Below are 67110 nucleotides of genomic sequence, written 5' to 3'. Positions count from 1 at the left end.
GATATTAAGCTCGAAACCCAGACAGCCTCAGCTTCTGCTAAGCCACACAATGACAGTTCTTCCCTACATCAGCATAAATTTCGAAAGTAAAAGGATCGCAGAAGTAGGTAGGCTATGGACTTGCTTCCAGAGTTTTGCCAGAAATGATGTGCTAACTTTACACATTGCAAAGTTCTAGCCCAAAGTCAGTCTAGAGCGACTATAGCATTCAATCAAGGACAACCGTGATTATTATCATCGTCATTGATGTTGCTTTCTCTGTTCCTTCATCCATACGAAAAGATAGTCCCCGAGTTTACTCTGAAAAATGTAGAGTCTTCGTTGCACATTCAATAGTCTGTTTCTGGATATAGATACAATTTCCATCCTTGTCGATGAGAAGTTAGCAGCTGCGTGGAGCTTTAATGGCCTCTATTTTCAAAATATAAGCATACATGCAGCAGCGACAGTAGCACCATCATCATCATTACTATAGTTATGTTTGTTCATCCATATTAACAGTTTATTTTGTCTCGGAACATTGTTGCTATTTTTGTCTGTACTAGTCAACTGAAGTTAGCAGCTGCATATGATATTGCTTTTTCTCAAGCTTATGCCATTGTGTGATTCTGTTCCAAGCAATGTCAACTGGAACACTGGTAGATGTTGGAAAGTTTACACTGCATGATGAATAAGAAGAACCTTTGACTAAAAGAACATGATGGATTGAGTAGAATATGCATGCACTAATGGACACGCATATTCATGGATGATGATTGGTTCATTTAGCCTGGATACGGTCATTCAATGCTTATTGTTCTTTTCCCCCTTTCTGTACTATGCTGATTGTGTCGGAAGGGATTATATTGGTACCACTTTTTGTGATTTATTAGAGGAATTGCATCTGGGATTCAGTCGACCAGCACCTAGCAGGTTTTGTGAGGGCATAGCACGCAAATGTGGCTTCTCGGTGTTTGATGGCGTGGAAAAGCTTGCCAGTCTTCCTCTAGTCATTATAATAAGAGACTTTCCGTTGCATATTGATATATAGATGATATCGCTTCTTCGATTTATTTTAACAGTTGAACCACTGATTCACACTTTCTGGTAGCAGTTGCAGGGAAACTCTTTTGGCTTTGGCTGAGTTTTTGATAGGGTGGTAATCCGCAGAGCTAGCAGTGACTGCAGGAATATAGCTGCCCAACATACAGTGCATCAGCAGGAGGAGGAGGAGGAAGAGGATCTCTTTTCCTGCAGGCATGTGTCGATATAGTGTGCTCACTTATTCTTGCTGGTGGTCATGATGTAGAAGCTGCTCAAAATTTTTTGCAGGGAGATGGGCATTTATGGATCTTTTGTATCGGCCGGTCTCGTTTGAGTGGCCTTTTTGCCTTTGCCCTCCTAATCCGTTGCCTGCTGTTCAAACTTATTTGCTAGAACATTGCATGGTTTCTCTTCTCTTGTGTCACTTTCATTCGTATATTGCACAAAATTTAGAATATAGGGAAAATGACACAAACGATCCATAAACTTTCAATTTGTTTAATGTTATTCTGGAAGATTACCTCAATATACTATATAACCTTGACCTTTTAATTTGTTTAACGTAGTTTATGAACTTTTGGTATAAGTACAATATAGATCCTACACTTTATGAAAATATTTCAATGTTGTCCATGAATTTAAATTAATGGAATTGAATATTTTTATATAATTCAGGGATTAAGTTGAACATGTATCAAAAGTTCAAAAACTATATTAAACAAATTAAAATTCATGCACTGCATTGGATATTAGACCAAAGTTGAGAGATCATTTGTATCATTATTCATAGAGTATATAAATCTTTTTTATGACTCAAGAGATATTAATATTTTAAGATGAGTCATGATGTTGTGGCACTGAGTTGTGGCATTGTAATTAATGTTTAAGAGGAGTCATGATGACTCATGACTTTGTAATCAATGTTTTAGGATGAGTCATGGTTAAAAGTCAGAAGTGTCCTAGCATGACCCATAATCTTCTATGAGGGCATTAATATGCCCGCGCCAATGGTGATGTAATCTTGTTCATCTTTCTTTTCCCTTATGCCTATAAAGGCTTGATTTGTAATGTGTTGAGAAAAGACTAGCCTTCAATAACAAAAAGTGTGTTCGTGTGCTTGAACCATGCAAAGCTAATTTTTCCTTTTTCTTTTCAAATTTCTATCTAGTATTAGAGATCTTAAAATGGCAAAATAGCATCTTATCTTGTTAATTTGCTATGCACTTGCCTTCATAAGGATCCTTTGCATCGAAAACTAAGGCCAGAAAGCCTTATGTTCGGAATGGGAGTTTAAGTGGATGGTAAAAGTTGGTCTTGACAGGGTAAGTGCTAAGAGAGGCCCGTAGGAAACTAAAAACTATGCTAAATTCTTGTTCCAAACAAAAAACCCCTTTCATTTTTAGGGAAATTAACTCGTCCATAACCATTGTTATTCTCCAACTGCTTATTGAGTTGTCACACAAAGCAGGTAAAATGCATATCAAATTTTATGTGTTGATGTGAAAATTTATTTTGGGCTTTAACATGTTTCTCTCGGACATGAGAAAATATTCAATGGTTTCAAACTACCACATTACTTGCTTACTTAGCATGCGCAAACCTACGTGGCTCCACTTAAAATGTGACATGCGTGGCTTGACGTGGAATTAAAAAATTGGACTCGAGAGGCTCTCTTTCCTCTCTCTCCCTGGCTAAGACACATGCAACATTAAATGCAGAATTTATTGCCTCTTCTCTCTCTCCCCTTCTCTTTGACGAAGAACTCATTCAAAGTCCTCCCTCGTGACCCCCTCTCTTTTGCAACTCTCTTCCCTTCCTTTCTCTGTCCCTCCCCTCCTCCCCCTTCTTCTTCACGTTTGACCTCTTCGCTGTTGCCTTTCCAGCTTCAGCTCCATAAACCGTCGATTGGCCTCTCGAACCCTTCTTCATATTCTACTTCTAGTTCAGTCCCGAATTTCGGCTCAGTTACATCGCCAATGATTTTGAAGCAAAAGAGACTTGCGACGCTAGTTATTCCGATGGCTGCACTGAGTTTTTGGGTACCGATGATGCCAGCGACGGCCGCAAAGAATATTGTGGCAGAGGACAGAGATGACTATAGACAACAATGCATGCATGAAGATACATAATGTGGCTTAAAACTTCTTGTTTGTCTACTTCATCATCTTCTGGTTATGTGTTTGCAAGTAGTTAATGTTTGATGCAAAATAGTTCTAGCCATTTATTTTTTGGTCGGAGTCCTTTTATTTTTAATTTGGTTCTCTTGTTATGTTTGCTTTTCTTTTCTCCACATGAGAAATCTGCAAAAGACTTCCCTACCCAATGTTGGGGAGGAAGTGTCTCCAAGCAGGATGGAATCACTAAGCTTGATTTTGGGACTTATATACAAAAATGCCGAAAAGGATTTGGAATTCACTTCCACTTTGCCTTAATTTTGAGGGCTAGTTATGTTGCTACAACAAGAGCCACTAAAGTGACGCTCAAAGGGGATGTAATTTAAGTTGATGTTTTGGCCTTCCACGAGCTAAATATAAACTGAAATTTCACCAATGATACATGATTAAAAAGAACAAGTGAGTCTTAGGATGCATTTGGTAACGATTACTTCGTTCATAAGAACAATTTTTTTTTTTTATCATAAATTGTTTTTTCTATTTATGTTCCCGAGAACAATTTCTGAGTATAAGAATACGTTTGGTAATTGCACAAAATTTCTATTATTGTAATTGAAATGCGTTTGGTAAAATTATATAATTTTGTTGTTTCTTTTAATTTTTTTAATTTTTTAATAATTTTTTAATAATTTTTTTCTTTTTCTTTTCTCTCATTCTTCCTCCTTTGTGGCCGGTTGCCGGCCATGGCAACGGCAGCATCGATCGGGCGGGTGAGGGCCAACGAGCTCACGGAGGCTCGCCCGGCCACTGCGAGGCTCGACCTTGTCCAGCGACGCGAGTGGTCTTGCCCCGGCCTAGCGTGGCTGGCGAGGCTCGGGCCTATGAGCCTCACCAAGCTCGGCCTTGCTGGGGGTCGGCAACGCTCGGCAAGGTCGTCGGCCCTCGCCGGCCGATTGCGGCCATGGCCAAAGTCGACGATTGGCCAAAAGGAAGAAGAACAAAAAGGAAAGAGAAGAAAAGAGAAGAGAAAAAAAAATTGTTTTCACAAACAAGAAGTTACTTTTTTATATTTCTTGCTTCTGTTCCAAATCTATTTCCGAGAAAAAAAATCGATTTTTTTTTTCAAGAACAAAATTTTTACCAAATACGTTTATATTATTTTTCATTCTTTGGAATAAAATAACAGAAATAGTTGTTCCGTAGAATATAAATATTTTTGCCAAACGGGTATTTATAATATTTGAAATATCAATAGTTTGCATATTCAGCTAAGCACCGATTAAGCGTATACGGAAAGGATTCAGTATTGAATAAGGAAAAAGCAAACTAACACGGCAAGTGTGTAAGGCCGTTTACTCAATGAAGGAAACTAGGAAAGCAGAAGAATTTTTTTTCAGCTTTTGAAAGGCAAAATCTCAGCAATTAAGGCACAAGATTTTTAAAAATAGAGAGATTCGCCAATAATCCACATTCACTATTGCCGCCGTTCGTGTCAAATGTCACGCTCCTCCCAACCAAGCCAAGTTTGTGTCGTTCCCTTCAATGCCACCGACGCAGTGACCAGTCCAAGCCACATTGAACGTAAGTTTCCAGTAGAATTGAGGAAATCCGCTAGTCTGGCCAACTCTCTATCCTTCGCCGCAATATTCTTCGCGGCCATCGTCGGCGTCACTGGAACCCCAAAACTTAGCACGGCTACCGGAATAACCAGCGGTGTAAGTCTCTTTTGCTTCAAAATTGTTGGCAAGTGACATAAACAAGCCGAAAATTGGGACTGAATCAGAAGTAGAAGACAAAGAAGGGTTCGAGAGGCCAATCGGCAGTTTATGGAACTTCATTTTAGTCGGGGAAAGAAAAAAGGGTACCTCCACGTCAAGCGACACGTGTTGCATTTTAAGTGGAGCCACGTAGGTTTACGAGTGAGAAGTAAGCAAGTGATGTGGTGGTTTGAAACTATTGAATATTTTCTCCTCAAAGGTTCTCTTTTTAACCATTAAGCCAGTCCATGTGATTATTTTTTGGTTCTCAAAGGAATTCATTTATCTGTGTTTATCCCATTTTATTAGATTAAATACACAAAATATCAAGAAAAATGAGTAGTTGTTTCGGGCTTCAATAGAAGTGCCTCTTCACTCGCATAAATTTTGCGATCCGATCTAACTCTATATCATATTTTGACTAGCGATGCAAAAAATACAACAAGAAATTCACAAGATAAGATTAGTGATTTCTACATTATGCTTAGTTTTTTACCTAGCCTTTCAAAAATTTTGACTTACGCTCCATCTTATCAGCAACGCTAGTGACAATCTGTCCATATGGCATGAGCCACTGAAAAAAATACAAATCCAAAGAGAAAAATTAGATATGATACAAAATACGTAACTCTATGTCGTTGATGCGAGTTAAAACATACTCATCACGATTAATTATTTTGTTCGCAATATAAAATTTAGAATATTTTAAATCGATGGGAGAGTAACATGCATTACGATTAAAATAATGACCTACCTTCATTTTGCCAAAACAACTCTGGAAATCACTGCTTTTGCAAATAGACGTGGTATTCTTTTATTCCTCCCGCAACGCAACGACGGGCGAGAGTAGACAACAGACCGCCTGAAGCCATTGTCTCCCCCTACCCTACCTTAAAAAAAAAAAAAAAAAAAACCCACTTTTATCAGAGCCCAGAAAAAAAAAAAAGAAACCAAGAAAAGCCATTTTCCTTTTGGCCGACCGGATGAGTTTGCAGAAAGCCACCCCTTGACCAAAAACCAATTTTGAGAAAAGGACAAAAGGGAACAACATTAATTGAAATATTAAAAACCCAGAATGGAAAACATCCGGAAAAGAGAAAAAGATACTACTCTCGAACCGTTCGATTGGGTACGAAAATAGCCACCAACAAATCAGAAAAAGCTAAGGCCCATCTGAAAAAGGAAGAACAATGAAACGACGCCTTATAAGGTCTTCTAACTTTTGCTTAATGTACATCATTGTCCATAAAAGTGAATCAAGCTCTAGCCCCCAAAAAAGAAAAAAGTAACAAGAAAGGAAACTGGAGAAAGCTCACCTCAACCGTGTCCATGACTCTATGTCATATTTTCTCTCTGTCATATTTTTCCAGTTGGCAACGCTGAAAATGTAAATTTAAATTTTGCATAACAATACGTTTGATTTTTATCTGGCCCCAAGCTACCGTTTGCCTATTTAAATGTCGACCTATAGCCGCAATCCAATTGCATGACATGAGTCCCAAGGTAAAACACAGAGAAAAAATTGAATACAACATGATATACTAAATTTCAGTGACACGAATTGATGAGTTATCGTTATAATTCAGTTATTCAACATGTCAAATTAAAATTAAATTATTTTAGATCAAGGCAAGGCGACTGAATTACAAATATAACGATCCCACGCTGATACGATAGGAGACGATTTACTAGCTTCATCCGCATGACTTTATATCGTGAAAACAGCTGTACAAATCATAGCTGTACAATACAATAGGAGATGATATCGCTTCTTCGATTTATTTTAATTTTTAACAGTTGAACCACTGATTCACGCTTTCTGGTAGCAGTTGCAGGGAAACTCTTTTGGCTTTGACTGAGTTTTTGATAGGGTGGTAATCCGCAGAGCTAGCAGTGACTGCAGGAATATAGCTGCCAAACATACGGTGCATCAGCAGGAGGAGGAGGAAGAGGATCTCTTTTCCTGCAGGCATGTGTCCATACAGTGTGCTCACTTATTCTTGCCGGTGGTCATGATGTAGAAGCTGCTCAAAAAATTTTGGAGGGAGATGTGCATTTATGGATCTTTTGTATCGGCCGGTCTTGTTTGAGTAGCCTTTTTGCCTTTGCCCTCTTAATCCGTTGGCTGCTGTTCGAACTTTTTTTTTGGGTCGGTACTGTTCAAACCTTTTTGCTAGAACATTGCATGGTTTCTCTTCTCTTGTGTCACTTTCATTCGAATATTGCAAATAATTTAGAATATAGGGAAAATGACACAAAGAATCCATGAATTTTCAATTTGTTTAATGTTATTCCCAAATATTACCTCAATATGCAATATAACATTTATCTTTTAATTTGTTCAATGTAGTTCATGAACTTTTGATATATGTGCAATATAGATCCTACACTTTATGAAAATAGTTTAATGCTGTCCATCAATTTAAATTAATGGAACTAAATATTTTGATTTAATTCAGGGATTAAGTTGAACATATATCAAAGTTAAGAAATCATTTATGTTATTATTCGGAGAATATATAAATCTTTTTTATGACTCACGAGATATTCATATTTTAGGATGAGTCATGATGTTATGGCAATGAGTCATGGCATTGTAATTAATGTTTAAGAAGAGTCATGGAGATGATTCATGGCTTTGTAATTAATGTTTTAGGATGAGTCATGGTTAAAAGTCAGAGGTGTCATAGTGACCCATAATCTTCTATGAGGGCATTAATATGCCCGAGCCACCGGTGATGTAATCTTGTTCGTCTTTCTTTTCCCTTATGCCTTTAAAAGGCTTGATTTGTAATATGTTGAGAAAAGACTAGCCTTCAATAACAAAAAGTGTGTGTTCGTGTGCTTAAACCATGCAAAGCTAAGTTTTCCTTTTTCTTTTCAAATTTCTATCTAGTATTAGAGATCTTAAAATGGCAAAATAACATCTTATATTGGTAATTTGCTATGTACTTGCCTTCATAAGGATCTTGTGCATCGAAAACTAAGGCCAGAAAGCCTTATGTTCAGAATGGGAGTTTAAGTGGATGTTAAAACTTGGTCTTGACAGGGTAAGGGCTAAGAGAGGCACCGTAGGGAACTAAAAACCATGCTAAATTCTTGTTCTAAACAAAACCCCTTTCATTTAGGGAAATTAACTCGTCCATAACCATGGTCATTCTTCAACTGCTTATTGAATTGTCACACAAAGCAGGTCAAATGCATTTCAAATTTTATGTGTCGATGTGAAAATTTATTTTGTGTTTAACATATTACTCTTGGAAGTAAGAAAATATTAATGATTTCAAACTACCACATCACTTGCTTACTTAGCATGCGTAAACCTATGTGGCTCCACTTAAAATGTGACATGCGTGGCTTGACGTGGAATTAAAAAATTGGACTCGAGAGGCTCTCTTTCCTCTCTCTCCCTGGCTAAGAGTCTAAGACACATGCAACATTAAATGCAGAATTTATTGCCTCTTCTCTCTCTCCCCTTCTCTTTGACAAAGAACTCATTCAAAGTCCTCCCTCCCTCGTGACCCCCTCTCTTTTGCAACTCTCTTCCCTTCCTTTCTCTGTCCCTCCCCTCCTCCCCCTTCTTCTTCACGTTTGACCTCTTCGCTGTTGCCTTTCCAGCTTCAGCTCCATAAACCGTCGATTGGCCTCCCCTTCTTCGTTTTCTACTTCTAGTTCAGTCCCGAATTTCGGCTCAGTTACATCGCTGATGATTTTGAAGCAAAAGAGACTTGCGACGCTAGTTATTCCAATGGCTGCACTGAGTTTTGGGGTACCGATGATGCCAGCGACGGCCGCAAAGAATATTGTGGCAGAGGACAGAGATGACTATAGACAACTATGCATGCATGAAGATACATAATGTGGCTTAAAACTTCTTGTTTGTCTACTTCATTATCTTCTGGCTATGTGTTTGCAAGTAGTTAATGTTTGATGCAAAATAGTTCTAGCCATTTATTTTTTTGGTCGGAGTCCTTTTATTTTTAATTTGGTTCTCTTATTATGTTTGCTTTTCTTTTCTCCATATGAGAAATCTACGGAAAGACTTCCCTACCCAATGCTGGGGAGGAAGTGTCTCCAAGCAGGATGGAATCACTAAGCTTGATTTTTTGGGACTTATATACAAAAATGCCGAGAAGGATTTGGAATTCACTTCCACTTTGCCTTAATTTTGAGGGCTAGTTATGTTGCTACAACAAGAGCCACTAAAGTGACGCTTAAAGGGGATGTAATTTAAGTTGATGTTTTGGCCTTCCACGAGCTAAATCCGAACTGAAATTTCACCAATGATACATGATTAAAAAGAACAATTGAGTTTTAAGACGTGTTTGGTAACGATTCTGTTCATAGGAACAATTTTTTTTTATCATAAATGGTTTTTTTATTTATGTTCGAACAGTTTCGAGTATAAGAACACGTTTGGTAATTGCACAAAATTTCTATTCCTGGAATTGAAATGCGTTTGATAAAATTATATAATTTTGTTATTTCTTTTAATTTTTTAAATATTTTTTTCTTTTTTCTTTTCTCTCATTGTTCCTCCTTTGTGGCTGATCGCCAGCCATGGTGGTGGCGGATGATTGGCTGGGCGAGGGCCGGCGAGCTCATCGAAGGCTCGCGTGGCCACCGTGAGGCTCGACCTTGTCCAGGCGACGCGAGGTCGGCCTTGCCCTGGCCTGGTGCGGCTAGTGAGGCTTGGGTCGATGAGCCTTGCCATGGCTCGGCTTCGCCGGGGGCTAGCGACACTTCGGCAAGGTCGCTGGCCATGGCCGAGGCTCGTGACTGGCCAAAGGAAAGAAGAAGGAAAGGAAAGAGAAGAAAAGAGAAGAGAAAAGAAAAAAATTGTTTCCACGAACAGGAAGCTACTTTTTTCTATTTCTTGTTTCTGTTTCAAATCTATTTCCAAGAAAAAAAATAGATTTTTTGTTTCCTAGAACAAAAATTTTACCAAACATGTTTCTATTCTTTTTTCGTTCTTTGGAATAATTGTTCCGGGAAACATAAATAGTTTTTACCAAATAGGCCTTCATAGTATTTGAAATATCAATAGCTTGCATATTCAGCTAATCACCGATTAAGCGTATATGGAAAGGATTCAGTATTGAATAAGGAAAAGACAAACTAACAAGGCAAGTGTGTAAGGCCGTTTACTCAATGAAGGAAACTAGGAAAGCAGAAGATTTTTTTTTTTCAGCTTTTGAAAGGCAAAATCTCAGCAATGAAGGCACACGATTTTTAAAAATAGAGAGATTCGCCAATATTCCACGTTCACTATTGCCGCCGTTCGTGTCACATGTCACGCTCCTCCCAACCAAGGCAAGTTCGTGTCAAATGTCACGCTCCTCCCAATTAAGCCAAGTTTGTGTCATTCCCTTCAATGCCACCAACGCAGTAACCAGTCCAAGCCACACTTAACGTAAGTTTCCAGTAGAATCGAGGAAACCCGCTAGTCTGGCCAACTCTCTATCCTTTGCCACAATATCCTTCGCGGCCATCGTCAGCGTCACTAGAACCCCAAAACTTAGCACGGCTATTGGAATAACCAGCGTTGTAAGTCTATTTTGCTTCAAAATCGTTGCAAGTGACATAAACAAGCAGAAAATTGGGACCAAATCAGAAGTAGAAGACAAAGAAGGGTTCGAGAGGCCAATCGGCAGTTATGGAACTTTGTTTCAGTCAGGGAAAGAGAAAGAGTATCTCCACGTCAAGCAACGCGTGTCGCATTTTAAGTGGAGTAGGTTTACAAGTGCCAAGCAAGTGATGTGGTGGTTTGAAACTATTGAATAGTTTCTCCTCGAAGGTTCTCCTCGAAGGTTCTCTTTTTAACCATTAAGCCAATCCATGTGATTATTTTTTGGCTCTCAAAGGAATTTAGTTATCATATCTCATTTTATTAGATCAAATACACAAAATATCAAGAAAAAGGAGTAGTTGTTTCGGGCTTCAATAGAAGTGCCTCTTCACTCGCATAAATTTTGTGACGCCCGACGGCCCCGATCCGTTAGGGTCACCACACTTCTTTCCTTATCCCGGATGTCCTTTATTTTGATACCAATGGATTCCGGCAAATCCGCAAATCTAGGGGTCTATCACATTTCTCATTGGTCCCTGCACAATAATATGGCGGAAGCGAATCCAACAACTCCCTTCCTTAAATACTGAATGATGCACACTAGATACACATAGATAATAACCAGACACTTTTTTTTTTATTAACATAAACTTGATAGACGTCTTTTGTTGGTACAACAAAAGCCAAAGTTTCCTATACTTGGCTATATAAAAAACTAGACCGACATTTTCCATCAGCTATTCACAAGTCATCTATTGGCAAGTGTTGGTGTCCAAAAATTTTGCTGTTGACCTCGCATCCTTCGTCACTCCATTCCGCTCAAGCCTCCGTTATTATCCTCTGGCGACGGTAGCACTCTGTAATATGTTAGTCCTCATTAGGGGTGAGTACGACTACTCAGCAGTCAAAATTCTACTAAACTATATTACGGAGCCTATCGTCACCCAATTCCATGCAATCCAAATCAGTACGCATAATAGTAGTAATAAACATGCATTAAATCAATAGAGTTTTCCAACGAAATGGCAAGCGTAGTTTAATAACCGGAACACATCATTTCAATTACATGGGTCCCGATTATAAGGCCAAACTGTTATGACACGTCTCATACCGTGCCACACAATTTTGTCTCATAATCAGGCGCAACTATCAAAATGGCGTAGCTCATTAGAACAATCAACTTTAAAACTCAATAGATTTTTTATTCACTATCACTATCTCCCGGAGGACCAGTGTTTGCGTCCCTCCAAGCATTTGCACTCAACCTAGCGTCATGAAAGCCTCCGGTTCCATATTTCAGTCACCGAGCATCCAGAGCGTGTCATGTTTCACCTCCAGGCGTCTCGCACCTAACCTAGCATTACGATGAATCGCCAAGGCTCACTATGTTACTAGTGTCCCCTACCCTCCGGAATGTGTATCGTCATATGTCCGAGCATTCTGACACTCCCGAGGAACCTCTGGGGCTCACCACGATAATGATGTCCCACAAGCATCCAGAGGCATCACAATCATGATCCTCCAGGCAACCCGTCTCTCGAGGCTTCGTCGTCCCAAGGGTTCCACGGTAGCAAATAACACATCAACCATGATGTAGCAATTAAATCATTTCAATGCCGAAATGTTTTCAAATCATCAATATAGAGAATCCTTTGGATTATCAAAAATCCCACTTTATGATATCAAGTAATGCAAAATAGGGATTTCAAAGACACAGCAATACAACCACAATAGTCTTGAAAAATAGGTCAATCTCATATCGATGAAATCAATTCACGAAATCAAAAGCTTGATACCGAATCCATAAAATCCATTTTCATGTTTAAATCTCAAAGGTTTTTCAAAATCCACATGTAAAGCCTCGAGTCGCATTCGCACATCACGACTCAAAATAAAACAATTTATCAAAATCACAGGTAATTTGAAATTGGCACATCGACGGTAGATACTTTCAATTTCGACCCTAAAGTTTTCAAAGTAGTTCACACATAAAATCTTAGAGCTTCGAAATATTGGAAATCAGCATGTACGTGGCCTCCAATTTGGACTCGACCACAATAGTTATAAAATCATTTCCCATATAGCTCAGAATCAACTCGATAACCTCCGAGTTCACAATTCAGCGCGAGTATACCAAAATAATCTTAATATACGGGACGGTCCCACCAAACAACGACAGCATTCGCGTCTTATAGGTTAGTAGATATTGACTTGCCTTTGATTTGGGGCGTCAATGGCAAGGCGAATCCGGGAGCTGCAAGCTACGGTTGAGGCGAGATGGCACGCTTTCCAGGCTGGTGGCAAGCTGAGGAACGGCGGCGAAAGAGGTTGGTGGCTGACGGTGAGGAGCGAGCAAGATGGTGAGAGGATTCTTAACTAAATCTACCGAGGATTTCGCTGGACAAGGGAAACCTAAGCTGCCGAGAGAGAGAAGAAGAGACGCGTCGAAGAAATGAGGGAATTGCGTTGGTCTTCGCCGAATGAAGAAGGAACCACTGCCCCCTTCATTGTTGACTTTCCTAGTCAACAATTCCCTCCACCTCGTGGCAGCACGAAGAGAAGACAGCCGAAGACTTCAACCCTCGCATGAGACACCTTGCATGTCTCATGCAAGGACGTGGCTTTCCATGGCCTTCACCGAACGGAAGAGAAGATCGCGTCCCTCTTTGGCTGCTGACTCCGTGAGTCATACGTTCGGTGGCGGCAAGAGCCGAAGGCAGCCTCCACGATTGGCTCTTGCATGCAAGGACGTGTCCTCTTGCATGTGAGAGCTGTTGTCCGCTGGTCACCAAGAGAGAGAGAGAGAGAAAGCGTGGCCACACGGTCAATAATTCTCTCTTTGTTGACCGATTACACGAAGGGAAAAGCGGGGTCTCGGAGGCCGTCGTCGAAGGGGACAACTCAGTGGAATACGTGTCTTCAGCATGGTCAAATTCCTTCATTTGCTGTCCGCCGAAGAAGGAGTTACGTGGCTGTATGGTCCTTCGTGCATGGCCACAAGAGTCAAGGGTCTTCGTGTCTTCAATTGCTGCATGAGGAAAGCAATTTAACGTGGCTGTAGCAACGGAAGTCAATGGTCTTCATTCCTTGGCTGTCCATGAAGAAGAAAACGTGGTGGTGGTGGTGGTGGTGTGGCCAAGGTCTTTGCATTGAAATGCATGGTCTAATGTAGCTGAAATTTCGGAATTCCACGTCTCTGCGTGCATGAAAAGCTAGCTTAGTAAGGTATCAATGCCAAAGATGTTAGCCTTGCGAGCACGTCGCACAAAGAAATTCCTAGATAAGGTACTATCGCGAGAACGTGACAATACGTGATGTCTCGATACGGTGAGGATGGTGATGAAACGGGATCGTAAGTGGTGCCAATGACGTAGTCCAACGACAAACTCGTTGACTCGTCTCGGACAGTTACATATTCGAGATCCGGCGAAATTCGGATGTCACAAATTTTGCGATCCGATCTAACTCTATATAATATTTTCATTAAGCGACGTGAAAAATATAACGAGAATTTCACCAGATAAAATTACTGATTTCTACATGATGCTTAGTTTTTGTCTAGCCTTTCAAAAATTTTGACTTATGATCCATCTTTAACTAGGATCAGCAACGCTAGTAACAACATGTCCATATGGCATGAGCCACGGGAAAAATGCGAATTCAAAGAGAAAAATTGGATATAATACAAAATATGTAACTTTATGTTGTTGATGCGAGGTAAAACGTACTCATCATGATTCAATTATTTTGTTCGCAATACAAAAATTAAGAGTATTTTAAATCGATGGGAGGGTAACATGAATTACAATTAAAATAATGACCTAAAACAACTCTGGAAATCACTGCTCTTGCAAATAGACGTGGTACTCTTTTATTCCTCCCGCAACGACGGGCGAGAGTAGAGAACGGACCTTCTGAAGCCATTGTTTTCCCGTACCTTAAAAAGCAAAAAAGCCACTTTTATCAGAGCCCATAAAAAACAAAAAGGAAACCAACAAAAGCCATTTTCCTTTTGGCCGACCAGATAAGTTTGCAGAAAGCCACCCCTTGACCAGAACCAAATTTCAGAAAAGGACAAAAAGGAACAAAATTAATTGAAATATTAAAGACCCAAAATGGAAAACATCCGGAAAAGAGAAAAAGATACTACTCTCGAACCGTTCGATTGGGTACGAAAATAGCCACCAACAAATCAGAAAAAGCTCAGGCCCATCTGAAAAAGGAAGAACAATGAAACAAACGCCTTATAAGGTCTTCTAACTTTTGCTTAATGTACAGTACGGTTCATAAACTTTGCCCCTAGACCCATATCTTGGGTGGGCCATAATACATGATTTTTATTTTTATTTTTGTGGGTCGGAAAAATTACTCTCATATTAAATGATTGTGTGTGAAATTAGCTACAAATGAATCAAGCTTTGGCCCCCGAAAAAAAAAAAAAGTAACAAGAAAGGAAACTGGAAAAAGCTCACCTCAATCGTGTCCATGACCCTATGTCATATTTTCCGGTAGGCAACACTGAAAATGTAAATTTAAATTTTGCATAACAATATGTTTGATTTTTATCTGACCCTAAGCTACCATTTGCCTATTTAAATGTCGACCTATAACTCAATTCTTGATGAGCCGCAATTCAATTGCATGACATGAGTCCCGAGGTAAAACACAAAGAGAAAAAATTGAATATAACATGATATTCTTAATTTCAGTGACATGAATCGATGAGTTATCACTATAATTCGGTTATTCACATGTAAAATTAGATTAAATTATTTAGCTCAAGGCAAGGCGACTCGAATTGCAAATATAACGATCCCACGCTGATACGATACGAGACGATTTACTAGCTTCATCCGCATGACTTTACATCGTGAAAACAGCTGTACAAATCATAGCTTCTACAAATAACATGCCGCTGTTTATTTATTTATTTATTGTTTTTTCGTTCCCTGCAATGGGAACAAACTCTGATCTCGCGGCCCCACACGGACTAGAGCCAGCCACCATCTTTCTCCATAAAACCTTTAAAATAACCAAAGTCAAAAAGGCCTAAATCCCTTTAAGAAAAAAAGATGGATCTAATTATAAATTTATCTCTAACTTTTTTATATAAAACAGTCGCCAATTCTTATTTTAATCCTGAATCTGTCTGTCAACTAGTGAGAAAATCACTGTCAATTTTCTCAAAATTACCGACATAAGTTCCATTATCAAAACTATATAAAAATGTTCGATATCGTCTTTTCAATTAGTTCAAGTTATAAGTACAATAATGAGCACTTTCATAATTTGTAAATCAATTTGAATATATATTAAGAGTTCAATAATCACATTAAATAATTAAAAAATTAAAAGATAATATTATACATCGGGAATTATATTTGATAATTTAAAAATCCGAGTACTCACTAGTATTTATGTCATTTTCGAAGGCCCCAAAAAAAAAGGTGGTAGCTGAACGTCGAGTCCTCGGAGAGAACTGCGAAAAAGTAGCCGCTAACAGTCGATCGGTCCTGGAATATCTCCCGGCAAAAACAGACGACAGTAGAGGGAAAAGCCAAAACATAAAAAAAGAAAAAACGGGGTAAAAACCTTCTCCTCTGCCATCTCCGGCGAAAGACTTTTCGAGTACTGGCGATCGCTCCGACGTCGGAGGAGCTCGGAGGCGCGAGGGTTCCTTAACGCCGGCGACGGCGAGCGCTTCACCGGGCTCTCTCGCCGAGAGCATCCCCCCCCCCCTGCAGACATGAGCCGCTGCGATCCTCGCGCTCGCTCGGCTCCCGGCGAGAAAGCCGGTGAAGCCGCGAACGGCTCGGCTCCCGAGGCGCCGGCCTCGCTGAGGCCGGCGTTCCGGGGCGTGGAGAGCTCTCCGAAGCTGCTAGCGGCGATGTCGGAGGTGTGGCGGCTCGACATCGAGGAAATCGAGGCGCTGGGGAAGGAGAAGGAGGTCCTGAGGGCGAGCCTCGAGGACGAGGCGCGGGATTCCGGGGCCCTGAGGGAGGAGAACGGGCGGCTGCGCAAGAGGGTCGCGAGTCTCCAGGACGAGGTGAGGATGTTGGAGGAGGAGAACGGGCGGCTGCGCGCGAAGGTGGCGAGTCAGGAGGACGAGGTGCGGAGGGGCAAGGAGAGGGAGAGAGAGGAGGTGGCGATGCTGGAGGCGGAGAATGATAGGTTGAGGAGGAGCGAGGAGTTGCTGCGCGAGATGAAGAGGGTGTTGGAATCCAAGAAAGCTGCCGAGGAGGAGGTGAAGGATGTGGAAGGAGAGAATGGCGTGCCCAGCAAGGCCGATGGCTTCGACGTGGAGAATGGGGATAGCGGCGGCGATGGCGTCGGCGCGCCGAAGGAGACGATTTTGGGGTTGGCGGCGGCGCCTCTTCCTCGCGGAAGTTGAGGACGAAGCTGTATTTCGGAGAAGGCACCTGCGCTTCGGCGACGACGTCGGCAGGTTCAAGCGACAAATGTCTTGTGAAAGAGAGCGTGGTTTTGCAAGGTAATGGAGTTGGAAGACTGTCACTAGTAAACTGCTCAATGTGATCGTTGATCTGGATTCTTTGGTAGTCGCTATTTCAATGTATATATTGGTAATACTCAACAAGTAAGTATTTTGATCATCACCCTAGTACTTTGGCAATTTTCCTGTGTTCAAGCTGCTCTATTTGAGCTATCAATAGACGCAAAATGAGTATCTTGCAATCAATGCACGAGGATGGACTACTGAATCAGAAGTTTACCTTTCAGGACTACGAAATTTCTTTTGATATGAAACATTCTGGGATTTTCGAGATTGCGGATGTGCATGTCACCTTGCTTTCGGTTTGATAAGATCTTCCTAGTTATCTAGATTTTGCTGATTTAAGTCCTTTACATGTACAATCTCTAGCATATGTTTCCTTTTTCAGGTGATGGGAGAACCCCATTGAAGGAAGTTGAGGTATGTAGCATCGATGACTGCGTGGCTGGGTCAGGACATTCGAGCGGAAATTATTTGTCATATCAGAAGCCTACAGAGGGTAGGCATCCTGGGGAGAGTAATCAGGAGACGGAGAAAAGAGAGCTTAAAAGGAAAAGAGGTTCGTGTCTCGATTTAATTGAGTGGGAGAACAAGGATAACCATGACAATGGCGCTGGTATAAGCCTGAATCAAGCCGGTGGAAGAAAGATGAATAAGAATGTTTCCATTCTGGTTTGCCCATCAACTCCTGCTTCTTATGGACTCCACAAATCTTTGAACCAGTCTGTTCAAGATGTAACTATTGTCAAACAGCATGAACAGAAGAGTATCAAAGGGCAAGACTCCAAAAACAGCTCAAGTAAGTTAACCATGGTTAACTCCATTGCGCGTGAAAAAAAGGTTGGCTCAGATACTGCTATTGTCAAACAGCATGAACAGAAGAATATCAAAGGGCAAGACTGCAAAGACAGCTCTAGTAAGTTAACAGTGGTTAATTACATTGCGCATGAAGACAAGGTTGCCTCAGATACTGCTAAGCCAGGGGATGGCAGTAGTTTGCGTGGAGGAGCATGGAAGAAAGTGGAAGAGTTGTGTTCAGACTTGGAAAGAGACGATGAGCTTTGCTTGAAGGCTATCTGCGCTCTTTACAAACGGCAAATTTTAGCCCAGAAGGCAATGGAGAAGGGCGTAGGTCGGGGCTTTAATGGCTTCCGTGTGCTAAGGTATTAAGATTCATACAGTGGCTGCAGCAACATCAATCATTGCTCTTTCCTATATAGTTTTTTTTTTTTTTTTTTTTTTTTTTTTTGGTGATTCGGGAACCAATATACAGTCGGCAGCTGGCGGTGTAAACCCGAGGCGGACTGAGCCACCACCACAGACCCAGCCACGGGTGAGTTGCGCGAATACGAAGCCTCTGGAATTCGAACTCCTCTCTTTCGTGAGGGGGAGAGAGCCCGAAGCCAGCTGCGCCACCGCAGGCGATGGTAGTTTGAGTTCTAATTTACCATGACGCATGTTACTCATTAGATACTTTGTTGTTTGAAACTGGATACAGTCCTTTTCTGAACTCGTCATTGTCAACAAGAACTTAGTAGCTGCATTTGATTTTTTGTGACATCCTTATGTGGTTATGTGATTCTGTTGGAGTTGTTAACTGGGTAGGTAGACTATTTTTTTTCTTCTAGGTGCATCCATTCTGAAGCGGTGCATTCACTGTTACATAAACAAAACTCTGACTGAAAAATATGGTTTGGTGAGTGAGTTGTCCCCTTAACGTCTTAATCTCTTTTGTTCTTTCGAGATGAATCATATATAAAGCATATGATGATAACACCCAAAATGCTCTAAGCAAACAACCTCATCTCCTTAATTTGCTTTCTCACTTGTATGTAGATGGTCGCTTCTTCAAACTAGTCTAACAATTACCGCCACTGATTTAACACTCTGCAGGGGAAATTTTTGGGTGAGTTTTTGACTGATCGAGATCCACAGTGTAAGCTGAAACGGTCTGTCCAAGAATTGCAGGATCATTGCCCAAGAAGACTGATTGACTGCCGGAATATAGCTATTGAGCACGCCAAGCAGTTGTTTGCAATCTGTCAGAACAAAGAGGACCCCTTGTTATTTTCTAAAGGTTCCTGAGGCTTAATGCTGCTTGAGGTTTTGGCGGAGATGGTTTTTTGGGGTCTGCTTGTTAGTACCTTTTTGCTCGACCTGCATCCTCCGTTGCATTCTATATTGCTGCTCCCTGCTCAGACATTTGCAGAGTGTTCTCTTCTCTCTCTTCATGACACCAAAAGCTGTCCATCATCACTCTTACTTGTAGAAAGTACAGAATTAGAGCAATTAATCTTAGCGTTTAGGATTCTCAGGTCGTGCTTTTGGTTGTTGCAAAGCATTTTAGATGAATTCTCTAGTATGCATAGTAGCTTGTCCTTAGTAGATGTATATAGCCCATGAATGCTGGAGGAGTTTCTTTTTAAAATGCACCGCAAGGAGAATTCGTTCTTTTTAGAGGATATGAAGACAAGCTGCTTTATTACTATCCTCGCTTCAATCTGAAGTTGCACTGTATTAAAGATTATGTTAGTCTGCAAGCTATTTCGTACATGTTCTGTGTGAGCTGTGGAAATGAGTAGTGTAGCTTTTGCTAATGCTAGTAAGATCACCTAAAGGGGGATGAATAGGTGATAAAAGAGTTTCAAAAATAAATTTAAAGCGAAATAAAATATTTAAAACTCTAAATCTAATTAAGAGATAGACTTCTAGTAAATGTTTAGAATCTATTATGCGATTGAACAGACTTTTAAGTAACCTATAATAGTGTAATGGACTTAAATAAAGAGATTAGAGATAAGATAATTGCACATAGAATTTATAATGATTCGGCTTATATCAAGTTTACATCCATCCTCCCACGCTAAGAGCCTGTTGTCTAGATGAGAAATTATAATTTTGAGTGCAAACACTTAGTAATAAATTGCACTATCTCAGCAAATCACTCTTTTTGCGAAAGATAATGTATGATTGAGGCAAATCACTCTTTTCGCGAAAGATAATGTATGATCGGAGTTCACTCAGATTTTCTAGATTCTATACTTCGTCTCTCTCGTGCTCATTGATTCTTAGTCTTCTTAAATACTCATTTACTTCCAAACTATCTGTTGGACAGTATATAAATGATCGTCTTTTAATATACCCATTGGATAAAACTATATCAAGAAGATTTAATAGCCATTAAGTGATAGGAGATCTAAAACATGATCTCTAACTAATTTTGATCACCCATATAAATAGAATCTCGGTTTGTATAAGTAGAGCTTTTCCATTTAAAAAGTTCTTATTTTCGGATTCAATTGTTAATCAATTAGATTGAGTCAATCAAATCTGTCTTGATGTAAAATCCAAACCAAATCATTAGTTGTTATATGTTTTGGGCTTGTGTCATGTTCTGTTAAGTTATTTTGTTCTGAACTTACTATGTTCTAAACTTGCTTCATTTTGGAACTTGTCATGTTCTGGATCATGTTCTATACTTGTGTCATTTTGAACCTGTCACGTTCTAGACATGTTCTGTTTGAAGAAGATTTTACAATCTAGACGTACGTCGAAACATGACATGTTCCGTTTGAGGTAGATTTTACAATCTAGACGTACGTCTGAACATAGTCCGAATAAGTTCACATCCAACATAAAGTTTATATTCAAGTTCTTCCAAGTAAAATCCTTAACAATATCCTTTACATATTCTATTATCTGCATAATGGCTTGTGCATCTTTCACCTAGTTACCCAATCATTAGATAAGTTAGTATCCTTTGATTTATTTTGTCATCTTCAAAACATCATAAAAAAATTGCCCTAACAGCTTTCACAAGGTGTTTAGCATGGGGGTGAGCGGTTCTAAGTTCAAGTTTCGAACAAATTCCATATGAAAAATAGAACCTATCCATTGGAGCAAGTTCCTTAATTTTTAGAACGTAAAACCTACCTTACATACCTTAGAACCTAGAACTTATCCTGTTATAGGATTCAAGGTCTACTTAAATTCCACCTATATTATTAATTGACGATTGCAATGAATTAAAACCCTTAATGACCAACACTTGCTATTACAATTTATTAACTATAAAAACACAAAACATATGAACATTAATAAAACAAAAATCTCAATCATAAAATGGAAGCTCAAACTAGTGCTTTCGAATGATACACTCATTATCGAACGATTGAAATATTACGAGATCGCACAAAGACATAAACCAAGAAAAATATTAAAACTTATTCTAGGTTTTAGGTTACAAGTTTCGGATTCTAGGTTTTAGATTCCTCCAACTAAGAATTTGAAACCTACCCATCGAAATAAATTTCTCATTTTCTGGAACCTGGACCTACCCTACCTACAGGTCCCATTGGTTTGGTTCTTAAATTTCAGATTATAGTCTAGAACCATGCTTATCCCTAGTTTAGCATACACTTAATCATTGTAACACCTAAATAATAGTAAGGATTTTAGAAAAATACCAACATTATTTGATTATTGGCCATGGCAGTCGAATCTTCTTCAGAATATGAGGCTGAAGATGAGGTGAACTCGATCGACTTAGGAAAGAGAGAAGGACAATCTCTACATCGCCTTGCTTCATCTCCTCTTCTTCAACCTCTAAACACATACCACACTCCCAAATCATAATAACAAGATGTATTCCCGGTGGTTTTGTTGAAAAGCAATTGAGGCACAGGACAAACCAGCTCTGTGTGGCAAAAGATTTCGTCTCCATCGACCACCATCTTCAACTCTCCACACCATTGCCTCGATTGTTCTTTGTTTCAAAGCAAATAGGGCCCGACCACCGTGGTCATTAATTGAATCACTTTCAGCTTAAGCTCAGGATTGCCGGCAAAGGGTGGGCGATGGTCCACCCCATTTGAGAGGACAAGCCACGCGACCATCTGAAATTTTGTGCCCCTTCTTCTTTTTACGTTTTCTTGTCTTTTCTTTTTCTTTTTCTTTTTTTTTTTTTTTTTTTTTTTGGTGTTGAGTCGCTGATTTGATTTTTCCAACCTACCACTATGTCAGTAATTAAAAAATATTCAATTGATTTAGTTACCAAAGCGTTAAATTTACCAAATAACAATCGATGATCTCGTATAAGGGTCATAGCATCATATATGGGCAATTGTTGTTACAATTCATATAAATGGAACAATCAAATAATGTGAATAATTGACTTAAACAAAGTTAACAATTCCATATAAAAGTTGGTGATTTAAGTTCTGCAACTAAATGTAGGGAAATTATAGGAACTCTTGGTAAGTTTGAAAAAGTCGATCACTTTTGGTAAAAGATTTTGTGACTTGTATTAGAAAAAGTCATACATTGAAGAATCGTATAGAGTAGCCCCACAACTCATTGGTTTAAACTTTCAAGTAAATGTGGGTTTCATTAGATATGTTGACGAATTCGGATTTAGGCTTCCTCATGGCTATCTCCATGGGTGAAGGTATTCTTCCATTTTAATTTTTCTTTTTGGACATATTTGGTAGTATATAATGAAATTATGATAAAAATGGATATGGAGAAAAGGATGAGATGTAACAAAGAATGCAATGAGATGAATATTTGAACTCATGTATTTGGGTGGGTTTAAACAAAGATATGAGGCTCCCAAAGAATGAATGCCAAAAGCCAAAGTTCTTATAAACAAAGAATGAGGGTACCTTGGAGATTGAATATTTCAACAAAGAATGTGCAGTCTAAAGGAAATGCCTAGTTAACGCCGATGCCAAGCAACATGGTGCAAGTATTGCTTGCCCCCTGGTGGATGCTGCATCGTTAGATTGGATAGTTTCATGTGGGGCCCACCATATTTAATAGTGCATGTGAATTAGATAAAAGTTGAAATACCAATTCAATTACTCCCATTTTATTTTCTCCGGCCAAAAAAATAAAGAAAAGGAAATTTCTCAATTTTATTTTCCCGGTGAGCCTAAAAATTAACATAATATTCTAATTAATTAGAGCCAATGTGCCCCTTGAGGCACTTGAAAAGTAAACGGAATATCATCTGATGTAAAAATTGGTCTATCTCACATGATGAAGCTACAAATATGTATTTGTACGATCAAATCACCCTATAAAATCTGTGATATTACTTGAAAAATCAACGTTAGTAGTAGTCTCAATATGGGTGATGGCTAATGTTAATTTTTCGTAAAATAATCTCGGCTTCATTTATTTCATGAAAAAATAAATAATTTACAAATATTCTCTTAAAAATGATTGCTTGATTTACGCTATTGCCAATAATTTACGTTCGAATATTTTTTTGGACAATGAAAACATTTTTTTGTTCATTCATTTTTATAAGAAATATGAGCGATTATTTTTAAAAAAATATACTTTTTAAATCATATATTTTCTGCGAAATAAAAAGACTATTAAAAGCAAAGGAATTATATTAGAAGTGTAAAAGAATTGTGACTGCCAAAATCGCCCTGGAACCGAATTGAACCGAATTGGAACCAATGGTTCCCATGGGAGTCGATCCGATTCAGTTCAATTCTTGGCTCTAATTTAGTGGAATTGGTGAGTACCGATCTGGTTCCAGTTTTAGGCATGGAACCACCTACCCACCTATCTAGACCGAACTAGACGCGCGTGTATATATATATATATATTTAAAAAAATAAATTCCATCATAATTACTCCATTAATTTTAGTAATTCCATCAAATACATATGTACATATATGTATATTTTTCATTAGTAAACATTATTGATTAATTTTGTCTCTTGAGTGTGTAAAAAGACTAATCCCTTACTTGTTTTTTATTCTAATAATCCATTTACTTGTTTTCTCAACCAAAACAAAATAAACGAACAAAGAGAGATGAGGGGACTGATTGGAGATGTTCATAAATGTTGTGGTATTTTGTTGTCATGATATGAAAGTAAGAGTCAACTTGATATTAATTGATAAATGCAATTTTGTAGAGATTGGGAGACTGATTCTATAGACCCACTGGAACCAACTGGACTAAGGGTCCAGTTCCCATATAGATCCTTGAAACCCACGGATGGTTCTCGATTTCAATTTTTTGGAACCACTCCTTAATAAGAGACTTTTGGTTTCAAGATAAGGACAGTCAATCTTAACTATCCTTACTCTTAAATTATATAAGTTGCCACTTACTAATCCCAAAAGCTAGAAATAGAAGCAAAAACACGAGATGAAAGAAATTCAAAAGTGAGAAACTAGCCAAGCAAGAAGAGATATGCATCATCCATCTCCGAATCCTAGGGGTGTCAAAAACTAAACCAAAAATCGAACCGAACCAAATCGAAAAATTCAATTTTTTTTTTTTTTTGGTTTGGTTCTCACTAAAAATTGAAACTTTTTAATTTGTTTGGTTTTTATCAGTTCGATTAAACAAATTGATAAAATCTAAAGTTTTTTTTTTTCTTTTTTTTTTTTTTTTTTAAAAAATCTTTTTTTCTTCTTCTTCTTTGTCCGAGACCGATGAATGAAGAAGAAGAAAAAAAGAAATAAAATAAAAAGAATAAAATATAATTACAAAATCGATTTAAAAAAATAAGATTTTATAGAAAGGGGTGTATGTAAGGAGAAATACAAACACAAAAGTAAAAATTAAAAAACCGAACCAACCAAACTGAATCAGGATTTTGGTTCTGTTCGATTTAAGTTCGAATCAGATTTCGGTTCAGTTCAATAAATTTCTTATCGGTTAAGTTTGGTTTGGTTCGGTTTTCAAGAAAACCGAACCAAACCGAACACTTCTACCGAATTCCATACATGATCATGATCATGATCATACCACCTCTCCATCTCCATCTCCTCCCCTAGAAATGAAATGAAAATCCCTCTCTCGCGTTTCGCGCCCCGGACCTTTCTCACTCCTCCAGAACGAACTCCTCTCGTCAGGATCGCTCGCGACGGAACGCGTTGCCTCGTCTCCGAAACCGAACGGTTCGTCGCGCGGGTACGTTCCTGATGCCTTTTTCCGTAACTCGAGTCCCTTCATGAGCCGCGGCCCCGGACGCGGTTTCGCTCCCTCCGCCGGCGACGCCGGCGACGTCGGCGAAGACGTCCGGCACCGATCCGTGCCGGAGCTCCTCGCTTCCCTGCGATCGTCGGCGTCCGGGCCCGTCGCCTTCGAGGGAGTGCGGAAGGTCCTGGAGGTCATGCAGAGGAGGTCGAGCCGCGAGATCGAGCGGCTGAGGAGCGAGAACGAGTCGTTTCGGAACGAGCTCGAGCGCCTGAATTCGGAGAGATTGCGCCTCGAGGGCGAGGTGCGGAAATGCAGGACGGATGGGGATGAGTCGGCGGAGGCCGAGAGACCTGCCGGAATCGCCGAGGGTGTATATGGCGTTCGTGCGGAGAGAGGGGGAGAGGAGGAGGAGGAGGAGGAGGAGGAGGAGCGAGCTTGGAGGAGATATACGATGAGCTGAGGAGGAAGAATGAGGAATTGGAGGGCGAGAAGAGGGAGCTGGAGAGTTGGCTTCAGGTTTGGCGGAAGAAATACGAGGAATTGGACAAGTTGCAGCTAGAAAGAGACGCTTCGGTGCTGAAAAATGAGGAGCGATGCATTTTGGGTGGGAGAGAGGGGGAATCGGCGGTTCTGGGAGAGACCGATGGCTTAATCAATGTGGATGTGTGTGGCGATAGTGGCGATAGTGGCTGTGCTCGGCGTGGACATGATTCTAAGGATGGCGGAACTGTCTCCTTCGCGCGCAATGCGAGGAAGAAGCTGGGTTTTGGCGCAGGTGCTTGCTTGTCGCCCTCAGCAGGTTCAACTCGTAAATCTCCAGTGAAAAAGGATGGAGTTTTACAGGGTAGGTGAATAAGCTCAGATGTTGGTAGTTAATGCAACAAAAATATTATCTTTACTGGTAATTTGAGTGTGTCTTTGGCCACAGTATGAGGATGAACGGGAGTAATATAACTGGTGCTAATGCTGGCGAGAAAGATGGCATAAAAAGAAGCAAAAGGGTTGCAAATATTGGATTCAAAGAAGCTTTCTTGTTTCTTTTTGTGTTATTGTTAAGTATGGCTATGGTCCAATTTAACCATCAGGGCCTTCACTTAGTATATAAGTTGCAGTACTAGATTCTTGGGAGTTGCATTTTCTATTTTAATTGTGAGTGATACATAAGTTGCAAGAGTTCCGAGCTGAACACATTGTGTTTCTGGCATTTCTACTATAGAGTAACAGTGACTTCCTGCTTTTTATAAGATTTGTAAGATTATGTGCTTTTCACCTTATTTATCAGAATGAGCGCTTATCTCCCAATTTCCTAGCGTTATACTAGTCTCAAATCTTGATTGTCTCAGACCTTTTTTTAACCTTACCAGGTGATGGAAGTTTCCTATTTGTTGAGGTAAGTGATAATGCCGACAATTGCAGTAGGCCATCAGGAGATAAACATCCTGGTAGAAGAAATGATGAGAAGGGGAACAGAGAGCTCAAAGGGAAAAGAGGTTTGTTTTGTATCTGATCAAGAAATTATAGGTGCTTTAACAATCAGTATTTACACTGATATGAGGTAAACAGACCATGATCTGCTTCATGAGGCTAACAATGTTTCTTTTAATATCTGCTTATCAGGTCCCCTTCCTACTGTTCTTGGTGAAACGTGTACCCAAACTTTGCGTGATATGGCAGTTGCCCTCAAACAATGTAAACGGAAAAGAATCAAAGAGAAAGACTCTGATAACAGCTTGAGTAAGTCCACCAGGGTCAATCCTATTAAGCATGAAAGTGGGGCTGGTTCAAAGTCAGATTATGGAAGTTCTGAGCAGAAAAGAATCAAAGAAAGAGACTCTGACGACAGCTTGAGTAAGTCTACTGGGGTCAATCCTATTAAGCATAAAAACAGGGCTGGTTCGGCATCTGCTAAGTCAGATTCTGAAAGTTCTGATCAGAAAAGAATCAAAGAAAAAGACTCTGATAATAGCTTGAGTAAGTCTACTGGGGTCAATCTAATTAAGCATGAAAACAGGGCTGCTTCAGCATCTGCTAAGTCAGACTATGGAAGTTCTTTGCACAAAGAACGTTGGAATTCTGAGGCCGATATGCTTTTGGATTTCACCCAAGATGATGAGCTGTGCATGAAGGCCGTTTGCGCACTTTATAGATGGCAAAGATCAAAGTCAATGCAGAGGAGTGCCTGTGGGGGCTTCAATGACCTCCTTTCACCAAGGTATTAGCATACACATGCTACTGCTGCTGCTCTGTCATTTTATTTTCGATGCTTGTCCATTCATGTGTTATGCGTTTGTTTTTTGTGTAAAAGGCGAGTCCCAATTTACTCTAAGCATGATGAGTTTTAACTGCACCATTCAAATGTTTTCTGCGGTTCCATGTTGACCAGAAGTAGGTAGATGCATGTGGCTGGCTATAACATGCTGACATCATTATCTAATGGTCTCTATTCATTGCTCGTTGGATGAATGAGACTTTGATTAACAAATTTAAGTTGAAGGATGAAAACATGCAAGCATCAATGGATGCACATGTTGCATGGATGCTTCGTTTAAACTGGCATGATGGCACGTTGGTTTGATCTGATGTTTGAATAAGGATATATGTGATTTCGCTTGGGAGATGGTAGAGCACCTGCTTGAAATTTCTTCTTGATGTGTTCACTGTCACCACGGATGGCTTTTACCTCCTGTGACCATAAAATTGCTGCTCAAATATGTTGTTCCTTTGTTGATTTTCGACATAACAGCACAAAATTTTGCTGTTGAGAGACATAGATTTTGGGGTTGTCACAAGAGTCAAAATGAGCCTTTTGCCCTTTCTATCAGAGGATTCTGCTATAGGGTGCAATACGTGTCAAAAGGGTTTGTATATGTTTGGGCAAAGGGGCGCGCTCCTGGGCGTTGTGAGAGTGTCAGTATGTTCATTTCTGGTTCTTTGTGGCATGGGATCTCGCTCCTCGTCATTTGTTTACTCGAGTCACTACAAGAAGGAAATTTCTCTCTCATGTGTAGATTATAACTTGTTCAGTAGTTTAACAATTGCATCTCGATCTTGCCCTTGTTTGTCATAGGGAAAACTCTCTGGCTGAGTTTCTGATGGGTGGAGATCCAGAGGGTAAGCTGAAAAAATCTGTCATGAATTTGCGTGATCACTGCCCAGAGGGCCCGATTCTCTGCAGGAGTGCAGCTACCATACACTTCAAGCAGTTATTTGTAATCTACCGAATGAAAGAGGATCCCTTTTTCCCATCCTCATAGCATGTGATATAAATCCTCAAATATTTGGGATCATGATGCCAGGAAGAGCTGCAGTTGTTGAAGGGCTTTTGCTCGTATTTAGTCAGCAGGTCTTGTGTTTTTGTAGCCTTTTGCCTTTACCTACTTGTGCCATTGCCTGCTATTTGCAGCTTGTGCCAGTTAGGTGCGCACAAATTTTTTTCCTCGTCTTTTTGTCAGGTTCTAGAACCTGGTGTGCATAGATCAGCCATCTTGGATCTGGATTGTAAATTATCAAGGATAGAGCTGTTAGATCTTTTTGCAAGCTGTCCCTCTTCATCTGTGCTTGTCCGTTGCGGTCAATTCCTCTTCACCAACCATTTTTGTTCCGTCAACTCAGATTGGTAACGGATTTTCTCTTTTGTTCTTCTGCTAAACAAGCAAGACATCACACGATCATCTTGTGTGATGATGGTTGTTCATTCGATAGCTGCTCCATCACAAGTTCCGTTGCAGAGGCTGGTGTTAATTAGACCAATTAAAATGGGTCTTAGGCCCATTTCTTAAATCATACTTAATAGACCGAGTCATGAATGGGTCTAACATATTTTAACCACATCACTCGGTTGGGACAGACTTACATGGAAAGGAACTAATATGTCCATGCCAATCACTTCTTAATGCTTAGCAATGCAAGAGTTCTATCAAGAGAAGTCCTGTGGATCTATTTAAGAGCAGATCTTGGTTTGAGTAATCTCTACATTTATGATCTGGAGTCACCCTCCTCAATGCAGACTCGCTGTTCTCGAAAAGTCCATTTAAAACCATATTCGTCGGATTTCATAGATCGAGACCTTCCATGCAAGTTAAGCTCAGCAACTCATTGAAGAACGTTAATTAAAATTGAAAAGAAGCAATAACAACTGCGTATCTCGCCATACAAATGAGAACACATTTATTGAAATCAATCGGTGTATCACTTGGGAGAAATCCTCATAGGCATTCCGTGGACGGGGAATGGGAGCGGGTCCACGGTGATCGGCTCGTCAGGATGGATCAAGGACCAGTCGTAACGGGTCACCACGTGGTGCACGAGCACAAGGATGTTCATCCTTGCTAACTGGGACCCGGCACAGACTCTCGGCCCTCCTCCGAAGGGCACGTACACGTACGGCGGCATCGCTTCCTCAAACCGGTCCGGATTGAAGCTCATCGGGTCTTGGAAGTGCTCCGGGTCGTAATGCGTTCCATAAGTTGTCCACAGCACCTGAAATTAGAAGGCCTCCATAAGATATAAAGTCGGCTATTCTTTTTTATGTAAGATAGGGGAAGTTGACAATTTAAAAGAGTAACTTATTTTAATACAGCTACGACCGTCATTTAGTAACTGAAGTTAAAGGAAGATGCAGATGAACATCGTCGCCATGCGTGCTTGTGACGAGTACATGACGACTTTAATTTAAAATAAGCAAGCGTGCATGTGCCCTGGACATTATATTTTTAAAAAGCAACTCCAATCATATGAGCGTGGGCGGCATACAAAGATTTTCATTCGCAGTTAGGTCGACTGAATCTTCAGTAAATTAAACATATGGCCGGTGTTGGACTCGGTGTATACCATTCGACGTTGGCATATGGCGACACTAATTTATCTTTTGATCGAAAATGGAGATGTATTGAGGGTTTTGAGACTCGATCTAGGCTTTATGACACGACGGCATCAGCTCTTTTCTAGTTCATCCACCACGACATGTTGCTGCGAGAGATGAATTAGTCTTGGAGATGCATTTAAAGTTAATTAGTTCTAATTTCACGAGAGTAAATCAAATTCAATTTATCGATTGAAACGTTGCGATTGGATTAAAAGTTACATACCTTCCATCCTTTTGGGATGGTGAATCCTTCATACTCAATGTCGACGATGGCTTTCCGGAAAGAGCCGAAGATGGGAGGGAACAATCTTATGCTCTCACGAGCAACCTTCCAAGTATAACTCATCTTCTTAATATCTTCACCACTGATATCCTCCCCTTCTCCTTTTCTGCTCTTGACATCCATATGTTCTGCAAAAGAACAAAGCTTCACTAATTTAACAAAAAATATAAATACCCAAGAGAAAATTTTAATAACATAGTCCATATTTTTTATGCAACGTCACCTATATAAAGACTATACACACTTAAAGAATGTCATATACTATAAACCGATCAAAGACACGAGGAAAAATGAAGTCATAAAACCTAACAACAGATTTTCACCTTTTAGTAGCAACTGATAGCAATTTGGGTGGTGAGCCAACATTCTAAAGGTCATGGCAATGGCAAAAGAGGTGGTGTCATAAGCTGCGAACACCAGCAACACGATGTTATCGATCACCTCTTCCTCACTCATCTCGCCCCGCAGCATCGCTGCCACATACCGTGGCAGCAGCACCACCCCGCCCTCCTCGCTCCCGCCTCCGCCTCCTCCCGAGTTTTTCCTCTCCATCTCCTCCTTCTTCTTCCTCACAATCCTCACCAGCATTCTCTCTATCTCCTTCCTCGCTCTCATTGCTCTCGAAAACCTAGTTCCAGGGACCGTAACTGGTGGCGCGAAGACTCCCTCCAAAATCCTCTCAAATATTTCCTTCATTCCCAGCTCCACATCTATCCCTAACAAACATTCGAACACAATGTGGAATGTCAAATTCTTGGTGAAGTTGTATAGCTTGATTCTCTCCTGTCCACTCCAATGTGCATCTAGGTGGCGTTGTACTAATTTGCTCAACTTCGGCACTAAGGACTCTGCTGAGGAGCTGCCGAGGCTAGAGGCGATCAGTCCATGGACGTGGCGGTGCTGCTCCCCGTGCTTTTCCATAATGGAGTTCTTGCCCATGAGCCGAACCGAAGAAGAAGGCCACGAGCTCATCACCAGCTTGAACTCATTGGACAAGAAGAACCTGTTTGCTTCAGCTCCACTCACAATCACCGTCGGCGACCCCATCAATCTCGTTTTGAAGATCTTGCCATGCCTCGCCATTCGAGGTCGGACAAAATCCTCGAACAACCGGTTGGCTTGCTGGGCTCTGTAGAAATCCATGGTCTCGCCAAGCCACGGGAGGCCCATTTGGCCGGGGGGCAGTTTGTGCTTGGTGTTGGCACATTTCTGCTTGAGTATGAGAAGGAAGAACAAAGGTGCTAGGGCTAAAATGAGAGTGAAGAGCCAAGAGGAAATGTAGTAGCTGATCTCCATGGCCAAGAAAGAGTGCTGACTCTTACGTGTGACAACTTGGGAATTTGTAGTTTGCTCTGTGGTTATCATGATGATAGGAAGGATGTGGAGGTCTTTATATACAAGTGATGTCCCAGTGGCTGAAGCAAGATAAGTAATATAATAACCAGACAAGTTGATCTTACAACAAGTCAGATAACCATTGATATCTGAGAGGCACACCGAATTATAGTTATCAATTTTATAGTACCATGTTTCAATTTGTTCCCCGGGAGATACATTGCATCGCGCCATGCAGCTCTTATTTCAACTTGCAATGGTGAGCCCCAAGCCATCACCAGCTCAAATTCTGTCATACACATTAATCAAATAACCAGTTTAATATCATATCATCGAAATATTGCGGGGCTTTGCATTATTCTCACGAGAGAAAAAACACGATTTCTCAACCCATCTTTCGCATAATATATTCGACTTCGCCCACCCCGTTTTATATTCACGAAATTAGCTTATGCGCATTCTTTTTTTTTACACAGAAATAACTCGTTTTCCCTGAGTTGACTTGATGGAGAAGGGACTATCAAACCAAGTAAATGATTAGGCGGCACCACCCCTTATGCGTCGCATGTGCTCTTGCGCGTACTACTTCAACGTTACTGCACCGTCCCTTTGAGAATTCAATCCGCCTCCTTCCTGACCGTTGTTATCTAGAAACCCTATCTTATTATAAGAGTCCAGATACTACACAGATTCTCTAAGCCGTCCATGGTCAATATGGTTGAATATTCAAATGGCCAGAGGATCCCTACATATCTGGTTTGGAGAACCCACTTGACTTATTTTCTCTTTTTTATCATTTCTCGTACTTGGGAATTCAACCCCAGAAGGGATTACAGCTCGTACAGTACTCCCCCACGGCACAGCGCAGAGAGAGAGAGAGAGAGAATGTAAGGTCTCATCCATTTTTCAGGAGCAATTGCAGGGCATGTGAAAAGTGATTCGATGCACCGGCTGAATCTTGTCAAGTTGGGCGGACACAGGGATACGATGCACCGGCTGAATCTTGTTTTGGGGTTTCCATCTTTGAGAGGAATTCTGCGTCTATGTTTTCTCGTGACTTGGCGTGTCGGGGAAAAAAGATAGGAATTAACATCTATTACTTTTGATGAGAAATCCCATAGGGCAGACGGACTAACCTTTCTTGACTTAATTTCTAATTCTCTTGATGGTTATGAGTTATCTTCATTTGAGAAAAGATAGTTGCTAGGAACCACAAGCAATGAGAGAACTAAACATGGAGCTACTTGCTCAGGAGATGTAGCGCTTTTTGCCCTATTGAGTGCTAGAATGACGAGCGCATATCCAACAATCCGTTATGCGGGACGAAGATAAACATATATATATACATGAATTATCTTCATATGAGAAAAGATAGTTGCTAGGAAACACAAGCAATAAGAGAACTAGCAAATCCAAAGCATGGAGTTTTTTTTTTTTCGAGTGCTAGAATGATGTTAGAAAGATAATATATATTAAAAAAATTACAATTTCTTAAAAGTAGAAGGAACAGGCATTTTTTGCAACATATTACGAAAAATTACAAATATAAATATAAACATCAATCAAATTCTATGCTAGGTTCACTTAAAAAACAATTATCATCACGTGGTTTTTATTGTCTAGATTAAAAGAAAGCATAACACATAGAATTGCAATATATATTGGATCAAACTATAATTGATTGGGATATTTTGATCACGTAGAATAGTATGAATCGGTAAGAAACATGAAAGTATAGAAGAAGATAGTTTTCCACAATTAAACCGGGAATCTTGAGGTCTTCGACTTGGCGCATAATGATTTTTCTCTTTTCCATTTGCTTCTCTTTGTTTATAGAGACATGGAAGTGATTTTTCAATATTATCGTCCAATTCCAAATATTTTATTTTATTTTATATATTCTCCCTTTTCTTTTCGGTAACAATTTGATGTCTATCGGTTTGTTTTGTCAAGGGTTGATGAATATTTCGTCATGCATGACTAAGTATCACAAACAATATTATTAGATACATTGAGCAACAATCAGGATTTTAGAAACAGCTCTTTCGCATTCGTCAATCAAATAAATTATTTATTAATTCGCTTCCTCTCCTTGATTTCCACATTGTTTAGGCTTGGACCGGCAAAAATAAAATTTAGATGTGGCGCTATTATCTCGGGGAGCAAAATGCGTCTCAACATTTAATGATTAATATAACTAGCTAGTAATTATACTTAATCGTTTTACTCAATGCTAACGTTGAACTATATATTTCGAGGTTGATGCCATAGTATTGTCATGAACAATAAGGTTATGCTTTGCCTAGAGACTAGGGTTGTTAGATGAGCGGGTCGGATCGGATTTGGATTGGGTCAAAAATGGTTTGACCCAAATTGACATGTTTTGACCCATTTATATGCCACATAAATTTAATGACCCTTACCCGACTTGACTCATTTACTAAAATACGTTCATATTTAATCCAACCTATGAATATTCGTATCCACCTAATTAACCCACTTTAAGCTCTTCATATGTATATGTTCTTTGGATGATATCTCTATTTTGACTTTGAGATGCTAAAAAATCGGCTTTCAATATTACATAGAATTTTCAATTTTTGTATTGATTCACAATGAAGAATAAGATAAATTTAGTACTAGATGAAGGGTTTATAAAATGATAGCACAAATAATGAAGGGGGAATTAAAATTTTCTTTAAATGAAATATGTGATATTTAAGAAGATGATTTATATTGACTATGAATTGCAATGATAAGAACTAATATTAGAATGTGATGTAAAACTAACAATGGCAAATGCAATCTAGAAAGAAAAACTCTAGTAATAACAGAAGAAATTTACAATATTAATAAAAATAAAAATAAAAATTGGGAAAAAAAATAAGCTGTTTAATATTTTTGCAAGAGTGAAATTAGGCCTGCATCTTGTAGGCCTATCAAGATTTTTTGAACTTGAAACAGTTCGATAAGTTTATCGTTTTCTCATAAAAGGATGAAGGTTACAAAAATGGGTTGGGTTTGGATTGTGAATTCGATATTTAGTTTTCAAGTTCATTTTAAACCCATGATCTTATTGACTTAAGTTCATTAACTATGAGTTTAGCACCCCATTTTGACCCATTTTACCTCTATGATGGCCCCCCTCAATTTAAAATCATTTAAGATCCATTAAGTTGTTAGGTGACCCATTTATGACCTATTTAACTCGTTTTTAAAATTTAAGGCGAACCATTTATTATCCACCCTATTGATTATAAGTTAAAATATGGGTTCTAAGTCCCTTTTGCCATATATAGGAGTGTGATATAAAGACACTAGTGTGCATGCAAGGGTTGGTGTTCTGATGAATGTACTAACTAAACCCCGGGAAACTTCGAGGCCGACCCGAGCATGGACGTCCTTCCTCAAACCCAGAGAGTTTGCTTTCTCGTCACTCAGGAAGTTAGATGCGTCTCAAGCTATGCCGCGGTAGCCAGTCGTTTTATGTTTATCGAAGGAGGATCGATCTCCCCATCCTCGTAGCTTGATCCGTCGCCAATTCGCTAAATAATTCGAAGGTCGCGATGTTGGGAGAAGCTGCTCGACTTCTGCAGGAAGACGCGAGCTTCGGTGGCTCGTCGTTAGCATGTCTAACTCGCACGCTGCCCGCGTTTTTGCTCCTTCTGCTGTAACATGTGCATCGAGTTTGTCTGTTCATCTGTGTTGAAGCTCCAGCTCCGAGTGGAGTTATCTGCTGGAGGAGTGACATTTCAATCTGGCACTAGCGAAATGTGCTTTCGTTTCAGGTTGAGATTTGGACTTCTTTTGGAAAAAGAAACGTTTCACTGCTCTCTCTCTCTCTCTCTCTCTCTCTCTGGGTCTCAGTTTGAAGCCTGTGTAGTCTCTCGTGTCGCTCTAAGAATCCCAAAACAGCACCGTCCCCGAGCTCTTTACTCCATCGAGGTCGTTGGTTTAGGCCTCTCGAGCATTTTCACCCAGCTTCCAGCGGCGACAGAAGAGAAATGGGAGGAGCCGGGAGCCGGAACTACCGAAGCTCCGGGGTAGGAGAACGATTCTCAGGGGAGGCGGTGGCGAAGGGAGGTCAGATTTTGGCCTGGCATTGCCAGGTACGAGCCGCCGGAGCCAGTAATCAGCGGAAGACGGCGGAGTCTTCAAGATTGTTTCTACGTTTGGTGGGCGTCATCTGTCTTTAGTGAATGAATGTAGATGCCAAGTGTAACTTTCAGTGGATGAGGCACCTGGAAGTGAAGAGAAGAGAATATTTATCCATATAAGGATGTTTTGAGTAGCCGGAAGTTTTTTAGTCGGGAAATATTTTACTCTTTTTTCGACATTTGTGTTGCTTAAAAAAAACAGCCAATAAAAAAACTATACTTAAATTTAAGAAAATGATTTCCTCTTTAGAAAATCATTAGTCATTTTTAAAAATAAGACTAAATATTGGCGATTGAATCAGAAGTCCCAACGTGTGAGCACGAGAATATCGATACCTATGCTCAGATCCTTGACACTTTAAGCTCGATTCTAGAGGCTTAATTGGGACCGTAAAAGGTGGTCTCGAATCTTTCAAGGTTGGGCTTAGGACATTAATGCTTGTGCTTGGGTTCCTAGTAGGCATACCCATGCACTTGGCTTCAATGATGAAGTCACTATGTTCAGACTCAAGTGCATCAAGGCTAGCTTACGTTCCCATCGGTTATGCTCAAATTTCCAATAGATATGGCCTTGAGAACCTTGACTCTTGCAATCAAAATTCAATGCCTTGATTTTGAGACCTCGGTGGCCAGACCCGAATCCCTTGAGGCTCGAGACCAAAGCACCTTAACCTTGATTCCACAATAGAGAAACAAAAATTATATTGAATATTATTAAATTTAATTCGATAAAAATTATTTAAAATTTGTTGATATAACATGTGTAGCCCTTATATCACTCAAATAACACAAGTCTCTTGAGAGATATTAAAACAAATTTCCATTTTCAAATGATAGAAAATTTTAGCTAAATATTGGAAATTATTGCAATTTTTCTAAAAATGACTTCTTGAAATTTTTTTAGAAATTTCAAATTTTCTACAAAAAACTGAGCATTAAAATTGATCTATGTGAAATGATAAAACAAGTATTTAAAAAAGAGAAGCACTCTATAAAAATTTATAATATTACTTAAAAAAATGTTACAAATCACTCTTAATATGACTAATGGCTAATGTTAACCTCGCAAAAGTCTCTCCGTCTCTATATGTATAGTAGAAATGAATTATTTGGAAATATTTTTCTAAAAATGATTACATATATCGCTTTAAATAATTAATTAAAAATATTTTGATTATGGACAATAATTTATATCTTCGATGAAAAAGAAAATATCTATCATTATAAGCAATAGATACATCATTTTGAGGAAAATATTTTGTAAATTATTTATTTTCTGCAAAATAATGAAACCAAAATAAAAAGAAATGGATTAGTATAATGAAAAATCTCAAACTAGTGTATTTGGGAAAAAATTTACTCTAAACCTCAAATTGGTACATAGGAGATCAGAACTACAAATTGGTATACTTATAATAAATTTATTTAATTTTGCTAACTTACTAATTTCACGATAAAATTTGATCCAAGTTAACGGAGAATAAATATGTGATGAAAATACTAGTTTGGGACTTTTGGTGTAAAAACTAGCTCTAAATAAATTTATCATAGATATATTAATTTAAGGATTTTGCTGAATAAAAATTAGTCATGGGATAAACTTATCGTAGATATAACGATTTTAGGTTTTCGTGGTATTAATCCAAAAGAAATTATACAAGTTAGTGCTTATTAATCCCGACAGATGTGGTCTTGAGTATGATCTTAAATTGCTTCATCTAGGACATAAAATAGAGGAGTAATAACCCAAAAGAAATTTCACAAATTACCCTTACTAAAAAATCCCAACAGCCTTTGACCATCCAAAAGCAGAAAAAAAAAATTCCCAACAGCTCGAAACCGGAAAAAGAATAAATAAAAAGGAAAATTTGAAAGCGAGGAATTAGCCACTAATCCGTCATTAAATAATGAACCCGAAAAAGCTCTGCACCAATCACCGAACTCCGTACACTGCATGATCACGATCACGATCCATACATACAACAACAAGCCCTCCCCTCCTTCGTCTTCCTCGTCACCTCCCTCGGAAATGAAAAACCCTCTCTCTCTCTCTCTCTAAAATACGCGCATTTCCTGCTCGCGGAAACCTCGTCTCCTCGCGCCCGGCGCTCCGGCGACCCCCTCGCCGGCGAACGATTCGCGCGCGGTGAGTTTCCCGAACCGTTTCCCTTCGCGTATCTCGAGTCGCCATGATCACCTCCTCCGCCGGCGACGCGTCGGAGGACGACGTCGGGGACCGGTCCGTGGCGGAGCTCGTCGCCCCCCTGCGGTCGGCCTTCAGCGTCGTGACCTTCGACGAGGTCCAGAAGGTCCTGGAGGCCGTCAGGAGGAGGTCCGACCGCGAGGTCGAGCGCCTGCGGAGGGAGAACCGGTCGTTCAGGGACGAGTTCGTGCGGCTGAATCTGGTGAACATACGCCTGGCGGGCGAGCTGTGGAATTCTGGGAGCGGCGGCGATGATGAGTGTGAGGTGGCTGGGACGGCGGAGGATGTGTACAATGTTCTTAAGGATAAAGTGGGGAGAAGAGGAGGAGGAGGAGGAAGAAGAAAAGAGTTTGAAGGAGATGGTCGTCGAGATGAGGAGGAAGAACGAAGAATTGGAGGGCGAGAAGAGGGAATTGGAGGGTAAGAAGAGAGAATTGCAGAGTCAGCTTCGGGTTTGGGAGGGGAAATACAAGGAATTGGACCAGAGGGTCCTGCAGCTGGAAAGAGACACTTCGATGTTGAAAGATGAGGGGCAATGCGTTTTGGGTAACGGAGAAGGGGAATCGGTGGTTCAGCGAGAGCCTGATGGGTTAGTCAATGGGGTGGGCGATCGCGGCTCTACTCAGCGTGGAAGTGATTCTAAGGGTGGTGGCGGAAGTGTCTCCCTCGGGTGCAATGCGAGGAGGAAGGTGGATTTCGGTACAGGTTCTTGCTTGTCACCCTTAGCGGGTTCGAATAGTAAATCTCCAGTGATTAAGGATGGAGTTTTAGGGGGTAAGTAAATTAGCTCAGATGTTAGTAACTCATGCAGTTAACATGTTATTTCCTAGTGATGATTTTAGTGTATCTTTTGCAATATTATGAGGATAAACGGGACTTATATTGCTGGTGCTACAGTCTGAAATGCATGCCGGCAAGAAAGATGATGTAGAAAGAAACAACAGGGTTGGATATACTGCATTCAACGAAACCTTCGTGTTTCTTTTTATGTGCTATTTAGTATGGCTGTGGTACAAATTAACAATTAGGGCCTTTGCTTAGTATATGATTTGCAGGACTGGATTCTTGGTAGTTGCACTTCATATGTGTAGTTGTTATAAATGATAATTAAGTTGTAAGTGTTCCGAGCTGAACTCATTGTGTTTTTGGCATTTTTTGCTATTGAAGAACAGTAACTTCCTGCTTTTAGTATGATTTATGAGATTTATAGCAATAAAATGTGCTCTTCACCTTGCTCATTAGAATGAGCACTTAGCTCCCATTTCCTAGCGTTTTGCTGGTTCACGCTTTAAATCTTAATTGTCTTAATTTTTTATTTTTTATTTTTTTAATAGCCTTACCAGGTGATGGAAGTACCCCAATTGTTGAGATAATTGAGAGTGATGACGATGGTGGTGGGCCCTCTGAAAAGCTAGCAGGGGATATATATCGTGGTAGAAGAAATGATGAGAAAGGGAACAAAGAGCTCAAAAGGAAAAGAGGTTTGTTTCTTATCTAATTCATAAATTATAGGGTGCTTCAACCATCAGTATTTCCACTAATATAATCATGCAGCTAACAATTTTTCTGTTGATATATGCCTATCAGGTTCGTTTTCTTCTGTTTTTGAAGAACCTTTAACCCAAACTCTGCGAGGTATAGCAACTGCTCTCAAACAATGTGGTCAGAAAAATATCAAAGAAAAAGACTCTGATAACAGCTTCATTAAGTTAGCTGGGGTCAACACCATAAAGCATGAAAACGGGGATGGTTCAGCATCCGCTAAGTCAGATGATGGAAGTTCTTTGCAGAACGAACGTTGGAAGTATAAGGCCAATATGCTTGACGATATCACTGAAGATGATGAGCTATGTATCAAGGCTGTTTGTGCACTTCATAGATGGCAAATGTCAAAGTTAATGGAGAGGAGCACCCGCCAGGGCTTTGATGGCCTCCTTTCACCAAAGTATTAGCATACACATGCTGCCACCGCCACCGCATCATTTTATTTTCCATGCTTTTTAATTCATTCGTAAAAGCGTCCGTCTATTGGTGTGCAAAGGGGAGTTCCGATTTACTCTAAGCATGCGGAGTTTTAGTTACACCGTTCAAATATTTTCTTTGCTTCCATGTCAACCAGAAGTTGGCAGATGCATGTGGCTGTTTATAACGCTGTTTATAACATGCTGACTTTTTTTATGTAATTTTTGGCCCGTGCCACTGGACTTTGTTTGTGTAGTTGTTGTAGATCTGGAAGCCATTCATCGCTTGTTAGATGGATAAAACTTGATTAAGAAATTTATTATTTATGGATTAAAATGTGTGAGCACCAATGGTTGCCCATGTTACATGGATGCTTCTTTTAAACTGGAACCGATGAACGTTGGCTTGACCCAATGTTTGAAAATGGATTTATCTGATTTCTCTTGGGAGATAATAGAGCACTTGCTTGAATTTTTTTTCTGAAGTGTTCACTGCGACAATTACAACTCTCTATGGAAGGTTTGTACTTCCTGTGACCATAAAATTGTTCCTCAAATATGTTGTTCTTTTGTTGATTTTCATCATAACAGTGCAAAAGTTTGCTATTTAGAGGTAAGCTTTTGGGGTGGTGTCACAAGAGTCCAAATGAGCCTTTTGCCCTTTCTACTGAAGTGTTCTGCTCTACAGTGTTAAGGTATCAAGAGGATTTATATGTGTTTGTGCATAGGGGTGTGCTCTTGTGAGGGTGTAAATATGTCAATGTGCATTTCTGGTTCTTGGTGGCGTGGGGACTTGCACCTTGTCATTTGTTTACTCGAGTCACTATAATAAGAAAATTTCTCTGTCATGCGTAGATTATAAATTGTTCAGTAGTTTAACAATTGCACTCTTGATTTCACCATTTTTACAGGGAAAAGGCTTTGGCTGAGTTTCTGACAGGGGGAGATCCCGAGGGTAAGCTGAAAAAATCTGTCATGGATTTGCGTGATCACAGCCCTGAAGGCCTGGCGGCCTGCAGGAATATAGTTACCAAACACTTCGAGCAGCTGTTTATAATGTACCAGAAGAAAGGGGATCCCTTTTTCCCCTCCTCGTAGTACGTGATATAACTCCTTGATTATTTGTGATCATCGTGCCAGGAAGCGCTGCAGTTTTTGAAGGGCTATTTGGTTAGCAGATCTCATGTTTATAGCCTTTTGCCTTTACCTACTTGTGCCATTGCCTGCTATTTGCAGTTTTTACTGATTAGGTGCCCACAAATTTTTTTTCTTGTCTTTTTGGTTAGTTTCTTGAACATGGTGTGCAAAAATCAACCATCTTGGAATCTGGAATATAGATTATCAAGTGTGAAGCAGTTAGATCTTTTGCAATCTATGCCTCTTTATCTGTGGTCATGTTTGATTTGTTTGTGGCAATCCATCCATCTTCATCAAACATTTCTATTCTGTTGAGTCAGGTCAGTAAGGGATTATCATTTTTCTTCTTCTGTTCTTCTGCTAAACAAGCGAGACATGACTTGACCGTCTTGTGTGATGATGGTTGTTCATTCAGTAGCTGCTTCACCACAAGTTTGATTACAGAGACTAGTGTTAATCCACGTTGTGATTGTTAGCAGTTTTTTGCTCTGAAAGTGAAGATGACCAGTGATCTGAAATATCATGTGAACGTGACATAAAGGCACTAGTATGCACAGCATGTACAGGTAGGTGTTCTGATGTATGTGCTCGCCAAGGCTGTCAAAATTTTAAGCCGACCCCGAGCATGGACTCTCTTCCTCAAACCCAGAGAATTCGATTGCTTGTCATCCTTCATTTGTGCTCTTATTTCTTGTTAAAGGAAGCTCGTTCTGGCTTAAGTTAAGCGTGATACGTCGATTGTTTTATGTTTATAGGAGGATTGATCTTCCCATCCTTGTAGCGTCAAGTGTGATACGTCGATCATTTAACGTCATGGTGCGAGAAGCTGTCTTAACTTTTGCTAGAAGATGACAGTTTCGTGGGTCGTTGTTAGTATGTCTTACCTAGCTGCACACTACCTGCTTTTTGCTACTCCTGCTGAGACATGTGCATGGTTCCTCGAGCATCCGGCGAGTACATTGCCCCTAAAAGACTAAATAAGCCGAAGTGAAGTTTTCAAAGAATTATGGGGCTTGATTAGATCAGAGTCGTGTGCGATGATTATCGAACAAGTGATAAACATCTCTAAGTAATGTTAGAAAGCTTTGGGTAATCCACAACAGAATCATGTTTTAACTATTGCTGATATCTATTTAGAAATATCAAATGGATGAGCTGGATTAGGTTTGAGTGAATAAAAAATGGGTTCAATCCAAATTGATCCATATAATTCATATTGACTAGTGTTGTTATGCAATTTAATTTTGGCAACACATACCCACTTGACTTAAACTGAGCTCATATCAAATCCAACATAATCATAAAATATAAATTACAATTCACAACCTAGAACGCCCAAATGTTCGCAAATTGCATCCTTTTAACTTCCATGAATCACCATTTGGCTAAAAATACATATCGAGAAGAAACCCTTCAGCAAATTTGATCTTGGGATCTAATGTCATCAGATAAAGAAAAAAATTTACCAATAACTTACCAATTTACTAACAATGAGAACAACGATGAGAGAGAAGAGCATAAATAGCATTGAGAGCATCGACGATTGAAGAGAGACAAGCACGACTGCTTCGACTGGCTGCGATAACTGAATGAGACAACCTACCTATGAATGAGACAGCGAAAATAGGAGGACAGGGAAGAACAAGATCTCAGCTTGGAGTTCTTTTAGTTTTAATTGAGTCAAGTCTCCAAACCTGTTTTAATCTTGAAAATGCCAAATGATCCGAAATACGGGTCCTTCAAGCAACCCATCACGACCCATTTTACTGGGCTTTTGTTTTTTCGCTGAACTCATTTTGCCCTATTTTATTGCCGAACGAGCCACCGACTCTCCATGGGCCCATTTTACATAGGTTTCAGCTCAACTTGTTCAATTCCTCATAGGCCTATGTAATAATTGAGAAAAGAGCCCATTTACAAATTTCAGGTAACTTGGTAAATTAATTTTGTGAATCACTGGCAGCATCTATTTTCAGAACTTTTGAATGGCAAGATCCCATGAGTGAATAGTAGTATCCTTTAACCATATGAGCAATTTGAGATAAATAACTTTTGCAATTGTACCGATAATAGTTAAAATGGGCTAAATAAACGTGAATAATCAGTCCCGTCACATTAAGATGACTTATATTTTCTAAAAAGATCGCCAATTTTAATTCGAGTCACGAACTTTCTCTTGACTCATAAAAATGTATTGGACTTTGAGTCAGTGCCCATATTTGGCTCTTTTCATAAGTCATAAGTCATCGGATAAACATAGAATGATACATTGCATTTTTAATTATATAATCAAACAAGAACTTGATGAGTGTCAAATTTGGGTAACAACTCGAAAATGATGCATTTTTATAAGATAAAAATAAATAAATGCTAGAATTGAGATCCAAGTTTAAATTCATGACTTTTAGGAAATGAGAGCCATAGTAGATGAAAATAAGAGATAATTATACATATGATGACTCAACTTTCAATTTATTTAATATAGTTCATGAAATTTAACTTATGTAATGTAGTCCCTAAATTTTAATTAATTCAATTCAATGTAAATTTATTTTTAGTTCCATGCTAGTTATTGTCTATTCGTTCCATTTGTTTAAATTCATGAATAACATTAAATATTCTCGTACGGTTTATAAACTAAACGGAGCACATAAAATAAAATAAAAAAATTGGGAAGGGACATTACAATAGGAGCTAATAAATCACGTCCAACAAATCAAAACAAGACATCATATACTTCACGCTGGGAGAGAAATTCTGGACTATTTGCGTCGATTCTTCCCCAAATGTAACCATCCATCAATCATCTGCTTTCCCGTTTCTAGCTCGACGGCTGAATTGAACGACGGACGCCGAAAGAAAGCAAGAAAGAAAGAGAGAAGCAGAAGGAACAAAAGCTGCGCGGGGAGGAGGCTGAACTCCCCGAAGCTACTCGAAGCTGCAAAACGCAGAGAGAATCCGAACTCGGCGAATCGCAGAATCGAGTCGAAGAAGAAGGAGAAGGAGATAGTGAAGCGAGACGAGAGCGATCCGCGCGGCGGACGCGATGCAGTGGTACTTCGTCGCCGCCCTCCTCACCGTCCTCACCAGTTCTCAGGTCGGTCGGACCCCCTCGCCGAATCTTCAACCTCTCGTTTTCCTTTTTTTTGTTCGCTTTTTTCGAGCTCCGTCGGGGAAATCTCTCGGATTGCGCGCCCGGACCGCCGATCGATCCGCGTCCGCTCCGAGAGACCGCCCGCATTTTGATCCGGATTGCTCGAAATGATGTGATTGGGGGCGTTGCTAGCTCTAGTGGGGTGAATCGAATTCGTTTGATTTGTTTTGGTTTTGAATCTGCGGCGTTTCAATCTGGCGGTAGCTGAAACCTGCTTTTCGTTCGGAGGCGAAACTGTTTCGGCGTTTAATTAAGCCGTCGGTTTGCGATGGTATCGGACTGGTTCTTGATTCCTGTGGTACACTGTCGCTTCTTCGATTCGGTTCTGGACTCGAGCTGTGAAGAGGATTATGAATTTCGGAGAACCCTGCTGACTGATCATGCTGCTGGAGGTGTAATACCGGGTGGAAAAGCATATCAATCCTTTTTTTTTTAGCGTCCGGCTTCAGTTGCTTTGTAGTACTTTCCGAGGTCTCCATGTGTTGGTGTTTTTGCGGTTCGTGCTTTGGCTTTAATTGGTCGTATCGTGAGGGATATGACAGCATTGTTTTCTGCATTTCCGGGGTAACTAAAATGGTTGCTTTGAATTAGAGTTGCTTTTTAAGAGGCTATGAGATACTTCCACAGGATGAATGTATAGGAATGGCTGAGATGTCCTTAATTGAGCTGTCGTTAGTTCGCTTTCTGGGTTTCGATGCTATTAACAAGGTGTCACCTTCCTGACCAGTGATTTTTTTTTAATTGGAATTTTTTTTTCTGATAGGGAATTTTGACGACACTCTCTCAAAGTAATGGGGGTTATAAGTATGATTATGCGACCGTTCCATTTCTAGCTGAGGCTTTCAAGGTAATTCTCTCTTAAACTACTGCAATATGACAATCCAAACATTATGTTTTTCCAAATATGTTGGGAATTTCATTTATGTCTTCCATATGACTTTGGAGAAGACCTTCTTAAACATAAGCTATCTTTATCTTTCTATTAGTTATCGACATATTAAGCACCTTCCAACTTTTCTGTTTGTTCATGTACGTCACAGCTAGCTGTATCTAGTTTCCTACTCTGGCGAGAAATTAGGGCAAATCCTTCTACAAGGATGACCACAGACTGGAGAAGTGTGCGCTTATATCCTATTCCTTCCATCATATATCTGATCCACAATAATGTTCAGTTTGCCACGCTGACTTATTTGGACACATCCACGTACCAGATCATGGGTAACCTGAAGATTGTTACTACGGGGATATTATTCAGGTTCCTACTAATATTATCGATTTAGCCTTGACATTCCAAACTTTTTTTCCATTTATTTTGCCTTGAATAAAGAAATGTTCAAGCACATTAAGCAATTAGCTTATTATGGAAACTTGCATTAGTTTAGCATTTAAGTCCCTTTCATAGGTTTGGTTTTCATGCTTAGGTTGTTCCTGAGAAGGAAGCTCTCCAATTTGCAATGGATGGCGATTGTTCTGTTAGCTGTTGGGACAACCACAAGCCAGGTGATTATAAGCTTGCCATACCTGTTCCCATGTCATCTTGCATGTCAATTAGCTATGATATGTATGTGAAGCTCTAGAGGTGTTCAAGTTGTGACGAGAACAATGCAGGCATATGGTTTAGAGTGAGTTTTTATTAGTCATGGATTGGTCATACTGGGAGTTTATTTGAACCCTCCATTAGATTGAGCGATCTTTCTTATGACATGTTAAATGGCTTTAGCAAACTATATTTGAAGTGCTGAAAACTTTCATGTTTGTTTCATGCAATTTTAATTTGCTGTCATGAACAAGAGGAATGTGCCATAGCTACTTTGGGGCAGAAGTGTTAAGTTATGGTTCTGCCCAGCGTGATGCTGGAATTATGGCACTTAGGTACAACTACAGGCTGCGATAATTTCTTATATTCCCAGAAGACAATACCCTTACAACTGGAGAAAGCCCATGGGTGTGATTATTATTTTGTTATTCATTTTAAGAATTTCCATTTGCGCAGCTAGATGAAGAGTGCACAGTAATAGATAACATCCTTTGCTTCCCCATGTCATGGATAAAAGAAGGAAATGACACGGTCCTGATGGGTCAAGTCATAATCTCAGTATGAGACGATCATTGAGAAAGAAACAAAGTGCTCATGATGCAACTAAACAAGCCAAAGTTGACTATAACTGCAAACGGTTATAATCTTGTTCTAAAGGTCCATAAGATATTTAATCATGTTAATGAAAGAAAAAAATCCCACTAAGAATTTGCATTTATTTGTGAAGCATATTAAGTGAATGTAAGAAGAACAATGTTTCAAGCTGCTGAAGAGCAGATGTTCTTGGCCCTCACTGGTTTGCGAGCCTTCATCTTAATTTTCTCCTTTTTTTCATTTCACTTTTTTTTATGAGATTGACTGAGGCATTCAGCATGAAAATATTAGTGAGAAGATTATGTAATTTTCAGCAAATTGGAAGTAATTTGACGCCCATATTCCTTTTGGACAAAGATGTGGAATCAGTGAATCAAGAAATGATGTAGTACTTCCCATGAGCCTTGTGGTAGTAGAGTCAGTGATAATATATTTCTGCTAGCATTGTAGGTTAAAGGTTGTGGAGAAGCCTCATGCCAATCTTTGTTCTCAGCACCAATCCAAGGGTACATGCTTGGAATTTTATCTGCATGTATGTCAGCATTAGCCGGCGTCTACACAGAGTTTCTGATGAAGAAGAACAATGATAGTTTGTATTGGCAGAATGTACAGTTATATACGTAGGTATCTCTTTTCTGTTCTGTATTTCCTAGTTTGGTGTAACAGTACTCATTTCACAAGTTAGCATGCAGAAAGACCACTACTACATGCCTTACTCATATTTCATGATATTTAATGTTCTCCGTCTTCAAATGATGCTTTTCTTTGTCGCATTTATAGTGCAAATATTACTTTTGAGAGTTCCCTCTTGATTCTTAAATAGTCTTCTGCAAAGTGTTGTATTTTCAGTTGAGCATTTTACTCTGGGAGAACTGGGTTCCTTTGTTAGTGGGAAAACATTATTCGAATTTGTCAAAACTCAATTTTCCCGTTTTTTTATATAACGGCTTTAAACAAAGGTGAAGAGCTGAGAGCTGATTTATATGACAATTTAGTGTGTTGAAAGATTGTCCCACATCACCTGACAATGGATCCTAAGTGCTCTTTATATTCATGTAATCTCTGTCTACTTATGAGCTTAAGCTTTTGGATTGGACTTTCTAACATGTTATCAGAGCTAGTGCTATCCCTTTTGCAAACGTGCATAGTCAAAATTCCATGTGCCGCTTGTAATCTGGCTTATACATGTGATCTCCCTCCACCTATCAGCTCAAGCTTTTGGGTTGGATTTTCTAACAGTTCCACTCTATGCTGAAGTGGAAAGATTTATGCTTAAGATTAGCTTTTCGGAAAAACAAGAGAAGTTTATTCAAATGCTATGATTTTATCATAGATACATGATCGGGTTACTATTTCCCAAGATTTTTTCTCCGTGGCTGTAATTTCTGGTATTCTTTTTTTCTGCAGATTTGGTGTGATATTCAACATGGCACGACTTCTCTTGGATGATTTTCAAAGGAGCTTTGAAAAGGGCCCTTGGTGGCAACGGCTCTTTGATGGGTATACCATTACAACTTGGATGGTGGTATTGAACCTGGGATCGACTGGTTTGCTGGTTTCATGGTTGATGAAGTATGCAGACAACATTGTGAAGGTGAGTCCTTGTTGCAGATCATGGTTTTCATATACATGTTATTGATACTTTTGCTAAAGTTCCATTGCAAAAGAACCGATTTATATCTTAATCAGAATTTTGGGATAAAATTGGTGGTTTTACTAGTTACAGTATCTTTTCTTCGGCATTTGCTATGATCCTCCTGACCCCTGAAGCTCAGTACCCCATTCTTGTATTCTACATTTCATTATTCTGAATGTATCTATTTCGGGTGGACCATTTCTGAGTTTTGTCTGCAAACCTATTGAGTTATGACATGGGGGCATTGGCAGAGAATGTGAGCATATGTGCTCAATTAAATACACTTTTATGGCTCATTTCATAGCAGCTTAAAGTCTTTTTAATCATGGTTGTCTTCATTTATAATTATTTCTGCCAGGTTTATTCTACGTCAATGGCCATGCTGCTGACAATGGTTCTTTCCATTTATCTTTTCAACTTTAAGCCTACACTGCAAGTAAGTCTCAAACTATTAAATCATTGGATTTTTTAATTCTCAGTATGTTCTTTTTCATATATACTTGTTTCATCTGGACTATAAATGACCGTTTCACTTATGTGACTGCTGCAGCTTTTCTTGGGTATCATTATCTGTATGATGTCTCTACACATGTATTTTGCTCCTCCAAGTATGCTTGTTGATTATCCTCCAAATGGAAAAGCAGCTCCTGAAAATCTGAAAGAGATTACCATTGAGCGAAAGAGTGATTCATGATGCAATGCCAAGGCCAGACCAGATGATCAATGACACTTTTTCAAGTAGTCGTCTGAAAGTAACAACTGATTTCCGTCCTTCCTTGCAACGTTCTATCTGCCATATAAAAGGGTAATGCTTTTGCAAAGCACTCTTTAGGACATGTGCATAATCCTGCGGTTGCTGCTGGAAGTAGAGTGAAATGCACTCGTGAGAAAGCTGGAACATGGTCGTCATGTGAAACACTGACTTTTGATCTGTCTATGGACGTTATCATGTGGAAGTTTCGGACCACAGTTGCATGCAGTTTCTGGCTTATTGTCAAAAACAATAGCCTAGTACACAATCTGTGCCAATTTTTCTTAGCTGATGCTCAAAACTAAGATTTTTGTTCTTTTTACATTGAATTTGTAATATACAGATGTTACAGCAGCATCATTTCCAATTTGCTCGTTTGAATGAATACTATATTATTCTTTTCTTATTATTCTGGTGAAGTGGATATATTCTCTGACAGCAACTGATTAAGTCATGTCAAGTATGTCATGGCGCAAGTTTACCTTGCAAGGCATACAAAAGGTGACTGTCCAGTCTCGTTATCAACCTCCCAAAACGCAAATCTTAAAACGCCAGAATATTTGTCTTTTATTTTCTAACGATTAGATGGATATTTTGAGAGTGCATTTTCGACATGTAGACCATGCAGAATTTCTGTATGAACTGGGATGCATCTCTTATGCATCTAGCTCATTAATGTGCTCAGGACCATTATAAAGAATAGTCGCATTCGTCCAACATAATTCAATTGACAAGATGCTTGTGCATGGTTTCATGAACGTGTTCATGATCTATGGACGCACACATGAACCCGGAAGGTGATAATTTGTAAAATCGAACCGGAAAAAGAAGAAAATGACATACGAGTAATCAAACAGGGCTATTGTACCTCACTTTAATCCTAGCTTTCCTTGCAGAATTTGCAAATTCATAATTGACAGATGATACTGTATTCTACATCTACAATATGAATTGGGTTGAGGACATTTAAGACTTTCTTAAAATCATGATGGGCACAATCCACTTGCTAAAGTATATATTAGACTCAGAGAAGCCACCATGACTCTAAGCTCCATAATTTCAAGCTGGCCAGAAAATGTCATAATCATTTAATCAGTGCCTTGGTTAGCTAATCAAACGAGGGGGAAAAGGATCGCTTTAGTTGTCTACTGCTCGATGTTAGTTCTTCTATGGGTAACGCTGGAGTAGACAATCAGCTTCAGTCAGTATTTGTTCTACATATTGCAGGCGTTACGTCTACATATTTGTCTATTCAATGAATGAAGAAAGGAAAATAATTAATATCTTGAAAAACCCCAAACCGGCACGTTTATAACAAAGTTACCACAAACTAATCTTTTGACTACAAAAAATCCAAAACCGGTATACCTTTGATAAATTTATCCTCTATTAGTTTCCTTTAAATTTTACTGTCAAATTACTGAGTTGAACGACATGCGATAGTAAACTAGTGTACTAATTTGAGATTTTACTATCTGTTTGTCACAGTTGTATCATTTTTGTGGTTTTTTGTATTATTAATCTAATTTAACATATGGTATATTTGTCATAAATATACCAGTTTGGGGTTTGTGGCGGTTGAACAAATTAGTTTGGGATAAATTTATCACAAGTGTATTAATTTATGGTTTTTTGTGATCACTTAGGATAAATTTGTTATATGTATACCTATTTAGAATATTATGTGGTTAAAAAATTAGTTTTTGTAAATTTATCTCAGAACGTATTAGTTTGAGTTTTTTCAGGTTATTGACCCAAAGGAAAATGGCATTTGCTACTCTTTTCTTTCTTTTTTTTTTTTTTTCGATCGGTAGCATTTGCTACTTATTCATATTGTCATGTGACTGAAAATTTGTCCTAGTCAATCACCACCGCATGCAGTAACCACGAGGCAATTGCAATGCACGTTATCGAGTCCTCTGGATGACTTCAATCACCACCGCATGCAGTAACCACGAGGCAATTGCAATGCACGTTATCGAGTCCTCTGGATGACTTCAATTTGGCGTTTTCCTGTCGTTAGAAGCTTTTGAAAGCAATGGTGTGCACTGAATGTTAATTCGATGAATTACCTGCAGTAACCAAATGTCATAATCTAAGCTCCATAATTTCAAGCTGGCCAGACAGAATGTCATAATCATTTAATCAGTGCCTTGGTTAGTTAATCAAACAAGGGGGAAAAAGATCGCCTTAGTCATCTACTGCTCGATGTAAGTTCCTTCAGAGGTAACCCTGGAGTCCACAATCGACTTCGGTCAGTATTTGTTCTTTATATTGCAGGCATTGCGTCTACATGTTTGTCTGTTCAGTGAATGAAGAAAGGAAAATGGCATTTGCCACTTATTCATATTGTCATGGGACTGAAAATTCATCTTAGTCAATCACCACCGCATGCAGTAACTAAGAGGCAATTGCAAAGCACATTATCGAGTCCTCCGGATGATTTTAACGCAGCGTTTTCCTGTCGTTAGAAGCTTTTAAAAGCAATGGTGTGCACTGAATGTTAATTCGATGAATTACTTGCAGTAACCAATGCAAAGTGATACCAGTTCTTCTGCGGTACTTTATTTCCTTGGGGCACATTCACTTATCTCAGCTAGGCAGGGAATGCTGAGACTCGAGAGTGCTTGCTTAGTTAGTGACATCCTGGTATGAAATTTCTACTCTATCTTCAAAAGACAATCTTTCTCTTGTTTCTATAGATAAAAATGGCAGTCCATTATAGGACCAAGTGGTGAATCTCTAACTGCTTTAGAAGGAGGACATTGTCTGAACGCAATGATGGCATTCACTCGTATCTGAATCTACTTGAATCTTGAGACGGGAAATTATTGAAGTAGGAGAGATATCCTTCAATAAGATGTCAATTCACGGGTTTTTCCAGAAATGAGGCATTAGAGAATTTACTCTCATAGATGTTTTTGACAGGACAATCAAATGGACAAAAGTGGTAGTGACTAGAGCCTTGTTTAGGAGAGATCACTTTGGTTATCTAATAGAAAACATAACATCTCACAGATGTATCTCTATTTCTTTCCACCTGGATGTAGGTTCAGCAAGTGCATAAGACCCCAAGGATTTCGGAATGGAAGTGAAATAACCGACTGGACTCAAATTGCCAATATGAATTATCCACTGATGTACATAGATAAGGCAAGTGGACTTGACATTGCAATTAATAGGCAGTGATCTGAATTGCGGGTGGTGATATGGTGTCCATGGAAGCCTGATATGACTTTTGGAAAGGACAATCAGCAAACGTAAATCCAACTGCTTGATTTGGACAAACACCAGAATCATCGTCATCGTGTTAGCCTAGGTATTTGACTTCAGAAGAATTCTGATCATGCCAACAGAGGAAGCAATTTAATGGGATTGGGAATTGGAAGAAGGGGAAGAAATTTCAGTTTGTTTCACATGATTCGTGTTGCTGCATCACATATTTGGATCTGATTCATGTTCATTAACTGCTAGGTCTGAAACATTGCGTTTGATATGCAATGCTTAAGAAAGCTCAGTCTTTTTTTCAACTGTACCTGTCTAGCCTCTTGAGGTCATAAGCTTATGCCACTCTACTAGATAAATCTGGATCTAACTGGGAACATCACATCCTGACACAGAAAGATCGAGATAATCGGCGAACAGTAGTGACCACTTGTATGTCAAGATCATCCTAGGTTCCTGACCATTCAATCCACATATGTATTTACTTGCATTCTCTGAAAGGTACCTTTCCTGACAAGTATGGTGCACTGCATAATTGCAGTGCCGTGTACCACAATTCTAACAAAACCCCACCACCATTCTCTAAATGTTCGCTTTCACGACATTAATGTTACCCTATCCAGTACACGCTTCTATGTTCTCACTCTCTTTTTCTAATCGCCTTCCTTGTAGGACGCCTATAAAAGGGCAAATTGGAGTCCCTGTATGCAGGAAGAAAAAGTGTGAAGCAAAGAAGATATCGATAGTGGGGACTAGTCTAGCAAATGCCGCTGTATCTATGCTTGGGGGCAGGCCTCATGAGCAACACATGAACAAGAGCACTAATAATCAGTCCTCATTCCAAATGCTGCTGCATTACCCAAGGTACAAGAAGAAAGACTATGAGAATATGCTGGAGTGGAAGCTGGATCGCCTCCTGAATGAGTATGGTTTGCCTGTGTCTGGTGATGTCGACCAGAAGAGGAAGTTCGCCATGGGGGCCTTCCTTTGGCCTTCACAGGAAGGGTAAAACATGTTGTATGGTGGTATGTCGTTGTGACTGGGTATTAGCAAGAGGATTACTAAATGCTAATAATCACGTGTCGGTTTAGTGGGTTTGGTTATCATATTCTTCTACTAGTGTATGAATCTATGTAAAGTGGTGTGGTTTATATTTGAACATGTAGCACCAGTTTCGGTACTTTACTCACTCCTAATCGGCTGTTATGAATTACTGTGATATAACCTGCAACGAAATTTTCATGCAATATCCACTTAAGCCGAGATTATCTCTTGATTATTCACGTAAAATCTGACTCTTTAGTATATTATGTAGATTGATTCCCTCATAAAGAATGAACAGCATCAATATATTTTCTCTGTATCATAAGATAAAAATAAAGCTGAGTTCCTTGGCAAATGGTTCTCTAACTTATAGTATCGAGAGTTTCTTCACAAAGGACTGGAGCAGTAAGTAGCCTTAGATCACTTTAAATTTATATCCAGTTTCAAGACTGGAGTTGCAAACCTCCCAAGAACAGATGTTTCAACCAGATGCGAGAAACATTGCAGTACAAGCAAAAGCAAAAGGGGAATTCATCAGTACCAAGTGATATAATCAGAACAAACCCAAGAAGAGTTCAGGGAATCACAACATCGATGCAGTTAAATCCTTTGAACTGCATATATCAAACCAAGATCCATTGATCAATGCAGTTAAACCCTTTCAACAGCATATAGATCAAACCAAGATCCATTTATTGAGAAATTCCATAACAATACTAATGCTAAGCAACCACAGGTTATAAGAATCTGTGAAAGCAGCTGCTTGGTGTGAACATGAAGTCGTGCGGTGGAGGAATCGTGCGATGTCGTATGTTTCTGCAGAGAATGATAGGTGTCTTGTCGGGAAGTCATTCATTTAATACGATAGTTACATTGACGTCTCATCCAGGGCATGAACCTTATGAAAATGAGAAACTAGTTTTCTACTGCCCATCATATTCACATAGAATTGCACTTTGAGATGCAATCTACCCTTGCACACACAATCATATAATCTCTAACATTTCTTCAACGGCTTTATCTGCATTATGTCAGCATTAGCCGGCGTCTACACAGAGTTTCTGATGAAGAAGAACTGTGATAGTTTGTATTGGCAGAATGTACAGTTCTATATGTAGGTATCTCTTTTCTGTTCTGTATTTCCTAGTTTGGTGTAACAGTACTCATTCCACAATTTAGCTTGCAGAAAGACCACTACTACATGCCTTACTCATACTTTGTGATAATTAGTGTTCTCCGTCTTCAAATGATGCTTTTCTTTGTCACATTTATTGTGCAAATATTACTTTTGAGAGTTCTCTCTTGATTCTTCATTAGTCTTCTGCAAAGTGTTGTATTTTCAGTTGAACATTTTACTCTGGGAGAACTGGGTTCCTGTGTTAGTGGGAAAATATTATATGATTATGTCAAAACTCAATTTCCCTGTTTTCTTATATAAGGGCTTAAAACAAAGGTCAAGAGCTGTGAGCTGATTTATATGACAGTTTAGCAAGGAATGTATGTGTTCCGGTTGAAGTATTGTCTCACATCGCTTGACAACAGGTCCTAAATGCTCTTTATATTCATGTGGCCTCCCTCTATTTATCAGCTTTAGCTTTTGGATTGGATTTTCTAACATGTTATCATAGCTAGTGCTATCTCTTTCGCGAATGTGCATGCCACGTGCCACTTGTAATCCGGCTTGTACATGTGATCTCCCTTCACCTATCAACTTAAACTTTTGGGTAGGACTTTCTAAAAATTCCACTCTTTGCTGAAGTGGAAAGATTTATGCTTAAGATTAGCTTTATGGAAAAACCCAAAAAAAAAAAATTATTCAAAAGTTTATTCAAATGCTACAACTTCATCATAAATACATGGTTGGGTTCTTATTTGCTAAAAAAAATTCTTCATGGCTGTATCTTACTGGAATTCTTTACTTCTGCAGATTCAGTGTGATCTTCAACATGGTATGACTTCTCTCAGATGATTTTCAAGGGGGCTTTGAAAAGGGCCCTTGGTGGCAACGGCTTTTTGATGGGTATACCATTACGACTTGGATGGTGGTATTGAACCTAGGATCGACTGGTTTTGCTGGTTTCATGGTTGATGAAGTATGCAGACAACACTGTGAAGGTGAGTCCTTGTTGCAGATCATGGTTTTCATATACATGTTATTGATACTTTTGCTAAAGTTCAGTTGCAAAAGAACTGATTTATATCTTAATCATAATTTTGGGATAAAATTGGTGGTTTTACTAGTTACAGTACTTTTCTTCAGCATTTGCTATGATCCTCCTGACCCCTGAAGCTCAGTAGCGCATTCTTGTATTCTACATTTCATTATTCTGAATGTATCTATTTCGGGTGGACCATTTCTGAGTTTTGTCTGCAAATCTATTGAGTTATGGCGTGGGACCATTGGCATGAGAATGAAAGCATATGTGCTTAATTAAATATTTTTTGGCTCATTTCCTAGCAGCTTAAAGTCTTTTTAATAATGTTGTCTTTATTTATAATTATTTCTGCCAGGTTTATTCTACGTCAATGGCCATGCTGCTGACAATGGTTCTTTTTATTTATCTTCTCAACTTTAAGCCTACACTGCAAGTAAGTCTCAAACTAATAAATCATTGGATTTCTTAATTCTCAGTATGTTCTTTTTCATATATACTTGTTTCATCTGGACTATAAATGATCGTTTCATTTAATGTGGCTGCTGCAGCTTTTCTTGGGTATCATTATCTGTATGATGTTGCTACACATGTATTTTGCTCCTCCAAGTATGCTTGTTGATTATCCTCCAAATGGAAAAGCAGCTCCTGAAAATCAAAAGAGATTACCATTGAGCAAAAGAGTGATTCATGATGCAATGCCAAGGCCATACCAGATGATCAATGACATTTTTTCAAGTAGTCATCTGAAAGTAACAACTGATTTCCATCCTTCCTTGCAACATTGTATCGGGCATATAATAGGGTAATGCTTTTGCAAAGCACTCCTGAGGACATGTACATACTCCTGCGGTTTCTGCTGGAAGTAGAGTGAAATGCACTCGCGAGAAAGCTGGAACACGGTCGTCATGTGAAATATCAACTTTTGATCTGTCTGTCAATGTTATCATGTGGAAGTTTCGGACACAGATGCATGCAATTTTTGGCTTATAGCCAAAAGCAGTAGCCTAGTACACAATCTGTGGCAATTTTTCTTAGCAGACGCTCAAAACTAAGATTCTTGTTCTTCTTATACATTGATTTTGTAATATACAGATGTTACAGTTGTATCATTTCCAATTTACTCATTTGAATGAATATTATATTATTCTTCTCTTTTTATTCTGGTGAAGTGGATATGTTCCGTGACGCAACTGATTAACTCGTGTCAAGTGTGTCATGGTGCAAATATATCTTGCGAGGCATACAAAAGGCGACCATCCTGTCTCAGTATCAACCTCCAAAAATGCAAATCTTATGCCAGAGTATTTGTGTTTTTTTCTCTCATGATTGGATCGATTTTTTTAGAGTGAGTGGTCGAAATGTAGAGCATGCAGAGTTTCTGTATGAACTAGGATACATCTCTTATGCAGCTAACCCGTTAATGTGCTCATTCGTCAGCCATAATTCAATTGACTATATGCTTGTGCATGTATTCATGATAATCCATTGGCCGACACATGAACCCGGGAAGGTGATAATTACTACACGTCCAAGTGGACATGTAGTCAATGGAATAGTTCACGAATTGTTAAAGCCATCATGGAACCAGTCAAGTGGCCAGGAGACATCGAGATTTTCATGGCTTATTAGCTCTTCCTCCCCAATTTCGATACCTAAATTGAACCCAAAAGAAAAAAGAACAAATGACATACTAGAAATCAAACAGAATTATTGTACCTCACTTTAATCCTAGTTTTCCTTGCAGAATTTGCAAATTCATAATTGACAGATGATACTATATTCTACATCTACAATATGAATTGAGTTGAGGACATTTAAGACTTCTAAAATCATGATGGGCACAACCCACTTGCTAAAGGGTATATCAGACTCAGAGGAGCCCCCATGACTCTTAGCTCCATAATTTCAAGCTGGCCAGACAAAATGTCATAATCATTGAATGCCTTGATTAGTTTATCAAACAAGGGGGAAAAAGGATTGCCTTAGTCATCTACTGCTCGATGGAAGTTCTTATAGAGGTAACGCTGGAGTCCACAATCGACTTCGGTCAGTGTTTGTTCTTTATATTGCAGGCATTACGTCTACATGTTTGTCTGTTCAGTGAATGAAGAAAGGAAAATGGCATTTGCAACTTATTCATATTGTCATGTGACTGAAAATTCGTCTTAGTCAATTACCACCGCATGCAGTAACTACGAGGCAATTGCAAAGCACGTTGTCGAGTCCTCTGAATGATTTTAATGTGGCATTTTCTGTTGTTAGAAGCTTTTAAGGCAATGGTGTGCACTGAATGTTAATTCAATGGATTACTTGCAGTAACCAATGCAGAGTGAGAGCAGTTCTTCCGGGGTGCTTTATTTCCTTGGGGCACATACACTTATCTCAACAAAGCAGGGAATGCTGAGACTCGAGAGTACTTGCTCAGTTAGTGACATCCTGGTATGAAAGTTTCTACTCTATCTTCAAAAGACAATATTTCTCTTGTTTCTCTGGATAAAAATAGCAGTCCATTATAGGTCCAAGTGGTAAATCTCTAACTGCTTTAGAAGGAGGACATTGTCTAAACGCAACAGTGACATTCACTCGTATCTGAATCTACTTCAATCTTGACATAGGAAAATATTGAACGAGTGTAGAGATGTCCTTCAATAAGATGTCAATTCACGGATTTTTCCAGAAATGAGGCATTGGAGAATTTACACGCATTGATGTTTTTGATAGGACAATCAAATGGACAGAAGTGGTAGTGACTAGACCCATGTTTAGAAGGAGAGATCACTTTGGTTATGTAATAGAAAAAAGAACATCTCACCGATGTATCTCTGTTTCTTTCCACCTGAATGTAGGTTCAGCGAGTGCAAAGGAACCCAAGGATCTCAATGGAAGTGAAATAACCGACTGGACTCAGATTGCCGATATGAGTTATCTGCTGATGTACAAAGATAACGCAAGTGGACTTGACATTGCAATTAATAGGCATTGATGTGAATTGCGTGTGGTGATACGGTGTCCACGGAAGCCTGATATGACTTTTGGAAAAGACAATTAGCAAATGTAAACACAACTGCTCGATTTGGACAAATACCAGAATCATCGTCATCGTGTTAGCCGAGGTATTTGACTTCAGAAGAATTCTGATCATGCCAACACAGGAAGCAATTTAATGCGATTGGGCATTGGAAAGAGAGGGGAAAGAAAATTCATTTTGTTGCTTGATTTGTGTTATTGCATCACGTATATGTATCTGATTCATGTTCGTTAACTACTAGGTATGAAACATCGCATTTGATATGCAATGCTTAAGAAAGCCCGGTCTTATTTTCACCTTTACCTGTGTAGCCTTGACTCTTGAGTTCAAAAGCTTATGCCACTCTACTAGATAAATCTGGATCTAACTGGGAACATCACATCCTGACACAGAAAAATCGAGATAATCGGTGAACAGTAGTGACAACGTGTATCTCAAGATCATCCTAGATTCCTGACCATTCAATCCACATATGTAGTTACTTGCATTCTCCGAAAGGTACCTTTCCCGACAAGTTCAGTGCACTGCATAATTGCAGTGCTGCATACCACAATTCTAACGAAACCCCACCACCATTCTCTAAATGTTTGCTTTCATGACATTAATGTTACCCTATCCAGTACACGCTTCTATGTTCTCGCTCTCTCTCTAATCGCCTTCCTTGTAGGACGCCTATAAAAGGGCAAATTGGAGTCCCTGTATGCAGTAAGAAATAGTGTGAAGCAAGAAGATATCGATGGCAGGGATTAGTCTAGCAAATGCCACTTTATCTATGCTCGGGGGGAGGCCTCATGGGCAAAATATGAACAAGAGCACTACTATCCAGTCCTCATTCCAAATGCCACTGCATTACCCGAGGTATGGGAAGAAAGACTATGAGAATATGCCAGAGTGGAAGCTGGATCGCCTCCTGAACGAGTATGGTTTGCCTGTGTCTGGTGATGTCAACCAGAAGAGGAAGTTCGCCATGGGGGCCTTCCTTTGGCCTTCTCAGGAAGGGTAAAACATGTTGTATGATGGTATGTTGTTGTGACCAGGTATTAGGAAAGAGGATAGCTAAATGCTAATAATCATGTGTCGGTTTAGTTTGGTGTAGTTATCATATTCTGCTCCCTAGTGTATGAATCTATGTATCTATCAGTGGTGTGATTTATATTTGAACATGTAGCACCAGTTTCTGTACTTTATTCACTCCAAATCAGCCGTTATGAATGACTGATATAACTTGAAACAAAACTTTCATGCAGTATCCAATTAAGCTGAGATTATCTCTTGATTAAGCACATAAAATCTGACTCTTTAGTATATTATGTAGACTGATTATCTCATAAAGAATGAACAACATCAATATATTTTCTCTGTATCATAAGATAAAATTTAAGCTGAGTTCCTCGGCAAATGATTCTCCAACTTACAGTATCGAGAGTTTCTTTACAATGGACTGCAGCAAAAAGTAGCTTCAGACCACTTTAAATTCATGTCCAGTTTCAAGACTGGAGTTGCAAACCTCTGAAGAACAGATGTTGCAACCAGATGCGAGAAACATTGCAGTACAAGCAAAAGCAAAGGGGCAATCCATCGGTACCAAGTGATATAATCAGAACAAACGCAAGAAGAGTTCAGGGAATCGCAACATTGATGCAGTTAAATCCTTTTAACTGCATATAGATCAAACCAAGATCCATTGATCGATGCAGTTAAACCCTTTAAACTGCATAAAGATCAAACCAAGATCCATTGCTTGATGCAGTTAGACCACTTTTAGCGGTGTATAGATCAAACAAGATCCATTGATTGAGAAATTCCAAAACAATACTAATGCTAACCAACCACTGGTTATAAGAATCTGTGAAAGCAGCTGCTCGGTGTGAACACAAAGTCGTGCGGTGGAGGAATCGCGAGAGGTTGTATGTTTCTGCAGAGAATGATAGGTGTCTGGTAGGGAAGTCATTCATTTAATACGATAGTTACATTGACCTCTTATCCAGGGCATGTAACGTAATGAAAATGAGAAACTAGTTTTTCTACTGCACAGCATATTTACATGGAATTGCGCTTTGACACGCAATCTACCTCTTCCACACACAAATCACATAATCTCTAACATTTCTTCAACAGCTTTTTCCATCATAATGTTTCAGAACCTAGAAAATTTGGGATCTTCGTCGCAGTCCATGGAGTTCCTTGTTGACAGGAAGCTTTCTGTGATTGATAAGCAACTAATTTTGCCCTACAACTTACGACTGCTTCAAGCAAAAAAATTTACTGGTCTATTTCCAAAAAGTCGAGATGGTTTCACATATATCTCCCATTTAATTGTAACTGAGAGGTGTAAACTTTTGATACGTTGTGATGTACATCACAATCTGATGAACTCTACTGTTGAGTTCCCTTTTCCACAAGTCATTGCATGGACAAGTTGGCGATGCTTGTACTCCACATGATCGTGCATGCATTAATGCATGTTTGATAGAGGAGAGAAGATCACTGCATCATTGGGCCTGCATCGAAATCATTTGGGCTGATCAAGGCTGATTGGGCCGAGCCCGAATCCGTTTGCTAACTTCTCTCCTGCCTATAAATTTTTGAAATTTCACGATTCATAAGACGTGACTATCAAATAATGAACATGATAATGCCTAGAAATCATCAATTTTCACTCTAAGCCAAGGCAATTTCATGCACCTTGAGACATAGAATAAGTTTCAATTGAAGGGAGTAACGAGGCCTCTTAACACAATCTGGAAACCTAATTTAGAGCCTATGTCTAAGTCCCGACTATCAATTATATGGACTGTGAAATAAAGACAGCTCATGACCGGATTGTCCTAAGTTGGAACAAGCTAATGGAATCCCATTTTGACCATCTCCATGCCCCTGGCATGGGCTGGCATGGGGTGGCATGGGGCGAAAAAGCAAAAGAGGGGATGCGGTTTCTCTCACTTTTGACACGGTGGCTCTTGCAAGAGAACCGCAAGATAAGGTAATTCAATGCATTCATCGGCGCGTTTGATCCTGATATGTGGATCATGTTGGACCTTTCTTGTCAGTTCAAATCCATCATATAGATATGTCTTCAACTTCGATCACGTTTTTTACATTTCTTTTCTCTTCTGGGGCTTTTGATGATTAATCTCTATACGGCTGGTTAGTCTATACTTATTTTTCCAGAGAATAAATTAGTGTTTCTAATGTGAGAGTTGCGTGCGTTTTACTTTCTAAATATTTGCCTTTCGAGATGGTTTGGGCTCTGTGGACTTTTGAAACTAGGCCCGAAGACCGGTTTGAACCCCCAAAACAAGTGGTTTGCTCAAGCTTGAAAATCAAATCGGTCTGAGCACAGACTAGGTCTTTGAGCTACATCTCTCTTTTTTCTACTTGATGCAGAACCATATTTACACGGAGATTCCTTTCAATTTAATTTTCTTGTCTTTTAAATTTATTATAATCTAATTACGGATGATGATGTTCACTTTTTTCTTTTTTCTTTTATGCCTATCCGATTAAGAAATTCGGTGCACCGATTACTATAAATATTAGTGTTAAGTGTAATTAGTGTTATCGCATCTCTTCGCTTAATTTTTTGTTTTTATGATGAACTGACATCAAGATTATTAAGTTGTTGCCGAGAGTCGGGTCTCCCACCCCTTTCCTCTAACTTTACTTTCTAGCAATCTTATTTTAATTTAATTCTCTTAAAAACCCTAAACCGGTACACTTGTGATAAATTTACCATAAATTAATTTTTTAACTATTAAAAACCCCAAATTGATATACCTTTAATAAATTTACCCCAAACTGGGACATTTATGGTAAATATACTCTATGTTAATTTTCATAAGTTGAATGATATGTGACAATTGATTGATGTACCGGTTTGAAATTTTACTCTCAATTTATCATCGTTATACAAATTTTGTGATTTTTTATGATATTAATTCATTTTAATTGATGATATATTTGTCATAGATATATCGGTTTGAGATTTTTAGTAGTCGAATAAATTAGTTTTGGATAAATTTATTACAAGTATATCAGTTTGTATTTTTTATAATTAGTTGAGGTAAATTTATCACATATGTATCAATTTGGGATTTTTCAAGGTCAAAAAATTAATTTTGGGTAATTTATCACATGTGTACTAGTTTGGAGTATTTCAGAATATTAATCATTTTATTTATAGCCATTTCTATGATTCTCAAACGTCATTTTTTACGCATTTCCGTTCTACATCACATCGCCACCCCTACTATTAAAGGAGAAGTGAAATAGCAATCAATTCGATCAAGCACTAGGACGATAGAACAGATTTATACGGTATATGTATTCTCTTTGCTGGTTCATAACCGGGGTGGTGAACCGGCACTAGGGTTTTCGACGGGGGTGGATTGACATTAAATTCATAGGAATAAAATGTCCCGGCAACAGCACCATTCAATGAGTATGGCAATTGATAGAATGCCACCCAACCGATAACTTCTGGCTTCAATCTTTGGTTCCTTCACTTCTCATCCCATAATCTGCGCAAAAGATAACACATTTTCTATATTACTACTTGACATCATCCTATTTTTTGTTAGAATTATCTACATTATCATAATTGGATTATATATGATATATATTTATTCATTAATTCTTAAAAATAAATCAGAGAGAAACAAGAAAAGTTATCTGACAATTGCGCATGCAAGTGTCGAGCATGGGCACGCTTATGGAGAATGGCGGGTGCCTGAAAAGCTTAAAGTGAAAGAATAAAGTTCTCCACGAGAAATTGATAAAAGGTAAAAAGCATTAAAGTGAGATAAATCGTGTGGGAAAAAAAAAAGATTCATTTTCCTCTAATTTTTGCAAAAAAAAAAAAAAGACTCAAATAGTCCGTGAACTTTATTTTTTCGTACAATGTTATCCTTTAACTTTTTTAACTTGTTCAATGCGATTCATGAATTTTAACATATTTTGCAATGTCACTCTAGATCTTTTAATTTAGTTAATATGGTCTTTAAATTTTTTTTATACATTTTCAATTGAGTCCATAAACTATATGAAAATATTCAGTGTTGTTCATGAATTTGACTTAATTGAAGAGTAACGTTTGATATTTCCATATAGTTCGAGTAATAAATTAAGTATTTTTTTAAATTTTATGAATTATATTGAATAAATTAAAAGTTAAAATATGATATTATATATTGAACCAAAGTTTAAGAATTATTATTTTCTATTATCCTAAAAACATAAGAAAGTCTCTGACTTTCGGAATGAAGAAATACAAATTTTAATAGCAGGAATTCAACTTTAGGATCATAGAATGGAATCACCAAATTCTATCTATATTTTAGAAAAATTGAGAGGTCCAACGCATCCTGCAGTTGCTTGCGTCCAATGCATATGAACTGTCAGTGACATTGTACGAGCACAGCACCACCAAGAAGGAGAGAAGAAGTACTTTACACGACAGCCTCGGACGGCATTGACGCGATATGATTAACTAATCGTTGTCTGCTCAGATGCCATTAATTTCATTTGATTTGGCGTCACGGACTTACGTATCTCGCTTCTTATTGACCAGTCGCATCGCGTGTTTCTATCGTGACGTATTCGTCAGATGGGGTACGATGGATCACAAATTCAGACTCACCCGTCTTGACATGGAAAGAACATTTATGAGGGGACAAAGGAGAAGGAAAGAAAATTGCCGATTTGAGAAGATGTTCAGTCCAAATTACTAGTGAAGGGCTCCTGCAATCCCTCCACCATTGTTAATAAGGAATCGCTTTGTAAAGATTAATATTTTTGTTCACAAGTTGACGTGTGATTGTAATTCAATTTTTCCATAATAGAAAGGAAATTGCTACCTAAATCTCGATCGCCCTTGTCTAATTACGAGCTTAACTTTTTGGCATGGAATTCAATATATATGCCAAGACCCTTTACATGGATAGATGAGCTGTACTTGCTACTTGAGCTTCTTAGATAATCCAATCAATAATTGTCACTTTGCTACAAACATTCTTCTAATTTGTCCAGCACTAGTTTCTGATCATTATTGGGACTACATTATTCAGATTCCCCAATTATTATCAAGATTCAACTCTCCTTCATCAATTATGTTTAGTTCTCCAATTCCAGCCAAAATCATCAAATGACAACTTCAAGTGACATAGAAATCAAACAAGGAACTACATAAATTTGGATCGCAACATCAAACCTCAAGCTTGTTGAATTTCATTTTGCGGGGTTTTAAGTTTAGTCTAATGTTCAATCAAGTCCTACAATGATTTAAGATTAGAAATTCCGCTTGAATTAATGACTGCATGTATGTATACTCTTTTCTTTTTATGAAAGTGACATGTCATCTTACAAAGGCAAAGATAAGTATTGATGAGATAATGGCATGTCCAACTCAAATGAAAAAAGTTACATAACCTTTTGATTTTGATAGAGTTAGCAAGTTGATAAAAAGCAAGGAACAACCGGTCCTTATCAGTCTGATCGATATTTTTGCCATTTGGTAATCAGAGGGCTACATAAATCAATAGACTGAAATTCAAGAGTGATTAGCTCCCACCCGAGAGTCCAAGACCAACTCAACCCAATCAACCGGTCTAGTCTAGTTTCAAGGTTGGTCTCAAAAAGCGATGATTTTTTCTTCTTTCTTCTTCTTTTTGGGATTTATCTATTCCTTACGTGGAATCTAGAATTGGATTAATTAGTCCCGATTCCAAAATTTTGGAATCGGGAACCCGATCATATCCTCCGAAATTCATCCATAACCAGCCAATCTATTCCAATTTGGTTTCTCAATTGAAAAGGGATCGATACACACCCTAACTAAATCAACGAGGTTCGATTGCCTAAATCAAGAGTTACGGAACTTGAATACCCGACCCACGCAGCTATAAAATCAAAAGTATGAAATTACCCCAAAAACAAAACCATCCCAAAACCGATTATGCAGCGTGATTAACATTTTGTCCCTTTCTAAGTTGGCTTCGAATACGAATTTCAAAAAAAAAGAAACCGAAAAATGAATCATCAAGCGGAGGGAAAATGAAGGAGGGGGAGAGGGGAGGAGCACGTGGAGGAGAATCCGGAGCGGAGCATGTGCCGCCAATCGAGGGGCCACTGCCACCACCACCACCAGTCTGTCAAAACCAAACTCAACAGAAAAAACCAAAATCCCAAAACCCAAAAATTACTTAAATAATAATCCTCCAACAGTAGAATAACAATCACAGCCGTCATCCTTCATCGAAATCCATTTCAAAAGCCACATGCAATTCAAAACGGACGGTCCATCACCACCTCAAAAAAAAAAAAAAAAAAAAAAAAAAAAATTTGGCCTAAGATTTAACCTTAAGTAACATGTTTTAGGCCCACTCGAAACATCGACATGGCCGGCCGTGCAACATGTGCTCGTCGGAAGGAAGAACGGAAGGGGCACTGGACCAGAATTCGCGACACTGATTTCGAATATTGCGGTCCAAAAGAGGGTTTTTTTTTTTTTTTTTTTGGTCGAAAGGTCCAGAAAAAGATTTGAAAATATTAATTGTTTATTTTTATTTTTGGTGGAATTGAATCAATCGGTCCTGTGGATGCTGAATTGCTGTGCAACAAGTGCAGATGCAGACGACTGGAGATCACATGGGGGGTGGGGGGGACTCCTGTGCTTGGGCCCCACCATTTCTGGCCAACACCTCGGACGATTGACCGGCTCCACCCGTTTCCTCTCTTTCCCTCCCTCAATTTTTCTGGCCAATTATTCCTCCCCACCAACACATTTTTCCAGAAAAAAAAAATAACGATAATAATAGTAAGGATGATTCAAAAAAAAAAAAAAGACGCGCTTTTTGAAATAATGTTTAGTGATGCATTTTTACGACGCTCATCAAGCAACTAAATTAGAATTGTAATCGGTACTGTCGAAATGGAATCATTGATTTAACATTTTCACAACACTCTTGAAAAATGGCACAATGATTTCTATGAAATACTTAATTGATATCAAATGTAGGAATATGACCACATTAGCTTACTTCATCGTGCTTTTGAGAATGCCGTAGTCTTAAAGCATGTATGCGTGAGCAACAATGAAGCCACAATTACATCCAACTACTCTTAAGTATGCTTAACATGTATCCAACATTCTCTATTATTAGTCAAAAAAGAAAAAAAAAAAAAGAGATTCATGTCCTAATGATGCTTGATCTATACAACATTATTGTTAGCAAGGGCCTTATTAGCAAAATGCTTTCGAAGCATTTGTTAAGCATATTTAATTAAGAAGATAATAATTTTCAAAACATTGATCACAGATGCCAAAAGAAAAGCAATGCACTTGAAACTACATATTTATACCATGAAAAAACATAAACTAGTATATTCATAATAAATTTATTATTTATTAATTTTTGTTAAATTTGTAACAGTTAATGGGTGTAACCAAATTAAATAGAATTTAATTGAGGATAAATTTATCATAAGTATATAAATTTGGAGTTTTTATAGACTAAAGTTTAGAAATTTTTGTGATATTAACCCTTTTTTTTTTTTTTTGTGATATAGTTTGTTGACAAATGTCCGACTCAAAACAAACTTTCCGTACTCGAAAACACTGAAATTTTCAATAATCTTTATTTTTATATAGTTTGTTGACAAATGTCTCCGATACTCGAAAAGAAATTAATAAATCAGAGGAAAAAAAAAGGGGCGAAACACGACCCATGTGTGCGTTTGGTATTGCATTGTAACGTTATGCTCCTATAAATCTTCAAGCGACCCCTCAAAATCTCCACCAATCCTCGTCCCTTCCTCTCTCTCTCTCTCTCTTCGTCTCTTTCTCTCGCATTACAGCAAGAATCCTCGCCGAAATCTTTCCCTTTTTCCTTGCCTTTCCTTCGCTTCTCTCTCTGCGGCCGCGCTCGCCAGGGGGGCTGCCTTGTACTGCGAGAGGCGTCGCAGAGAGAGACCCGGCCGAGATCTCCCCTCTCTCGCCCGGCGTTTTTTGCGGTTCTTTGCGTTTTTCTTTTTGTTTTTTCCCTCGTGTTTGACGATTCCCATCTGGGTTGGTAGCGGGCTCGACCGAGATCGGACGAGGAGGAAAATATGGAGGTCTAC

At 39.0% G+C, this 67110-nt stretch overlaps 5 protein-coding genes and 1 pseudogene across 5 annotated transcripts in view; 5 read left to right on the top strand and 1 right to left on the bottom strand.

Moving 5' to 3' along the window:
* Positions 1 to 24772: 24772 nt before the first annotated feature.
* Positions 24773 to 28548, top strand: LOC104443972. The gene is made up of 4 exons (XM_010057539.3): positions 24773 to 25772; positions 26293 to 26418; positions 26546 to 27140; positions 27996 to 28548. Exons 3-4 carry the CDS (start codon positions 26596 to 26598, stop codon positions 28180 to 28182), a joined length of 732 nt encoding a protein of 243 aa, XP_010055841.2. The 5' UTR covers positions 24773 to 25772; positions 26293 to 26418; positions 26546 to 26595; the 3' UTR covers positions 28183 to 28548.
* A 568-nt stretch (positions 28549 to 29116) lies between these two features.
* On the bottom strand, positions 29117 to 31644 carry LOC104446098 (taxadiene 5-alpha hydroxylase). The gene is made up of 3 exons (XM_010060005.2): positions 30399 to 31644; positions 30016 to 30203; positions 29117 to 29407 (listed from the first exon to the last, which is right to left on the bottom strand). Exons 1-3 carry the CDS (start codon positions 31642 to 31644, stop codon positions 29117 to 29119), a joined length of 1725 nt encoding a protein of 574 aa, XP_010058307.2.
* A 6137-nt stretch (positions 31645 to 37781) lies between these two features.
* On the top strand, positions 37782 to 41056 carry LOC104446097. The gene is made up of 4 exons (XM_039314143.1): positions 37782 to 38544; positions 39105 to 39251; positions 39358 to 39715; positions 40643 to 41056. The coding sequence occupies exons 1-4, from the start codon at positions 38022 to 38024 to the stop codon at positions 40827 to 40829; spliced, it is 1215 nt and encodes a 404-aa protein (XP_039170077.1). The 5' UTR covers positions 37782 to 38021; the 3' UTR covers positions 40830 to 41056.
* Positions 41057 to 43612: 2556 nt separating this feature from the next.
* LOC104443971 (CMP-sialic acid transporter 1) lies at positions 43613 to 48946 on the top strand. Its single transcript, XM_010057538.3, has 8 exons — positions 43613 to 43965; positions 44786 to 44869; positions 45063 to 45277; positions 45444 to 45522; positions 46604 to 46773; positions 47561 to 47747; positions 48148 to 48225; positions 48340 to 48946. Exons 1-8 carry the CDS (start codon positions 43915 to 43917, stop codon positions 48481 to 48483), a joined length of 1008 nt encoding a protein of 335 aa, XP_010055840.1. The 5' UTR covers positions 43613 to 43914; the 3' UTR covers positions 48484 to 48946.
* A 4723-nt stretch (positions 48947 to 53669) lies between these two features.
* Positions 53670 to 56072, top strand: LOC108959366 (annotated as a pseudogene).
* Positions 56073 to 66778: 10706 nt separating this feature from the next.
* Positions 66779 to 67110, top strand: part of LOC120293103 (arabinogalactan protein 41-like) — a 1836-nt gene continuing 1504 nt past the window's right edge. The window contains exon 1 of the mRNA XM_039311864.1: positions 66779 to 67110. This exon is cut by the window's right edge and continues 109 nt beyond it. Within this exon, the coding sequence (XP_039167798.1) occupies positions 67099 to 67110 (12 nt within the window). The 5' untranslated portion in view covers positions 66779 to 67098.

Source organism: Eucalyptus grandis, chromosome 5 (assembly GCF_016545825.1).
Source record: "Eucalyptus grandis isolate ANBG69807.140 chromosome 5, ASM1654582v1, whole genome shotgun sequence".
NCBI classification, from domain to species: Eukaryota; Viridiplantae; Streptophyta; class Magnoliopsida; order Myrtales; family Myrtaceae; genus Eucalyptus; species Eucalyptus grandis.
The sequence above is the reverse complement of the archived record's forward strand: the minus strand, read 5'-3'. Positions and strand labels throughout refer to the sequence as shown.

Bases quoted from the DNA above. Each gene is read 5' to 3' on its own strand.
- LOC104446097 (XM_039314143.1), top strand. From the start codon at position 38,022: ATGATGAGTGTGAGGTGGCTGGGACGGCGGAGGATGTGTACAATGTTC. The intron at 38,545-39,104 runs GTAAGTAAATTA...TTTTTTTAATAG, and splicing joins TAAGGATGGAGTTTTAGGGG to CCTTACCAGGTGATGGAAGT. The intron at 39,716-40,642 runs GTATTAGCATAC...CCATTTTTACAG, and splicing joins GATGGCCTCCTTTCACCAAA to GGAAAAGGCTTTGGCTGAGT.
- LOC104443971 (XM_010057538.3), top strand. From the start codon at position 43,915: ATGCAGTGGTACTTCGTCGCCGCCCTCCTCACCGTCCTCACCAGTTCT. The intron at 46,774-47,560 runs GTAGGTATCTCT...TTTTTTCTGCAG, and splicing joins CAGAATGTACAGTTATATAC to ATTTGGTGTGATATTCAACA. The intron at 47,748-48,147 runs GTGAGTCCTTGT...TATTTCTGCCAG, and splicing joins ATGCAGACAACATTGTGAAG to GTTTATTCTACGTCAATGGC.
- LOC104446098 (XM_010060005.2), bottom strand. From the start codon at position 31,644: ATGGCGCGATGCAATGTATCTCCCGGGGAACAAATTGAAACATGGTAC. The intron at 30,204-30,398 runs GTGAAAATCTGT...GTTCTTTTGCAG, and splicing joins CTATCAGTTGCTACTAAAAG to AACATATGGATGTCAAGAGC. The intron at 29,408-30,015 runs GTATGTAACTTT...TTCTAATTTCAG, and splicing joins CCATCCCAAAAGGATGGAAG to GTGCTGTGGACAACTTATGG.
- LOC104443972 (XM_010057539.3), top strand. From the start codon at position 26,596: ATGGCAGTTGCCCTCAAACAATGTAAACGGAAAAGAATCAAAGAGAAA. The intron at 27,141-27,995 runs GTATTAGCATAC...TGTTTGTCATAG, and splicing joins AATGACCTCCTTTCACCAAG to GGAAAACTCTCTGGCTGAGT.